The sequence below is a fragment of the Cryptomeria japonica genome, chromosome 4, assembly GCF_030272615.1.
Source record: "Cryptomeria japonica chromosome 4, Sugi_1.0, whole genome shotgun sequence".
NCBI lineage: Eukaryota > Viridiplantae > Streptophyta > Pinopsida > Cupressales > Cupressaceae > Cryptomeria > Cryptomeria japonica.
The window spans coordinates 55,700,496-55,772,584 of NC_081408.1; the positions used below are offsets into that span (position 1 = coordinate 55,700,496).

The 72,089-nt window shown below is 37.3% G+C and overlaps 1 protein-coding gene across 2 annotated transcripts; it reads right to left on the reverse strand.

The window, feature by feature from the left end:
* Window positions 1-11,468: 11,468 nt before the first annotated feature.
* Window positions 11,469-49,859, reverse strand: LOC131039003 (uncharacterized). 2 transcript variants are annotated; one of them, XM_057971638.2, is made up of 3 exons: window positions 49,249-49,859; window positions 47,636-47,803; window positions 11,469-11,847 (listed from the first exon to the last, which is right to left on the reverse strand). In XM_057971638.2, exons 1-3 carry the CDS (start codon window positions 49,711-49,713, stop codon window positions 11,791-11,793), a joined length of 690 nt encoding a protein of 229 aa, XP_057827621.2. In that variant the 5' UTR covers window positions 49,714-49,859; the 3' UTR covers window positions 11,469-11,790. The 2 variants fall into 2 exon arrangements, with proteins under 2 accessions (XP_057827621.2, XP_057827620.2); XM_057971637.2 differs by lacking the exon at window positions 11,469-11,847 and adding an exon at window positions 12,131-12,701.
* Between the last annotated feature and the right edge of the window lie 22,230 nt (window positions 49,860-72,089).

The following is a 72,089-nucleotide window of genomic DNA, read 5'->3' on the forward strand; positions in this document are numbered from 1 at the left end:
TCTTGCTGACCAGTTTGGACTGATCTCTTTGAGGTCCCTCCTTGTCGGTGACTGCTTCATTTTTAGAGGGAGAATGATTGAGATTCATAGAAGGTGAGAAGCTATCAAGGGATTTGTCAATCATGACTTCATCCCCTTGGGATAGGGTTCTCTCATGGGGTAGAGAATAATCAACACCTTCTTCTAATGGTTCATCCCAAATAGTGAGGTCATTAGGAAAAGTATTAGAAATATCTTGCACAAAGATGTCCTTATTGCTATTGCCAATTTTGGGAGAAGGGATAACATTGTTCGTTAATTCTTCATCCTTAGGAAGGAGAGAATCACTACATGCATTTAAATCATCCTCTTTCCTCAAAATATCTTCAATAGGATCTTTAAGGGAGAGAGCATCAAGGAAATTGGTCATGGTTTCATCTTCTTTCTCTAAAGCAACTTTAGGGGTAAGACAAACTTTAGGAGAAGGGAAAGAATTTCTCATTAATGCGAGCATCAAGGAAATTGGTCATGGTTTCATCTTCTTTCTCTAAAGCAACTTTAGGGGTAAGACAAACTTTAGGAGAAGGGAAAGAATGTCTCATTAATGCATCATCTCTAGTGGGAATTTTGTTGAAATCAAAAGAGGAAATGCCATCACTAGGAAAAATAGGGACAATACCATCTTCTTGCACAAAATGAACCTCACGAGGGGAATATTCTTTAGGAGGGAGATGAACATCTTTCTCCAAAGATTCATGCTTAGGAAGGAGATCTTTGGAAGAAGTGTTCATAACCTCTTGTTGTACTAACATGCCCCCATTGGTAAGACCAAATTTAGGAGAAGATAAGTCAATGTCCATCAATACCTTTTCACTTAGAGAGGCATCATGTAGGGAAGGTAAAGTAACATTAAGAAAGGTGTTTATGATATCATCCTCTTCCTTTAAGATAGTTAGATGAGAAGGGAACATTTTAAGAGAATTGTCAAGATCACTCTTCAAATCTTCATCCTTAGAAAATGGGAGAGTTTTGAAGGGATTGGTAACAACTCTTTTAGGCACTAAAATGTTGTCATAGATAGGAAGAGATGGAGAAATTGAAGCAAGGGAAGCTAACCCATTATCACATCTATGAAATCAATGCATCATGACAAAAAATTTCCTCTTTCAAATGATAACATATGCAAAATAGAAGGAAATATTCAATTTTAACCAATGCAAGCACTCTAAATGTTGATTGAGAAAATGAAATTTATGAGTGAAATGTGTTCCTAAATCAGATCTGAAATTAATGATCCAAATTTAGCTATCCACAAGTTCAATTTTGAATTGAAAAATTAGGGTTTCAACAAAATTAACCTCTAAATTTTGAAATTTGCAAGCAATTGAAACTTGTAAATGTAAATTTGAATTTGAAATAGCAAAAGCACTCAAATCTGAGAACATAAATCAGAATTAAAGAGGTTTGGATTCATGTCAGGTTAACCAAAATGTGGGCGCAGGAAAGCGAGATGGGGTGACTAGGACCTAATCCCACTTTTGCCAACACATTGGGAATACAAAAGAGCCTAGGGAGATAGCTCACTTTGGCTACTTCTTGTGAGAAAGAGAGAGCCAAGGATTAGCTCTTAGGGTTTATATTCCTCTTGTAACAAATGATGAGAAAAACTAGGGTTTGAATGATCAACTAGGCTAGGAGATAAAGGATGAAGCATAAATGAACTCAGAATTGAACAAACTTGCAGATCTGAAACTAAGATATTGAAAGAAAGAAAGGGAGAGGATTTTGGATGTGTACCTGATGCTGCAAATTGAACAAAACTGACCTGGACCAGGGTGCCACGCCACTATCCTGTTTCTGCAGACAAGAAGCTGCAACTCAAAGACTACAAATCTGATGACCTGAAGCTGCAACCTGCTAAAAATCACTGAAAAGCAGAGGGAGCATGGCGCCATGCCACTGTCCTGGGCAGGACCAGGGCGTCATGCCCCTATCCCATGCAGATTAGGGCAGATCTGATGATTCAAGGTGATTCTTGTGCCTTTTGTTGAGTTGAAAGTGCCTCTGGGTACCTGTTTCTACACCTGCAACTGAAAAGGTAAGGTTTGGGTGGCTATATGGGGTTTTGCCTTAGTCAAACCCCTGTGTTGGTGATTTCCACCTCCACAAATAGTCGATAATGTACTGAAAATGTGTGTGCTAGAACCTTGTGTGTATGCAAGATCCTAAATGATAAGAAACTAGAGCTACCCTATGCATGAGAGTAAACCCTAAATGTAAATGTGAATGTAAATGACAATGCTTCAAACCAAATATACTAAATGATCTAAAGCATGAATGTAGATATGCAAATTGATGTAAGGAAGCTCATACAAAGACATGAAAATAACATGAAATCGTACCAATCCTCGAGAGAGAGATATTGCCACTAGATCTGCTATTACTCTTCAATGTCTTCAAGGCTCCTAATTGATGACAAATGCTTGACAAATGGTTGATGAATGTTGTTGAATGTTGTTGAAGACTCCACATAGGCTTCTCTTTCACTACATAGAAGGCTCCTTGTGCTCGCTCCAACAGCCTTTTCCTCTATTTTTTCAGATGCCTTCAAATGAAGAAAGAGAACTCTTATGTATGAAACCCTAGATCTTAATTTCGACTTAATTTCACCTTTAGGCCGACCTAGGAATTGAATTTCCTGCCAATCTTTTGGGGTTAAGCATTATAATATCATAGAATTGTGCTCCCAAAATTTCAAGAAAAAAGTCAAGGACCGTGGCGGGAACGCACATGGTTCGACCAACTTTTCACTAAATTTTCAGGGTCGTTAGATATGATGATATTAGAGTGAATCCTAGAGTTACAGTTGATTTCGAGGTGTTTTGATATGCGAAATCAAGCCTTAAAGGTTGAAATAGGACATAATTAGGGTTTATGATTAAATGATTTATTGGAGGAATAAAATAAAAAGGGGCACACTTAGGGTAAAGGGCCCAAATTTATAATGTGTGAAGTGATGAAATATGACTTTAGATTTAATTAGATGAATTAACTAAATACTTAAAGGGAAATAATAATGCAAGATGCAAACACACTAAGGCGGGTGCTAACCTAAGTGTGAAATTGTACCACCCTAGCAAGGGTGTACAATTTACAACCCTACAATAATATAACTGTATTTTGAACTTGTTGCCAATAGTGATGTGCAACCTACCAAATGGCCATCACTGAAGTATCCCTTGTGTGCATGCTATATGAATTGCATTGTACAGTCATATGCTCCACTAATCAATTACAATAACTAATTTCAAGAAGGAAATTAGCAAGAGCAAGTTACAAATATTATTTGCAGAATTCAACAAGCCTATACAAGTAGCCATGGAAGGGGGGGAGGGGAATGAGGAAAAACCAATTTAAATGATACAAGCCAAATATTCTAACAACTGGGAAAAAAAGGGAAGAAGCAACTAATAGGAGAAGGGGAACACACAGTCTATTTTATCACATGGAAAAGTTTGACAACCATCGAATGTCGAATGTGGTGGCTCAATAATCTAGATGACCACCCACTAAAGGTTCCACTCTAGAATACCAAGGTAGACAAAGTTGTTCAAATTTCATTCTTTATTTTTTGATAATTTGAACCATACTTGAAAACTATGGTTACAATTACAACAATCAGGAAATCAAATATGTGATAAACTACATCAATTTCCCAATTATCATTACCTTCTAGCCTAAAGATTTTCAGAGTTATTGGTTGTGCTTGAGAATGGTTGTGTCAAAGCCTACCATAAAAATCACACATAGCCAGAAGGAAGCATCCATTGACCAATTGTGTAGAAGAGATCTCACTAAACAGGAGCAGGTCAATTTGTGGTGTGCGAGAAGTAGAGGGTTGCGGAAAGATAATTTGAAAAACGCTAAATGGTGTTGCATCTTGGATTTAATAAAACTCAGATTGATGGATGTCACCCAAGTGTTTGATAATTTTGTCTAAATGATCAATTATGTGATTGGCTTTTTAAGTGAGGCTAAAATTTATAATTGGGTGACAATGTTATCTCACCACATCCAGAATTTTGTTGTAGAAGCATAAAGCTTTTTATATGACTCAACACACCATAGCCTTACTTCTAGATGCTAGTTTTGCATTAGTATCATTAGTTGAAACGAGCAAGTTTTGACCCAATATTGAGTACAACTCCTCCTAGCCCACTATTTTTTTTATGGACTAAATTGGGCACATAGGTTCAGGTAGGTAGGAAAGTCGAGCTTCCAAACAAGAAAAGGAAACATGTGGTTGCATCATCTATATAAGGCAATAATAATGTGGGCGATTAATTGATTGAATTGACTATATCCACTTCAAATACCACACCAAAAGACATTCCTACAGTAAAGGCTATCTCTCCAATTGATGATATTACTCCTACCCCTATCCCAGAACTATCAACAGAAGCTTCAAAGCATATTGATGGATGGCCTACTTGGGGCTCCTATTAACATAAAAGAGTATCCCTCATTGAGCCCCACTCAAGAAATAGAGTAGCCTACAACATTCCAACCCACTGCCAATCTTCCATTTAACAATGCTAACCTCAAAGCATTCAAGAGATAGCGGGAAGTGTTGAGCTTGTATAAGAAGGTGGTCTCTCTGGGTTACAAGAGCAACCTACATCTGTAATATCCCTTGCTAAATCTGATCTCGAATTGCCGATTTGGACCTCAAGGAATATTGTCAAATAGTTGTCATGAAACCTCTATCTTGTTGTCTTTTGTTTTCAGATTGTTTATGCTTGCTTGGAATTATGTCAAATGTGATTAGAATGCTTGCAAATGATGTTTTTTGAATGCTCTAATGATGCATGATTGGTTGACAATATAATAGAAATGATATATTGTTTTTAACCTTTCTCATACATATAAGTGACTGAAGTCAACTTGTACGGCAAGTTGACATATTGTCAAACACTTTCCTTGCATCCTAGGAAAACCAATATGCACGTACAGCAACTAGGCATTAATTTAAACAATTGGTATGCAAACAATTATGCTATTTATGAATATTATAACCATGGACATTGCATCAAACATTTATCATGCAACCTCTCCTTCCATTCATTGTTGATGCAGGAGCATCCCCGATTCACAGCAATCTTGCATCAACCAAAAACATTTCCTTTCTGTTTTGTTTGCAGTTTCAGTTTTCCTTTTTGTGTGTCCCGGTTTTGGCTCACTGGATCCTGTGGAGTTGGATTCTACTTGAAGACTTGATCATCTTTCTTGCTTTCAAGCCACATCTCATTTGGATCACTTTCCGGCAAGATATCACTACCGATTTCCTTGATAGTTTCTTGTTACCGGTTGTTTGCTACCGGTTGCCTGAGACCTATTCTGGTGATCTACCGAAACCTATTCTAAAGCTTGTAGAGCCTTGGACGTTGATCTCGATGTTTCTTGGAGTGTGGCTGACCTTCTACATTTCATCCTTTGGATTTTCCGAAGGAATCTCTTGGCGGAGGCCGACCTTGTTCATTTTGCACGTTAGGTCTTGTTCTTCGGGTTTTGATCCCTTTTTGGCCGACTGGATCCTTTGGATCAATATATATATTTGTAATCATGCTTTAGAATGTAATCAATTAAAGATCAATTAGAATCAATCAGAGATAGATTGTGCCTAGAAGATAGATCTTTCGATTCAAGGTCTCGGTGTGACCTATTCTACCAGGCCTGTGTGTCGATATGTTGTAGCCCGATTGTTACCAGTTGGATGTAATCAAATTTCATGCAATAAAACTATCTGTTATGCAATGCCTCCATCATATTTGTGTGTTTCCGTTGTGTGTACTCTTGTTGAGCGGTTTGGACTGATCTTCTTGAGGTCCCTCCTCGTCGGTGACTACTTCAATTGTTGTTCTATCTCATTCAGTTTATTCATCGGCTTACAAACCAAATACATTCCCAAAGAGATGCATAAGTATTTTTATCAAAACCTGATTATAAGCAACCACTGCTAAAGCTGATTAAAATTCAATCTGTTGCATATAAGTCACTACTGGGACTGATTACAAGTTCGAACTGCTTGGTTGGAATAATGGTACGACTAGAGATTAGGGAGTTGTACAACCTACAATAATGTGCCCAACAATTAATGATCGCTTCCCAAAGTAACATGCTTGTTACCATCAACAATCTACTTGATGCCCTAGATTGATTCCTTCTCTAATTCACACAAATTTGACTGTTAGTTAAAGCCAACTCAAAAGCAACCCTCAGAGGATATTTCACCACCTCGGGTAGCGGTCACAATGAAGATACTACGTTCTCCAATGCCTTGATTTGCAGAAATGCATAAACCCTTGGGTTTGCCTTCTCCAAATGCCAAGAAATCATAAATGTCAAGTTATCAAATGCTCATAGAATGAATGAAATCCCTTTTCCAATCCTTTATATAATATTTAATTTACATTTGGCTTCATCTCATTTAATTTCACTTTAATTTCATTTACTTTTCCCTCCATTTGGTGCACAATATAAAGTATACTTTATTAACACTTATATCTCCCTTTAAATAACACTTTATCACTTATAATAAAATATACTTTTAAAACATTTAATATATCATCTCTTAAAGTGGGCCCCCAATACAACTTAAATGCACTTTAAATAATTGACTTCATAATTCATTAAATAACCCCCTCATAATAAAGTCAATTAGATATTTAAATGATGTGCAATTTCAAATTAATTCATTCATTATTATTATTAAAGTACAACTTTAATAATAATAAAAAATGCCATAAATTCCACAATAATGCATATAATTCAATTCCTTCTCCTCTAGGAGGTAACCCATTGCATCCACTGCGCATCCAACCGCCTTACTAAAAATAGTAAGGGTCTCTCTCTAACATCCACTGACTTACTATAAATAGTAAGTATATGAAATTGAGCTCAAACGAAGTCCAATCTGAACCAAACGAAGTCCAAACTTGAACAAACCGAATTCTGGAGAAGACAAGAACCTCCATTAATCAAGCCTCTGCCTCAGAAGACCCTCTATCCACAATTATTAGCCTACAAGGGTCAGAATGATAGGCTAATCACTCAAGAATAGAAACGAGCTAAAACGGGGACATTACAACATCACCAAAAAAACTCATCACACAAGGAATCTACTGGTGATGATGACATCATTATACAACTCTCCAAGCTAGATGCTTAGGACCCTTTGGGTACTATTCAATGATATCTTCAACACTTAGAACCCATGGCTACCATTATGAGTGAACCACGGTGAGAAATGTTGCTAGGATCTACTGTTCTAACCCAACCTCACAAATGTTATGTTTACAATTTTTTGAAGGGCACCAACCCACCAAAATCTATGCTTGAGAGCACCAACCCTCACAGTCACAACCTTGTCAATCTAAGCACCAATTCAATACCCTTATGGCACCAACCAAAAGGATATTGAAAATATAACTGAATCAAATCTACAATAATGTGTTTTACATTATTTGAAGACATATAAATAAAATTTCTCAAAACTAGACAATGTAATCCTTCAAAAATATTACAAACAAGACAAAATAATTATTCAAATATCTTGAATTGATCCAAGCCCAATCTGCATATAAACCCTCATAATCTTTGTGTTCCTCAACAACCTTCAGTAAATATGTTTATACAAACTTGAAACAAGCATTAAAGAAAACAAACGCATCACTATTAAAACTGCTTTTATATCATTTGAAGTTTGTACCTTAGATATTCTGATTAGTATAACCTCACCAAAACTCGCTATGACTTTATTTCTTCTGTTTCATATTGAACACCACAGAGAATGCCCTTTTCACAGCTTATTTTCAATGATACGATATATCAATCATAGTTTAGAATCAATTTCTGATTATCAATATTGTTGTCATATGGAGCCTAATCAGACTCCAAGGTTAAATTTTCCCCACTTTTATCAACGCAGTTTCCCCCCAAATTATTCAAAGGGGGTTTGGGGGCAACGCCCCTTGCAAGGTCCAAGAGCGAGGGGCAGCGCCCCCATAGGCCCCAGCAGGAGTTTTCGGGGTCAACACCCCCCGAAAGTTCAAATGACTTTATTATTTAATAAGGGCGTCAGGAGTTATTTTTCTATTGGCTGACATATACCAACCCTATTTTTGTAACCTACATAAGTCTTGATAAAAATGGCTAAGGCTTAAGATTTTTTGTTGAGATTTTTGTAGCATTTTGCAGTGGTATTGAGTTGCAAGAGATTGCTAGTTGTAATCGGTTTGATTTGTTGAATAATAATATTGGACTCTATGTTTGGTGGATGTAGCCCGAGTTTGGGTGAACCACATTAAAAATTGTCTCTCCACTTTTATTATTTATGTGTTTTTCATTCCTCTGTTTAATCTTTTTTTGCATTTAATTGATATTTTCTGCATGCAATTCCTAACAATTATATCTCTTCCTTTCACATTGACATGATTAGTTTCTTGGATGTAAGCATTTTCCCTTGGTAGTTGCCGGCAATTGGAAGTTCTTAGCAACCATCAACTACTTTATATATTTCTATTGTACTTGAGAAAGGGGACCACATCTTATGAGCCTTCCTTGAACTAAATGTATAAATGCATGTCAATAAAATACATTGTGATATCTTTATGAAATTATTGGTATGAATTGTTTATTAGTATTTATCTATCTTATTTACTCAATTATATTCAAAGCATATTGAATTAGGTGGTAAACACTCTTAAGCTGGTCATTTCAACTACTAAAACAAATGAAATGGATAGTTTAAAGATTTCTAGAGACTCGAATTAATAGCAAATGCCACATAAACAAAGGACATGTTAACTATCTAGGCCTCTTCTATAATGTCCCTTTTTCAAATTAAGATAACAAATACTATTATTTAAGTTGAGCCCAATAATATCTAATTTTAAGGGTGAAATTAAAATAAAAAGTATTTTTAAACACTAGCATTAAAATAAAAGTATAATTAAATACTTAAAATAAATTAAAAAATAGATAAAATTTAAATTTAAAAATATTTCTAAATACTTGGAGGGGAATTTAGGACCCAAGGGCTCAATTCAAAAAGGTACATCAAAGAGGCACCTATCTTCATTTGAGGATCATTCAAGCTATCATTTGCATACTTTTTTTAGATTTGGGAAATTGTTCGATCTAGGGCATCCAAGGATGAAAACCCTTGGCATGCTCGAATTCAAGAAGATAAAAACACTCTTAGAATTCATCATATTTGATCAAGGATGAAAACCTTTGTTTCCCATTAAGGATGATTCCATCCAAGGATCACAATTGTACCCACTTGTTGAAAACTTAAAAGACATTTTTCAATCTCCTACAATGCCACTACAATAGCACTACAGCTTTTTGGCAAGCAAAAAGTGCATATTTTCATTACCAATGCATATTCGAGGGTCTAAATATCGAGTTTCAGATTTTTTACAATTTTTTGGGCATTCTAAAGGGCTGATACTGAGTTGTTACAGTCGCACAAACTACTAGTTAATATCATTGGAGGGTTTTGGTACCATTTTTGGAGGTAGCCATGCTGCAAGGTGTGTGTCCTTGGTCTCCTTGTGCTGAGTAGTGCAACGCTCGGGTTTGTGACATGGCTTAACCGCCTCCTGTGGATTCTATAAGTCTAGTGGTTGTATTGAGCATTAACAAGTCAATCTTTTGGTGCAATGGCAACCGCACTTGTAACAAGTGGTATTAGAACTTGGTCACAAGTTCAAACCCCTCGCTTGCACTGGGGGGGATTGTTGCAAGGTGTGCACCCTTGGTCTCCTTGTGTTGTGCAGTGCAACGCAATGCTTGGGTTCGTAACATGGCTTAACCGCCTCCTGTGAATTCTATAAGTCTAGTGGTTGTATTGGTCATACACATTGATCGATGTTTGCCTAGCATTTATTCTAGATAAGTGGAATACCAACACTTGGAGATCAAATTGCATCAGCCATACATAAAAGCCTGTAGACAACATAGCAGCCATTTGTCATCTTCTATATTCTGTACCAACATCAAGGACGCTTTGATCAGACTTGGTGGGGGCTGTGAAAACATTATATGCTGTTGTGCAGCAACTCTTTACACCATTTTACCAGCTGCCACAGTCCTAAATACTCCACCATGACCTACAGCAATTCATACAAGGTATTGAAGGGTTTCATGACATGTCCAAAACTGCATTTTGTGAGTGATCTTTTATCATGAAAATCAGAATAAAATATTGTTTCATGCATTGTAACATTTCCAGCTCAGTACGTGAATAAAATCAATTCTTTGAAGTTTCCCAAGTTGACTATATGATGTGGAATGATGCTGACATGATTATTTTTATTCAGATCTGAGTGTTTGGAGTAACCTAAGGTTTATATTAGCAATTGTAATTCATGAGATTGATCATATGAAGAGTTGCATCAGCAAATGACAGTTTGGTAAAGTATTTTCAGTTTTCATTTGCTGTTCGAATTAGGTTTGCTTTTCAAAATTAAAAATTAAAAATACAATAAAGTTGCACAAAATATTGCATAGTTTAACTACATGATTTAAATCTATCCGAGCTCTTGTCAATCAGTTTTCCCAGATTGACCTCCGAACGTTCACAAAATGCATAATATAGCTAATAGTCCTGTTAACCTTAATCCTGGAAGGCTGCAAACTTGGTATACTTCTAATGCAAATTCAACTTGCTCTCACTGATTCTAGTTCTAGCACTACTTCCTTGCATTGTTTTGGCTCCTTTCTGTTGTTTCTTTTGCAGCCGCTGCGGTTTTATGTTGTAATCCTGACAGAAGACCCAACATAATAGCCTATGTACTTCTGCAACCAGGTGTCATCTTCATCAGCAAAAATCAACTTTTACAACCAAGTCTCAACTTCGTCAGCAAGAATCAACTTCTGCAACCAAGTTTCATATTCATCAGCAAGCACCTCTTCTGCAGTCTAATCATCTTTATCAGCAAGGTATCTGACTTCTGCAGCCAACGTCTTCTTCATCAACAAGGCTTCCTTTGGTTCATTTGCCAAGACAGCAGATTTTAAATCTTTGTTTTTGCCTAGAGTGATATTCTCCACTTTCCTCTGCATCTCATAATTGTTGGCTGTAGGTGGTTAATTTGGGGCAGATCTGCTCCGAGCTGTAATTTGTATATCTTTTGTGCATAAATAGAAAACTTTCCTTCTATAAAGAGAAAAGTTCATGTAGTCATGAAAGTTCTAAAAATTGTAATACAATATAAGACTATGCATAAGCTCCAATCATATGAATATGTGAACACCTTACAGTATGGCAGCAGATATATCAAAGTTACAAAGTTCATAAAAATGAGGAAGCTATAAATCCAGATCAATCGAGTATGACATTGTGCATCGTGCTGATATAATATCAGCATGAAACACAAAGAAGAAAAATAACAAATAAATGAAATTCAGGAAAAATTATTAATTAATAATAACCTATACGGCATTATATTTAATTCATAGTAATCTGGCTCACACTCTAGAAGGCCATTGACTCCGAAGGTGGAGAAAATTGGCATGACTCGGCAAGAGACTGAGGAAATCATTTAGAAAAAAAGTACAGAGAAAAGGATTATTCTACTCAGAAAAAGTAAAAGTTTCACAGATAGCATAATAAATACAGATGCATGCCAAATTAGCCATTTGATATAAAAATGCAATCTCTAAGATCTCTGCTGAAAAACAATTTCCTGCAATTTTTAGATCTTCCGGCTGCAACCTCCTTACTGCTCTCTTCCCCCCTCCACGTCAATGTAAATGACTAATGTATAGGAGTCTGGCTTTCACTTCGAATGCATGCCATAGCTGTGAGTTACCATGATAATTGTGATTAGTCGGGATGATTTCATATAGCTACCACATGGACTGAGTGGCTGTAGGATATCAGCTTATTTTAAACGCAAAGCAAATGTTTCTTCATTCACAACTGTCAATGTCCATAATTAAACTCTCTTGAGATTCCTAGCCAATCAAGACACAACAATTATATTGAGAAAATTCACAAGAACTCATCTTTCTCTTGATTGAAGGCTAATTGCAGAGACGATTCAATTTTTGCAAATGATTTTTAGGCCTTTTGCAAAACATGTCCACACATTTAACAAAATTAAAATTTATTTATTTTTTGTCAAGACAGTGAAATTAATTTTCCATTAACAGTTGGAAAGAGTTGCATAAATCTTTGCAACAAACCAAATGATTTAACTTGTAGATAAAATTGAACACCAAAAGACCAAACTAGGGTCTTTGGAGAGGCACTCATTATGAGAAAAATCGACAATGAAGCAATTCTACAATTCTCCAGCCCCAATACACTAGAAGCTGATCTCTGAGCTTAATCTTATAAAGATGGATTACAACCGGTTATTAGCAAGAATATAAATACATCCACCCTATTAAACTTGGGCTTCACCAATCCTTCTAATATTTGACCTAGAAAGGTACATTCATCATATTCAGTATGTAGCTAAGGCATCAAAAGCAGTGCTCATTACTTGATTGCGAATACAAATCAGATTTAACTGAATTTCTTTGCTAAGTCTTCCTTCAACAAGTGCCACAGGTAGCCATCTTTTAGGCTGCACGTCTACTATGTATGAAAGCAATGTTCGATATGTTTTTGTGTTTGAGATGGTTTGACGTCCTATGCCCTCTTCAACCTACGTGCCAATAAAGGTCACAAAAAATTAGCAATAAAATAGTTTCAAATATAAATACCAATCCAATGCTGCTTAAAATTTAACGATGCAGCTGGACAACTCTATACTGAAGAAGGGAAAAATGGGAACTGTTTATTACTATATAGTATGATAGATCAACCACCTTTAATTTTGAATTCGGTCTTTAACACTTCCCAACAAAGATTGATTCATTTCTTATATAATTAGGTCCATGTCTCTTGCAGTTATTATTAAAATATTATCATGAGGGAATTCATGCAATATATACAGAAATTACAAATCCAGAGTCCAAAGCTATGTTGTGAGACCAAAGACTTATCTAGGTCATCATTTTTAGCAGAATAAAATTATCTAGTGTGAACAATAAAAATAGAAAGTACTACGATATCATTGATCCTTTCCAGTTTAACTCATCATCTTTGGGTAAAATTTTTATCATTCTACTTTTTTCACAAATGTTTTTTGGATAGATATATATTTCTAACGTCCATAGTTGTTTTTGCATGGGAATAAAAACCAAATTACAGTAGCAAAAATAATTTTTATAGGACATGTTAAAAAATGTTTACAAAGGGGCTTTATAAAGACGCACCATCCACATGTCATGCAGGAAACTTACTGTGCAACTAATAGAACAACCTATTTATACAAAACTAAGCACACTAACAAGATTGATCAAAACACACCTTGGATCAAACAACAAAAAACCACCCCTTGATCCAAAGGGAAAAGACTAAGATGATCTAAAGACTGGTGGGTCTCCTGCAACCCTTATTAATACTGATCTTCTTCAACTAGTACTGATCAACATGTGCTTCTCACCTCAACACTATCATGTTAGTATCATTGGCCCAACATACCTCTGACCATGTATACCCTACATTCAATATAAACTACGTCTGTGCTGCTCAACCGCAATGGCTTTGTCTCACTGATCAACCTGTACTGTTGGAATAGTTGTCATTGATGTCAAGAAGTTTATTATTGATGTGAAAACAAATGAACAAGATTGTTTAATTGTTTGTCATTGATGACAAAAGATCATGGAGATCAACGAACATATTGGATGATGCTTGCACACTTGTTGAACATACACAAGTTTGGATTATTATGCTTTACATTACATTGTTGTCATTATGCCTTACATTATGTCATTGATGTTAAATAAGGTAAGAGGAAATCATTAAGGTCAAGGGCCACTATCCATTATTCAAAGACAGGTTATATGCATGAAGTTAAATGGAAATTTGCTGATTCAAAGAGGAAGTCAAAAGGCAAGGGTAAAGTTGTTGGGCATATTTCAGCTTCTAATAATGTGCAATGTCTGAATGTTATAGTTGAGATTGTTGAACAACTTAGCAAAGAGAAGGCATGCTAAAGGCAGATTTTATGAAGCTTCATCAGCAAGCACTGGGAAGATTCATGTTGTTTATTGTTTATTATCTTTAGACATGCTCGAAGATCAGCTAGTGGAAATGCTAGTGTTGCAGCAGGACTTAGTGCATTATCTCCTGCGGCTTTGTTGAGCACAAGAAATCAGCAAAGCGTGTCTGCAGATATCTACGTCTTATTCAAAAAGGTGAATTATTTTGTCCTATTCACATGTCATATCAAAAAAGAAGCGACTCATAACTTGGCAATGATATAGTTTAAAAGACAACACTTCAGAAAAATACAAAACAACAATTAAAGACAAAATATAATATAAGACAAAGGTCTTATAAGAGAAATAGGTGCGATTTATTTAAAGGCAAACATTATTTAAATGTTAGCAACAAACAGACTGCAATTAAAAATATGAAAGGCTGTGATTAAGGAAATGGTGGCAATGGTTATTAATAGTTATGACCATTAATAAGGGATGTCTCTCTTCATAGAGACGTAAATATGTAAGAAGAGGTTTTTAGAGTGTGGAGATAGAAGAATATAGAAAAAGTGAATATCAATCAAACATACACAGATCTGCATATGAAGGGATAGAAGAGAGATCATTGATAATATAGAAAAGATGTTAATACAAATATAGAGAAGAAGATTATGCAGATTTAAAGACAGATTTGTAGGAGTTTTTTTGGTAGAATCATAGAGAGGAATAAGTGCAGATTCAAGAGTAAATTGTAACGAGTTTCATGACGAAATTATTAGCAGATGTATGATGATCTTGAGAAGGAAATTATGAGCAGATTTCATGCAGAGATAAGAAGTTTTTGGAGCAGCTTCATGAAACATATTAAAGAAAGTTGTTTAAGAAATAGTATGTCAGATTTGTAGAGCTTTGTGAGAAGATTGTCATCAATTTTGTGGCAGATTCTCTATCACCATTATAGCAGTTTGAGGAAGAGGGCTCGTGGAGAGAAGACTATCCATCATCTGTTGGAGAAGCAACATTGAGAAGATGGAAAATAGAATGAGAATTTGGTGCCTCTGGTGGGAAAGTGTCTTACAAACAGAATAAGGGCTTGGTGCCTCTAGTGGGTTGATACCTACAAGTTTGTAAAAGAAGCTTTCTATATATAAGGAAGCTATTTTACTTTGGTTTTCTCCCGTAAGGATTTCCATGTATATATCCTGTGTTCTACTTGTGTTACATGGTAGTTAAATTTCATTTGAATGTTTATATGAAATGAATATGCTATGGGATTAAGTTATGTACTTTTGTTATTAAGTTGAAAAAGTATAAGTTTGACGTTATACTCATTCACCCCCCCCCCCGCCCCACCCTCTCAGTATAACCATGTTCTCAACATGTGCATGTAATCATCAGTTTCATATCCACCTAAGATTTACTTGACCATCAAATGTCAGCCTGCACTAATCACCTTGAACCACACCATAACGGAAGGCCATTAAGTACAACAATGCCGTACACTAAACTGAAATAGAAATTGCAACAACTGAAACGAAGAATCTATGCCTACCAAAAAAGGTTACTTAAGCATTTTACCCCATCTATGAGCGAATAACTAACCTGAGATAAGAATGATCCTCCATCATCCCGGCAGGTCCTCCAACCTTCTCTTTGAATTATTAAAATGCATGATTATTTCCATTTTGTTTTTGGCTGTCATCTTCTACAAAACAAGTTTCCTTGTCCCAAGGAGCAACATAATGCACAAATGTCTTCTTTGATTTTCTTCTTTAAAAAAAATTGTTTCACAATGTCCTATTTTGCCACATTCAAAACACTTTATTGACTTCAAAGTTCAACCTACAAAGAGCTCTGTCATCATCAGTGTTAGAGGAAAAAGAAGAAGAAACAGTTGGATCATCACGATAAATGTAATGATAGAACATTTTTTTCTTAGGGAATCTATTTTTATAAGTTTTTGCTTCTTTCTTGTGACCTACAGAAAATGATTCTTTAGTTTTGTAAGCACTTTTTTGTCTTAGCAAACTAACGTTCATGCTGCATAAGAAGTTCACAAATTCTGTCATTCAATGAGTTGAAGCATTTACAAGAAATTTGTGTAGTTGGAGCTAAGGCCACTAAGAATAATTGACATGAGCATGTCATTTTCAAATTTCCCTTACTAAGACACATATACTGTGGCAGCACCTTCATCACCTAGTTTTGTATTGGGGAATTGTATGAACAAATCAGCCTTTATGTATGCAGATAGTTTATCACTGAGATCAAGCAATGTCTTCCATTGCAATATTCAGACTAATTCAATAAGTAATATTTGGCATGTAATAATTTTGACTAGAAGTGGATAGCTGTTGATATATTATGTTTTGTGGATTTTTTGGTGTGATTTACAAATATTATGAATTGTTATTATTGCATTTATCTCTGATTTTATGACAGCTGGATATGTACTAATTACTGGTCAACATTTAATGTTTTGACATTCATTTTTTGGTGTTTAGATGCTGCTTAGAATGTTGATTTTATGTGTGAAACATGTCGATTAATTTATTATCTGTGCCTTTGATGTGTGTGTGGATGTTCATCCCTACCAAGGGCAAGCATCATGGGGAAGGATGTTGTCACACCAGTAGAGCAACAAGGAGAGAGACAAGACACATGCAAACAGTTAGCAGTGCACATCACATATGTTGGCCATAAGTTTGTGATTCTTGTTCTATGGGTTGAGTTGCATTCCCTATTGGCTATTTTGTTGTGTGTATGGCTGTTTCCATAATTCTGCTTGTCATCATTTAATTGTTCATATGGTTGCCCCTGAGTCATTTGATTTTGATTTTAATTGTCATCAGTAGCACAATAACTTTAATCCTTTCTAGTAATTTCAAACTTTAATCAAACTTTTAATCTGAAATTGAAAGAGTAAAACATGTAGCAACTGAAACTAAAAAAGGAACAACAGCAAAACCACAAGGCACAAGATTTTACGTGGAAACCCAATGTGGGAAAAACCATGATGAGAAATGCCACTAGGATCTACTGTCCTAATCTGGCCTCACAGTTGAAAAGATTGCAATTCTTTGGGCACCAACCCAATCAAAAATCTCATGAGAGCACCAACTCTCCTGCCTTACACTACTTGAGCACCAACTCAAGAAACAACTCCAATCAAAAACCTTATAGAAGCACCAATGTTTCAGTTTTACAATAAAAGAATTTGAGTATCCACTCAAACTTTAAGAAACAAATCTCAGAAATATTTCAGTTGTTAACAAGTTTGAAATCAGATTCATAAACTTTGATGCTTGAAACAATTATCTGATGCAAAAACTGAGGCAAACTGTATTGACAACAAAAATAACACCCAATGCCAAGTGTCCCTGTATCTCTGCAATCTGTATAAAACACCCTGTGTCTCTGCAATCTGTATAAGACTGAGAACAAGTGTAAGATCTGCAAATAGCCCTCAGAAAACAATTTACAGAGTCATTACTTGACCTGTGAAGTTTTTTCAGAATCCTACGAATATTTCACTTGATTCAATCTGAAGAAATTCTGATTCTGGAAAAGATATTCAGAAAAATACAGACTTTAAACAAAAATATGAAGTTCATCACCTGAGGCTGGCAATCTAAAAACAAGTTTGCGTTGTATCAACTCCAATCTGTCTTCTATGCTGCAAACTTCAGTGTTCTAGTTATGATCTTTGTTTATCATCAAAGCATCAATAACCATTCTCAAAAACCTTGCCCAGTAAATTCGAGGAACATAGTTTTCCTATACATCCACTTCTCTCTAAAAACATGTCCATCAATGTGCTTTTAAACAATGTCTTTACAACAGTTCACAAGCAGTTATCAGTTTCTTGTTAGTTTTGTAAGTTTTAATGATCAGATTAACAATTAATGAGCAGAAAACAAAAATGCACAGTAAGAAGGACACACAACACAACTATACCCTGGGAAAACCTCCCTCTTGGAGGTGAAAAACCCAGCTAAATTATCAGATCATATTAATCAATGAACAGTAGGTCTCTTTACAACTAGCTTCAGTACATGAAGCATTTAGCACATCTGAATTAGGTGAGCATGTAACTTATCTGCAGTCACCAATGGAGTTCGCTGATGAATTGCAGACCTGAAGGTGAGTGTGGAGACCCTGGAAGATAGTTAGCTGCTACTGGAAATGGTTCGCTATTTCAGCGTTATGAATCGCTGTCCCTTGAACCAGTTTGCACGCCTTGAAATATGATTCGATGTCCTTGTAATGTGAATCGCTGATGCTCATGAATGCTTCGCTGATAAATGATCTTTCTGAATGGAGAAGTTCGCTGAATGTATATAATGAATGCTCTCAACAACTCGAATATATAGGAGACAATACATTCTAATGTCCCTCTTGGTCGGCCTGGACAATTTTCCCGCCAAGAAGAATAGGTCTAGGTTAAGTACAAGTTACATGAATAGATCTTGACCTATTTTGTGTTTACAAGTTACACATGTAATTCGCCCAAATAGGCCCATACACAATAAATTTTAAGGCCAAAGGCCACATTTAAATTTACCAAGCTAGGTCGGCCCAATCAAGGGATACAACCTAGCTACATTTTCAACATTCCCTCTTAGCTAGGGAGGATCCCTTGATCAATCAAGTCACATTGTGACTACTACCATGGCTACTCCCATGGGATGAACAAACTCATCATGGAATTTCATCCATGATACCCACCATACCTACTCGCAGAGGGTGGAATGAGGGCTCTAACCTCAGACTTCTCCCAGAGAAGAATACAACACCACCATGCCTACTTGCAGAGGGTGGAATGAGGGCTCTCACCCCAACCTTCTCTCGGAAGATTGCCTTAACCGAGGGATTTCACCTCAATCTTCTCCCGGAAGATTGCCTTAACCAAGGGCTTTCACCTCAATCTTCTCCCAGGAGATTGCCTTAACCAAGGATATGGCTTCTTCTCAAGCTGAAACAACAAACAAGCTCCCTCTGAAGCTGAATACAACAAGCTCCCTCTGAAGCTGAAAACAACAAGCTCCCTCTAAAGCTCAACCTGATCGTAGTATCACCAACTAAGCTATGTCTCTTAGTCTTCAGCCTGTGATGCTTCCTCACAGGATGTCTCAAAACCTTCCTCTCTTGAATACAATCATCATCTTTATGCTCCTCAGTTTGTCCTGAAAGCATTTAAGAGAGGTTACTAATAGTTCAAAACTATCATACATGATTCACTATCCAATGAATTGATAACAGCATGAAAAATTCAAAAAATACTTCTCTTATAAGTTAGTTTCCAACATAACCATCCACTTAGATCACACTGAATCATCTGATGATGGTTGCGTGGCCTTTGGCCCTCGCCATCACTTAGAATCCATTCTCATCCATAAGCACTTCATAAATACCCTTGCCACAAGAGTGTGAATTTAGTTTGAAGTCTGGACACTGCATGACATTAGCAATCAATAGTTGTGAATCGTTTCCAATCTGTATGAGTAGAGCGATAAGCCTGATAGAATTGCATTCATGCTAGTCTTCTTCAACACTTCTCTGTGCTACCTGCTCTGATTTCTCAATCTACAAAAAAAAAAAAAATACAGGATCTACCTTCAAGCTTCTAGGCTTTATAGAAGGAACGCGCTCTGATACCATGTTAGTTTTTAATGATTAGATTAACAATTAACGAGCAGAAAACAAAAATGCACAGTAAGAAGGACACACAACACAACTATACCCTGGGAAAACCTCCCTCTTGGAGATGAAAAACCCAGCTAAATTCTCAGATCATATTAATCAATGAACAATAGGTCTCTTTACAACTAGCTTCAGTACATGAAGCATTTAGAACATCTAAATTAGGTGAGCATGTAACTTATCTGCAGTCACCAATGGAGTTCGCTGATGAATGGCAAACCTGAAGGTGAGTGTGGAGACCTGTTGATGTGTCTTTTGTACACGACCAAACACAAAATAAAATACCTAAAGGTACCTTATCCTCTTGAATAAAGTTTCCCGACTGTTGAAGATCTCGCCGAAGGATCAATTGGAGTAACTCCAAGGTTCTGATATGTAGGTTCTCTACGTGTGGATAAGCTCTTCGTGGTATGATGTGATTTTGCTGGAATCACAAGGGGACTTACATTTGATTGCCTGAGCATCTAATTTACTGGAACTCAAGTCCTATCTACTGGTCGGAAGATAAAGAAATGGCAAAAGGTACAGAGTTTAGAGAGTCTACTCTAAGACCTAGAATGCAAGAAGATGGATGAACGACTAGGTGGAGTCCTACTGGGCTGGGTCTCACCATCAGGCTTGAACAATTTGACACCAACTCAATGCGATCTTCTGAGGGATGCTTCAAATATATTCAAATCAGATACCATCAGATACTGATCATCATTCAAGTTAATTCATGAACAATAGACGTGTAACGACTTGAGATTAAGCTCATTCTATGCCAATTGACCACACAAGGCACACTTACAATCAACAAGAGGCTAGTGGTTTGGACTAGGGGGGATTCCATGCTAGTGCATTCAATAACTTCTTTCATTCAATCTAATCATTTATCATCTACAATGAAGATTCAACAAGAGACCATGCATATTGCAAAGAAACGACACATTTCACCATATCTTCAATGAAAAGGGGGTTCATTTACAATCAAGGCAACAATTTCTTGCCTTCTCTTCCTAATCTACACTAATTGCTATTCTATTTGCTATTCCACTATCTATTCTCTATTAATCAATCTCTGACTATTATCTATTAACCAACTATTAACCCTTTACAAATGAGGAGCCAGGGGTTTATATAGAGAACCCTTTACAAATTGACAGCTCTGATTGACTTAGAACCAATGGCTAGGATTGCAAGATAGAAACCCTAATTAGGGTTTGTTACAACAAACTTCCTTAGCCAATTAAAAAATTACATTTCAGAAGTGAGGACCAATAAGAAGCAGGGGTAGGTACATCGAAGTTTGTGCCACCTCCGGTAAATTAGGTACATTGAATCTGGTCATGCTGAGGTGGACCAATCCGATTGGAAGAATGATGACTGGGATGCCACCTTGTCTAACGCTTGTGGCTTGGTTGATCCTCTTCTGTCTTTTGACATGATGAATGATGGACTTCCTTTGTTTGACTGGGCTTCCTTATTATCAAGTCCTCCTTCCTCGATAGCACACCTCCGCCTGGAAGTGCTGGCAAAGCCCTTTCTTTGTCATCTTGTGGTAGAATGAGGTCTTGAGGATAACTTGAACTCCTTGAACACTCCTAGTCATCCAATGCCTCAAAGCATCTTGAGTCTTCCCCTTTTGCCTGCGGAACATCCTTGATGATGATGGACTGGAAGTGGTCGTCCATGCCCTGGCCTGGTCTTCTTCCAAGGATGATTAAGGACGCATAATAAATTCATTCAACATAGCATTTTCTACCTTAAAACATCAACAAGAGTTATCAAAATGAAGTTCGCTTGAGATCCTTCCTAGGGACAGGCCCCATAAAATTTCGCTCTGGACCCTGGCCAAGGACAGGACCTATAAGGGATTTCGCCCTGGACCCTTTGGAAGGGTCAGGAGCGAAATTTACATTCCAGGACAATTTTATCACTCCTTTACTCCAAAATTCCTCCCAAGGCAAGCATATGCTTAGTTTTCCTTCTCCAAAGCCTAGGGATCCATGTCCTGACCTTGGTTATGGGCAAGTTAGGTGAAATTAAGAATTTCACTCTGGACCCTAAAGGGTCAGGAGCGAAATTCAAGCTTTAGACTTATTTCTTGACTTCCTTAACTTCAATTCACATAACCAGGCAAGAATACCTCACTCCACCTTCAACCATGCCATAGGAATCAATGCTTTGGCTTCACTCAAGGAGAAAATGGTTGATTTGGAGAATTTCGGTCTGGACCCTTTGGAAGGGTCAGGAGCGAATTTCTCTCTTTGCTTGTTTTCCCTCACTCAACTCCATTTCTTTCACTTTGTTATTACTTGATTCTCCATTTGAATCCTTCTCTCAACTTGACAACACTTACTTGGCCTCAAAAATGGCTAATAAGGAGAATTTCGCTCAAAATCATAGCCTGGGACAGGACCTATTTAGGATTTCGCCCTGGACCCTTTGGAAGGGTCAGGAGCGAAATCCTTGTCCTACCCTAAAATCTTCATTTTTGGAGGCAACAATCCATTCAAGGGCAATCCTAGGGGCATCCCCCAACTTCTCCCACCTTGGTCTAGGCTTAGCTTGGCATAAAAATGAAAGGAAAAGGGTGTTTTAAGGAATTTCGCTCTGGACCCTTTGGAAGGGTCAGGAGCGAAATTCAAGTTTTGAGCTTATTCCTTCATTCCTCTCACTTCAATTCATCTTCAAAGGCAAGGTCACGTCACTTCACACCCATCCAAGCCATAAAAACCAAAGACTTGACTTGCTTTGAAGGGAAAATAGGTGATTTTAAGAATTTCGCTCTGGACCCTTTGGAAGGGTCAGGAGCGAAATCTTAGTTTTTGCTCAATTCCTTCAAGTTTGAAGATCACCAACAAGTCAAAGTCATGCCTAAAGACATCTCCCATCTTAATTCACCCTAACCCACACTTGGCTTGGCACAAAATTGAGAAAAAAAGGGAGGTTTTGGGGAATTTCGCTCTGGACCCTTTGGAAGGGTCAGGAGCGAAATTTCAACTCTAGGCTTGACTCTTCATCTTCTCAACTCCAATCTTCTTTGCAAGGTAAAAATACACCACTCTTCGCTCAAGGAACAAGGTTTGGGGCCTAAACATGGAACCAAAAGAGGTTTATCGAGAATTTTGCTCTGGACCCTTTGGAAGGGTCAGGAGTGAAATTCATAAATTAGGTTGATTTCACACTCCATTGCCTCAATTCACCTTCTTTCAAAGGCTAGAACACCTCAAGGTCACTCCAACCATGCCTTAGAAATCCAAAACTTGGCCATATCAAGGAAGATAATGAAGGTTATGTGAATTTCGCTCTGGACCCTTTGGAAGGGTCAGGAGCGAAATTCCTACTTGGGCTCATTTCTCACCTTTTCCCTCCCTTTCTTGGCTTGAATATGACTTCTTAGGCCTCCTCCTACCATCATCAAGTAAAATTGCTCTCAAAGTGGCATTTATTTCAAGGTCTAAGTGAGAAAATAAGGTCATTCAAGAATTTCGATCTGGACCCTTTGGAAGGGTCAGGAGCGAAATTCATATTTAGGCTCAAATCTTGACTTCATTTCTCACATTTCTTCATCCAAACAAGTGTTTTGCCCTCAATAATGCCTGGGAATGAGTTAGTTCTAAGTTTGGGTCAAAGTAGAATGTCTTATGAAGAATTTCGCTCTGGACCCTTTGGAAGGGTCAGGAGCGAAATTGAAATTCGCTTTGGACCCTTTTTAAGGGTCAGGAGCGAAATTTGACTTTTTGGTCTCTCCGTCAGGATTCATATATGGAATATAACATTTAAGTATAAGTTTTCTTATACTTTAAGTTATATTCCATATATACTGTCAGGATGTTTGAGAGTGGTTTCGGACCTCCAAGAGTTATAATGCAAAATCTAGTTTTTGGAGGATGACAAGACTTAGTCAAATTTCAGGATCAAGATGACATTCCAGACTTCATCACTCACCCATTTGACCTAACTCAGATCTTCAAAGAGGATATTCACTCACCAAGCAAGACACAATTAGCAACAAGAGCAAAACAAGGCCCTAAGGAAGACTTTCAAAGAACCCTAACCCGGAGCATCCACTGACTCACCTTTAGCTAAAACAGAGCCTGCTATCTTAGTGATCCCCCTGGCAACACTCAGCATGCAAAGGCTAATAGACAAAACCCTAAAAGACCTAGAAAAAAAAACCCCAGAAAGCAAAAGGTAGGGGTCCCCATTTGCAATGGGGTGATGTGTGAATACGTCACAACAAGACCCTGGAAGATAGTTAGCTGCTACTGGAAATGGTTCGCTATTTCAGGGTTATGAATCGCTGTCCCTTGAACCAGTTTGCACACCTTGAAATATGATTCGTTGTCCTTGTAATGTGAATCACCGATGCTCATGAATGCTTTGTTGATAAATGATCTTTCTGAATGGAGAAGTTCGCTGAATGTATATAATGAATGCTCTCAACAACTCGAATATATAGTGATCCCCCTGGCAACACTCAGCATGCAAAGGCTAATAGACAAAACCCTAAAAGACCTAGAAAAACAAACCCCAGAAAGCAAAAAGTAGGGGTCCCCATTTGCAATGGGGCGATGTGTGAATACGTCACAACAAGACCCCGGAAGATAGTTAGCTGCTACTGGAAATGGTTCGCTATTTCAGGGTTATGAATCGCTGTCCCTTGAACCAGTTTGCACACCTTGAAATATGATTTGCTGTCCTTGTAATGTGAATCGCTGATGCTCATGAATGCTTTGTTGATAAATGATCTTTCTGAATGGAGAAGTTCGCTGAATGTATATAATGAATGCTCTCAACAACTCGAATATATAGGAGACAATACATTCTAATTTCCCTCTTGGTCAGCCTGGACAATTTTCCCACCAAGAAGAATAGGTCTAGGTTAAGTACAAGTTACATATGAACACAAGTTACATGAATAGGTCTTGACCTTATTTTGTGTTTACAAGTTACACATGTAATTCTCCCAAATAGGGCCTGCCCTAATTCAAGTTACATAATATCCCAAATAGGCCCATACACAATAAATTTTAAGGCTGAAGACCACATTTAAATTTACCAAGCTAGGTCGGCCCAATCAAGGGATATGACCTAGCCACATTTTCAACAAGTTGCATTTTCGTTTCACATTATTCTTAACAATTCTTAATACATAACTGTCACCCAACAGTTTGCGTTTTATAACATTAAGAACTTGTTTGAATAAATATTACAAATAACACACCACCGGTGATAACTGAAGCATAACTAATACCAACTGAAGCCCAACTGTTGATAACTGAGTCACAAGTTTGAACGGCTATTAATACCAAACTTTCTTATCATATGAAATACTGACAAACAACAGATGTTGTAGACACAACTTGAAACGTTTGTTTTCTAACATGAAGTCGAACTTTTGTATTATGTTCAAGCAGAACATTGCATTAAAACTTTGTATAGTTTCAATACACATTGAATAAATATCAACACCCACATAAAAAAGATCAAATTTCAGAAACGTAACTGTCATTTATGATGAAATACTGGTAAGAACAAGGTCCTTGAATCTTTGCTGCTGTATTAAGTCACAGTTTTGCCTTGATATATTTCTGCAGAGTATCTAACAGTTCTTGTTTGGAACCATGGATGGAGAAATAAGATATTAAATTCAAAAGACAAAACAAACCAATAATCGTGACACACAAGTGACATCAATGACAAAATAAGCCAACAAGGGCTTGGCCAGCCAACTCGGCCTTATCATTTAATAACCAGTACTAATGCATTAATGAGGAGAGAAATTGAAGAAGAACCCAGTTAATGTTTTGAAAATCCCTAAATCTGGGCAAACATTACTCAAGGTTGTCAAGAGCAAGATTGTGTTGTCATGGAGGCCACCCTAAAAGGCTTGAAACTCTGAGTAAAATATGGACTGTAAGAGTGCTTTGGATTTCAATATGAATACATTACAGATCTCACTTAGAATCCATCTATCTTGCTCTTAATATCATTGGTGTCCTGAATTTTCTCTCAAATTTTTCAAAAACGTGGGTGTCCTGAATTTTCTCTCAAGCATAGGTTCAAACTCACATTTGTAGGAAATCATGCATAATTTGAAAACTTAAAGTTCAGCTTTATTTCATCATAGTAAAACCATTGGACTTGTCTTTCTACATTGACTGAATTTTCGCTCAAGCATAGGTTCAAACTTACATTTGTAGGAAATAATGCATAATTGAAAACTTAAAGTTCAGATTTATTTCAACATAGTAATTGCTCATAACTTTTTGTACTTGCAACTTTTTAGGTGTGACATATGGTATCAAAGTTCTAAATTCAACACAAATCTAGGACCTACTATGCAACTTTGTATGGTCACTTTGGTAATAAAAAACTTTCCTAGACTCATGAATTTAGCATGGGTGGATCAAAGAATAGAAAGCTTCATAAAAAAAATCAACAAGTAGAAAACCAAGTAGACAAGAGGGAACATCTATTCCACGGTCTAGGAATGACGACATATGGCTTTTAGATACTAAAACCTTGGCTACGGCCTTAAAACAAATCAAAGTCGACAAAGGAAGCAATCAAAACCAATCTAGTAGTAAAGCTTATCACTAAGAAGTCATGTGTTGTTTGATAGATGCCTTTTGGCAATGGGTGCAATGCTCCTACAATGAGTAGGCCAGTGCCAAAAAAGTACCCAAGTGTTCATCCTGGTATTGAAGTTAAAACTGTAAACTTTGAGGATGAAGACCCAAAGGAAGTCGAATCTAAGTTCGATTCTTTGTGTTGAAACTTAAATTTATGTAGTTCCTTAAACCTAAATAAATATATGTAACTAAATTTATGGGAGTGAATAAAATTTGTTTGATTGTTATAAAAAATGGTAAGAAACAATGATGCTACTCCAGTGCAACGTGAACACCAATGGTTTGAAGTAAGCCAGAAAATTTCATTGATAATTTAAGGCTATTTGTTTTTGAGAAGTGAGAATCCACACAGCAATGGTGCAGGGAAATAGCTGCAATCAATGCCAAAGAAGCTAGACAAAATAACAACCCTAATCCACCACATACAAATGAACTTGAAAAGCATAATAATTGCGAATAGCAATGTATTTGCTTCTAGGCAACTTCTTGATCTAAGGAACTTTTATAGTTAGTAGAAGTAAAAACATAGATATAAACATTCCTATTGTATTGTAAAAGCATTATATATCAATAAAAGAAAATACTTTGCTTTGCTTAACTTGTATCTAATATGACTATTTAGTGTTCTCTTATGTTTATCAAGCAGTTTCTCTTCATAGTTTAATGCAATCTCTAAAGTACAAGCAACAATGCCACCGTTTCATACAAACAGTGAGAGTAAAAGCAATTGTAGGTTGGAGGATCATCCATTGCATGGCAATGATAAGGGGAAAAAACCACATCAGACAATAAATGCCATTATGGCAATGATGCTTGAGTTGACGGATTGCACGAATACGATAGACCAAAACCTCCATAACCTGGATAGATAGAATGAGAAAAATAGGAATGCCAATAGAGAGAAAACAACAAGAGAGGAAACCAAGATGGTGAGAGCAAGGAGAAGAGTAATTTAGAGAATTTGAAGAAGATCCAACTACCTAAGAGCAATGGAGCAGAACTAGGAGATGGAGCTGAAACTGGTTGATCTAGATAGAAAACTATTTTGAGAATTGCAACTAGTAGGGAGCATATCAATTAACAAGAAATGCAGCAGATTGGTGAGAGAATGTGAAAAAGAGGAATGTCTTGCCCAACAAAACAACACATGGATGTGTTTGTCAACTTATTCAAAAAATAGTGCTTACCCCAATTGTTCTATAATCAAAAAATGATAGATTTCCATAACTAGAGGCAAAGAGGCCTAACAATGACTTAATACTAGGAACATTTAAACAAACTTCTTAAATATGTTTCACATGACCAGAAAGATGATAGGCTTTCAATAAGAAAGTTTATTCTAGGATTAAACACTTCGGACCCAAGGTAGATTTTCACAATTCTACCACAATGTCTACAATTTTCGAGAAAGTGCTTAAATGGGAGAAAAAACAAGTTCTATCCAACTTCTCAAGGAATAATTCAAAGGGTTTTTGATCCAACAAACTTGAGTTGACCCCTAATGTCAATAAGTTCCCTAGGTTTAATGGAACAGGAATTGAAGAGTCAAAAAAGGAAACTTTGGAGAACAATGTTTTGGGTGAAATCAAAATAGAGGTGGCAATTGAGCTCCTCCCATAGCACAGTGTAATGCATGGAATCAAGGACCCAAGAATCAAAATGCAACTATATCTCGTTTCATGTGTGAAGGTGATTACTTTGATAGTCAATGTCTACATACAAACAAGAGGCTTGGTAAAAAAACAACAATAGCAACTATAGTCAACACATAATTTCTATTATTATGTTTCAATAGTATTGGTTATCCAATTATGTATTAAGTGTTTGTTGACTTCAGGTAATTATAAGTGTCGGGTAGTTATAAGCATTGGTTGGTTGATGGTTGTGTTCCTCTTGGAAGCCATCAGGTCTTTTAAATAGATTGTGTAACATCAATGAAAGTAGAATGATCTAGTGAGATCGACTTTGATCCTTGACTAAGCATCTCTGGTCTTCTTCTATAATAATTTCATGTGTGAATAAAGATATACCTTACTCCTATATCATATGCATTGACATCTCTATTATTAATTCATGTATTTGTTTTATTGGATAGAGCAATAAACAGCAATTACAACTTCAATAATGATCAACCCCAAAGGCCAAATCCACCTAATCAACAACAACTGCAACAACAATTTTATTGCATTCATGTAGTAGTGATTAATCATTAGGTGGAACATCACACTACATATTAGAGTTTTTGGGTATGTTATTTGACTAATCCTTTTGTACTATTACTGACACTAATTCAAATCAATGTTACAAGGCTCGGACTCACCTCAAACTCCGCAAGCTGATTTTTTAGTTGGACTCAAATTTTGCGCCAAGACTCGGCAAAGACTTAGCAAATTGAAAAAAACATGAAATATAGTGATTCTTGAGGATTTAAATTTGTTTTATGCATCCTTTACTAAATAAACTTTAAAAACACAATAAAGTAAACAAATAAAAGCTACTTTGATCATATACACAAGTATACATTAATCACATTACTATCAAAACTAAAAGTAAAAATGAATTTTATTTTGAAGCTAAACAAACCAACATTGTTATATAAATTTTTAAAAATGTCAAATGTATGCAAATCTCATGGGTTATGAAATCCATGGCTTCAAAACAAATATAAAAATTGAAAATATGTCAATGGCTTAGAGGAGCCTGCATCACTCGTCCCATGTCCAACATCATGACAAGTACTATGCAAGCTTCTAAGATAAGTCTTGGATGAAGTTGTCGCCATGATATCTACCTATATCTTAGTGACACCAAGTCCAACATCCAAGGGATCTCCTCGTGCTTTATCCTCCTCCCTTTCAGGGGTCTGGGGGTATCACCCCCAGTGATGCCAAGGGCCAGCATCCCTAGCAAGGTCAAGGGGCTGCACCCCTAGCACGTTCCCTATCCCAATACAAGGCGAGGTTGAGGGGCAAAGCCCCTACTACCAAGAAAAAAATAAAGACCTTCAAGACCACATGGAGCTTCATGGTGCACACCATTCTCATTATTTTTTGTAAATCCTAGATGGGCATGTCATAAACCAAACAAGAATTGAAAGGTTGTGAGTTTGACAAAAAAAAACTAAAATGTCGAACTAATGCTTTACTTTTTTTATTATATTTTTCTAACTTTTTTTCCTCAATCTTTACCGAGTCTAGCCTACAAGATTCGCCAAATCTAATGAGTCTGGAAGACTCTACAAGTCTCTAGGACTCGCCTGGGACCCAGGTCTCGAGTCCCTAAGACTCATTTGGCCTAGCTCACCTCAGTACTCGTCAAATCTAGGAGAGTCCAAGCAAGTCCTATAACATTGATTCAAATAGAATGTTTTATATCACCTAATTTGAAGAGAGTAAATAAGTCAACAAGTTATATGCAACATACTTGGGAAGTTACATATGGAAACAATCATTACCATCTAGTGGACAAGTGCTTGTTTGAAGCCAAAGTTGACTCGCCAAATTTCTCGATACAAGTTAACTTGAATGAGGCACCTTTAAGTCCATATAATATAATCTTAGGAACCAACCAGTTATATGAATATAAAGCTAAAGTAGAATGCCAAACCAAGTTGATCGAATGTGGCAACGACTTTAGTAAAGCCATGAAGTTGCAAGGAGTGCTAAGACCAATCTGTCTTTAGTTGAGTGTAATACAATTGGGAAAAATAAAGCAAAGGATGTCAAAAGTGTTGGATATTGTTGGTCATTGTTGCTGCTAGGATATGTTGTTGTCATTGATGTCAACATAGTCCTGTGATTTGCTCCAGTGTTTGCAGTTTGGGAAGATCTTATAATCCAGTTTTGCAGCTTTGTTTTGTTGATCACTGTTTTGCAAAGTTCAGTATTTCCTCTGGTATATTCCGGTGTGATCAGGTCTTGAGCTGAGATTTTGGGATATCGTTTGGGATGGTCTTGTGTATCTTCATTTCAGATGGATCGTGATTTGGTGCTCCGCGAGTTATCTTTCTTCATGACAGTTGTTGTTGTTTGAGTATTCCTAAGTTTCAGATGTTAATCGATGAAGATTTGATAAGTGGTGTTGGTGCAGCTATTGCTAATGATTCTAACATGCTTGCTGGTGTTTCCTGATCGTGTCCTATTTGTTTTGTCGATCCGCATTGATCGTTGGGTGAGTTTTTGGTGATTTTGCTGAACCAGTGATGATTTTTATGTTATACGGTTTTCCTGGTGGTGTAGCGTGTTGCGGTTGATCTTTGCGTGATTTCCGGTGGAGTTGAGCATTTGGGAATTTGAATTAAGTCCATGTTATGTCATGTAAATCATTATATTGGTCTGGTGGTCGATCTTTGTATCGTGTGATGTAATTTTGTAATTGAGGGTTGATGAATTGTATAAATAGGTGATGTTGTCATGTAATTGTGGTGTTGATGCTATGTTTGCACTATCAGAGAATGGTGTATGTGCGAACAAGTGATTTATCCTTCAATGATATGATTGAGGAGAGATTGGTGTCGCTAAGAAGACAACTGTGCTTAACCGAAACTGTAATCAGGCATTTGGAGATGCTATTCTTTCAATTCATTTCTTCCGGATTGTAGTCTGAATCTTGTTGTAAGTCAGTGAGACTTCCCTGAGGGTTGTAGCCTTCCGAGTCATCATCTTTTGGGCAATGAGCTCTCGGTAGTGTGCCTGAATGCATGTGCATTCCCCATTGTAATACTTTCACATACTACTGCAGAGTATCATCTTACTGTGGGTAGGTTCCCATCGTGGTTTTTCCCATAACCGGGTTTTCCACATCAAAATCTTGGTGTTGTGTGTTATGCTTTCAATTTGCTTATCTTTACTATTGTTGGAGTTTATCTGATCTGTTTTTGTAGTTAAGTTTGGAGATCCGGTGAAAACTAATTCACCCCCCCCCCCCTCTCAGTTTTCCTCATTGCTGCTAACAATTGGTATCAGAGCTAGATCCTCCAGAAAAAGCTTAACCGCTTGAGGAGATCCGGAATGGCAGCTCCAGGTATTATCTTTAAGGACAGTCCAAGATTTGATGGAAGTAACTATGCTATATGGAAAAACCGGATGGAGGTGCACTTGAAATGTCCTAGAAAAGATTACTGGAAAATTACAAAAAATGTCTAATCTGCTCCTCCGAATGGACCGACTACTACTGATGAGATCAAGGAAGATGAACATAATATTAGAGCAAAGGAAGCATTGCTTAGTGCCCTGACTAACTCTGAAATGACAAATATAATGGGACTTCAGACTGCACATGAGATCTGGGAGAAGCTTGAAATCTTGTATGAAGGAGATAAACAAGTGAAAGTTGCTAAGTTACAGAGTTTGAAAGGAAAGTATGAGATGTTGAAGATGGGAAATGATGAGAACATACACTCTTTCATGGCTAAGGTCAATGACCTTGTCCTAAGTATCAGATGTGTCGGTGGAAGCCTTGAGGAAGATGAAATAGTTGCTAAGGTGTTGAGATACTTGCCTCCTGCTTATAAACATAAGGTTGTTGCTATTGATGAGATCCGGAGTGTCACTACAGTGACAAGAGATATGCTGGTTGGAAAGATTGATGGTTTTGAGCTAAGCAAATTTGGAGAATCACATGGAAAGTCTAAGACAGCATTTAGAGCATCAGCATCTGTATCCGGTAAGCAGAAGTATGATCCTGATGAGTGAAGAATATCTAGATATGAAAGAGAGAGAAGAGAGATGGAAGAGAAAAAAAAAGAGTTGGATGAGCTTGAAGCATTGATTGCCCGAAGATTGCCTAAAGGAGCCGGGAGCCGGTAAGTATGATGGAAAGCTGCCTCTGAAATGTTTCTCTTGCAATAAGATAGGACATTTTGCTTCTAGATGTCCGGAGAGAATGGCTAAGTATGATAGGCATGATAAGTTTGATAAGCATGATAGAAATGATAGATATGAGAAGCATGAAAAGTATGATAAGCCTTACAAGTCTAACCAGAAGTATAGGAATTAGAAGAACTGTTATTATGTTGTTGATGAAGGTGTTACAGATGAAGAATTAGAAGGAGATGAAGTTTTTTTATTGTCATTAAGGAAGATGGACCTATACCTATTGACTCCACAAGCTACACTATTGAGGAGAAAGCTTTAGCTACTAAAGTAGAAGAGAAAGATGAATGGGTGATTGACAGTGGTTGTTCACATCATATGACCAGTGATAAAAGCAAATTTGTGAGCATGGAAATTTATGATGGTTGAATAGTTAGATTTGGAGAAGACAAAGCCCATGTGGTCTGTGGGAGAGGTTCTATCTCTTTTGATGGTAAGCATAACACTGATGATGTCTTGTATGTTGAAAGTTTGAAGCATAATCTTTTGAGTGTTGGATAGATGGTTGATAAAGGTTATGATCTACAATTCAAGAATGGAAAATGCAAGATCCTAAATGCCTCCGGTATAGAGATTGCATCTGGAACTAAGACTAAAGGTAACATTTTACATTTGAATGTTGGTGAGAAAAGTTGTTTGATTGCTCAGATTGATGAGAGATGGTTGTGGCATAGGAGAACGTGTCATGTAAACTTTGATTCAATGATTAAAATCTGTTCTACACAAGTTGTTAGAGATCTGCCTAAGATTGTTAAGCCTGCTAATCCGGTATGTAAGGAATGTCAGTTGGGTAAGTGTTGACGTGTATTTTGTACACCATCATACACAGAATAAAATACCAATAGGCATCTTATCCTCTCTTGAGAAAAAGTCTCTAACTACTGAAGATTCGCATAAAGGATCAGTTAGGATGACTCCAAGGTTCCTTTTAGTAGGGTCTCTACATGTGGATAAGCTCTTCGTGGTGTGATGTGATTTGCTGGGATCACAAGGGGACTTACATGTGATGATTGAACTTCCGATCTGCTTTGCTGGACACAGGCTCTGACTAACTTAGAATTGAAAAAATGGAAAAAAAGGATAAGGGCGAAGAGAGGATCTAATCCTAATACTAAGAATGTAGGAGCAATGACTTGATTTTTGATGAAACTCTAACTAGATCTTGTTTTGACATCAATGGAACATCTACACAAGACTAGTGCGATCTTCTAAGGGAAGCTTTATGATGTTCAAATCATCACCGCAGGCATAGATACCATCCAAGTTGATGCATATCAATGAAGAGGCAACAAATTGAACTTGAGCTTAGGCTGAATGATTCCAGTTGACTACGCAAGGCAAGTCTGCAATCAACAAACTGCTAGTAGTATGGATATACGAATTCCATCATCAATCAATCACATTTCCTCCATTCATCTAATCATCTACCATCTAGGATTGAAGACTCAACAAGAAACCATGCAAATTGCAAGAAACGACACACTTCACCATTACTTCAATGAAAATGGAGTTTGTTTACAATCAATGGCAACAATTTCTTGCCTTGTCCTCCTATTCTACTCTAATTACTATTCTATCAATTTCTAACTACTCTCTATCTTCTAACTCTCTAGCTATTGCTAATTATCCTTTACAAATGAAAATGCCTCGGCTTATATAGTGCCCACAATACAATTTGATGGCTTAGATCAATTCAAGATCAATGGCCAAGATTTTACAATGAAAACCCTAATTAGGGTTTGTTACAACCATTACATAACATTTAATGCTTGACCAATGACAAAATTGTATTGCTTGGACACATGTCCCTTCTAGAAAAATCGACCAATGGATAGCCGGGGTAGGTACATCGGAGTTTGTGCCACCTTCCATGAGTTAAGTACATTGAATCTGGACATGCTGAGGTGGACCACACTGACTGGAGGAGTGATGACTGGGATGCCACCTCATCTGACACTTGTAGTTTGGTAAATATTCAACTTGGTGTTGTTGAGAAGCTTGCTTTAATTAATTCATCTGGAACTATTTACTTCTTCAACGAGCCCTTGTTCTAACTCCTTGTGTCCTTGATGTGCAGGATGATGATGTACCTCGCCTTGGAACGCTGGATTGAAAGAGTTCGCCCATGTCCTGGCTTGATCGTCCTGGCGAAGACCGTCCTTGATCCGGCTTGATTTTCCTTGAAGAGATCTCCATTTGATGCCTACACAACATTTCAAAATTAGTAACATGATTTTGCAATACATAACATAAATTAGAGAGCAAATTTTAGGAAACTTAATGATAAGTCCTTTATTAATCATTTCCTAAAAACGACTATTGAGCTATGAACTCAAATTTTCAAAATTCAAAAAATAAGGCAATGACGATCAAAACTCGAGATTAAAACAAGAGATCTTGCCATACCTTACTTGAGAACTTAACTCTAAAATGCAAAACAAGGAATTTGCCTAGGCAAAATCAAAATTCGCCTAGGCAAAATTGAGGTATAAATGATCTTCAACGTGATCTCCTCAAGAAATCAATTTCGCCACCTTTGGATTGAACGTGATCTTCAAATATCGCCTCTGGTGTGGTCTTCAAATTCGCTCAAATGAAGTATCGCACCACCTTTGATGTAATAGCGCCACCTTGGATTTGAATGGAATTCGCACCCCACACTTTGCACTTCCTTCCTTCTCCTTAATTCGCATGTAGAGGGATAAAAATAATGATGTGAAAACAATAGTTTTCACCCTCCATATATAGCGCTTGCACCTCTCCATGCCCTTAGGCCGACTTGGAGATAAAACAATTTTTTAAAATGATTTTTTAATTAAATAGCAAGGCCGACCTCCATATATGAGCGCTCCAATTCGATTTTTTATTAATTAATTAATGATTAATTAAATGCCTTTCGTTTTAATTTATAAATTTCGATTTTTTAATAAAGGCAAAATAATTAATAAATGATCAACGCCATATTAAATGCTAATTTAAATAGGATTTTCAATTTTATCGAACTTAGCATTTAAGGAAAATTAGAAATGTTTATTTGGCGCCAAAATTATGAAAACGAAAGGGACGTACCTCATCGCCCTGGTCCCTTGGAGAGGGACAGGAGCGATCCATGATTTTGTCATGTTTTCAACGTTCATCTCCTTCCCTTCCACGTTCAATATCGATCATTTTGATGGGTCCTTCGAATTTGATTGCCTTGCATGTGCGCATAAGTGCCTTTGGGTGTTCATCGCCCTGGTCCTTGTCCAAAGGACAGGAGCGATCTCCATGTTTTCACGTAGACCTCGCATTTTTGATCTTCGATCCTTCATTGTAGAGCGAATAACATCCTTGTTCGTTCCATTTGTGCTCGTTCCATTTGTTTGCATGTGGTGTTTGGACATTTAGAGGGATCATCGCCCTTGTCCCTTGGAGAGGGACAGGAGCGATCCATGTCTTTCTCCATGATCTTAGCAACTTTAAACTTCAATCTTTGTTGTGATGTCTTCCAAACGCCGTCCTTCACCTTGCCCATCCTCGCCTTGCCTCAACTTTGAAGGAATATGAGTGTTTTTGATGGGATCGCCTTGGTCCTTGTCCAAAGGACAGGAGCGATATGAGCTCTTTTGCATGTTTGACAATGTTTGGACGTTCAAAATTCTTGCATGTAATCTTCAAACGATGTCTCGAACCTTGTATGACCTTATGAAGTCTTGACTTAGCACGCATTTGAAACAAAATGGAGAGTCCAAGGCAAATCGCCCTGGTCCCTTGGAGAGGGACAGGAGCGATATGGTCCCTATGTTTATCTTGGTGATTATTTTAAATTTGAAATCTTCATGTATCACCTTCCTATCATACCATGGACCCTCTGAGACCTTGCAAAACCTTGACCTTACGTAAATCTTGCATGAAATGGTCAATATATCCAACATCGCCCTGGTCCCTTCCTGAGGGACAGGAGCGAAGTTCATCATTATGTGCTTGTTCTTGTTTTTACCAACTTGCAATTATCTTCATTACGTGAAATGATGTCCTTTCGACCCTCTTGGTTGCTCAAAACTTGTTTGTTTTTTGAAATTTATGCCATTATAGAGATATCGCTCTGGTCCCTTCCTGAGGGACAGGAGCGATCTGGGTCTTAGAGTGCACACTCCTTCCATGTGATGACCTTTATAACCTTGCGCTCGATGAAGATGCCTTAAGATGTTCTTGCCACCCTTCGTCTTGACTTAGATCGATTTCAAACTTAAGTAAAAGGCAATATAACCATTGTATCGCCCTGGTCCCTTGGAGAGGGACAGGAGCGATCCATCTCTTGTGGCCTTCATTTCATTTTGTCAGGTTCCAAATTTATATTCAACGGATTCGTCATGCTCTACTCCATTCATCCATGCCTTGATATCGTCTGCAACTTGGCAAGAAAATTAATTATAACAAAAATCGCTCTGGTCCCTTCCTGAGGGACAGGAGCGAACTGGGCATTTTGGGACCCTTGTGGACGTTTAAAAATATTCAATTTGTATTCAATGAGTTCATCTCACGCTCTTCCTTGCCCTTGGACGTAAACCTGTCTTGGTTTTTGCCTCGATTTTGCCCAATGAAGGACATCGCTCTGGTCCCTGGGAGAGGGACGGGAGCTATAAGGTACTTCGCCCTGGTCCCTTGGAGAGGGACAGGAGCGAACTTTGCATTCTGGACCATTCTCCTTTGTGTTAGCACTTCAAATTATATTCATTTGGTAAAGCATCTTCCTTTGGACCTCTTCAAATCATCAAGTCAACGAAATCTCGCAAGGACAAGGCAAAATTTGATTTGTAGCTCCGGTCCTTCACTGAGGGACAGGAGCGATTTTCCTCCTGGAGGCGTTTCGGTGATCATGAAAATCTTCAATTTATATTCAATGGAAAGATCTCGCCGTTCTCCATCACTTCCAATTTGAAATTCGTTTTGACTCTGCAGGAATAGTGAGATATTTGAAAATGAGCTCCCGTCCTTCACTGAGGGACAGGAGCGATTTTGCTCCTACAGGCCAAAATAACATGATTTTTCACATTTTAACACTTCACAAGGCAAAAACAAATCATTTCCAATGCCTAGGATCAAAAATCAAAAAAGTCAAAATTTAGTCAAAATATTCAATCGGACAAAAATTCACACTTCACTCTCAACACTTAGACAAATTTAAGCTCTGCATCAACATTCCAATTGAATATTAGACCATTCTGGCGAATTCATTGCATTCAAAATTTGCATCCTAGAAAAGGAAGCTCAAAACTCTCAAAAACGACTGGATTCTGGCCTGAAAAGACAAAAATAAAAACCCTAAGGCTTGACCCTAAATCCAGACAACTAACTGACTAACAAAATCCTAAAAACGAAGGCGAACAACGAGCGAAAAACAAACAAAAAAAGGGGGTCCCCATTTGTGATGGGGAGATGTGTGAAATGGTCACAACAGTAAGCAAACAAGAATTTCTTCCAAGAGCAAACAATATTCATTTGATGGATTGCCAAATCTTGTACATACTGACCTAAGTGGACCTACAAATGTTAGAAGTGTGCAGGATGATAGATATTTTATATTGCTAATTGATGATTATTCTAGGATGATGTGGGTTGTCTTCTTGAAGGAGTAATCAGAAGCATTGGACAAATTCAAGATATTCAAAGCAAAGGTTGAGACTGAGTCTGGTGTGAAGGTGAAATGTCTGAGATCTGATAGAAGTGGAGAATTTTGTTCTGGTGAGTTCAATTCATTTTGTGAGAAGCATGGAATTAGAAGACAATTATCTGCTCCTAGAACCCCTCAGCAGAATGGAGTTGTTGAGAGGAAGAGCAAAACTGTCTTGGATGCTGCAAGGACTATGCTAATTGAAGGGAATCTTCCGAAGATCTACTGGAGAGAAGCTATTAGCATTGTTGTTTACACATTCAACAGAGTTCATATTAAAGGTGATACCAATAAGACTCCTTATGAATTATGGTTTGATCATGTTCCTACTGTGAGATATTTCAGAGCATTGGGAAGCAAATGAAATATCAAGAGAGATGAGGATATAGGAAAGTTTGATGCTATAAGTGATGAAGGAATTTTCTTGGGATATTCTACAAAGAGCAAAGCCTACCGGTGCTACAATAAGAGACTGAGAAAGATAGTGGAAAGTGCAAATGTGAAGGTTGATGAGAACCTTGAGAAAAATATCAAAGCACGTGGATATGACGATGGAAAGCATGTTGTTTTAGCCCCTATTCAAACTGAAGAGCCTAAGCAAAATGATCCGGTAGAGACAGTTAATCCGGATGTTGCTGCTGTTGGTGAATATGTGCAGGAACCTGATAATCAGAACAATCAGAAGACTCCGAGGTATGTAAGACTAAACCATTCTGAAAATCATATTATTGGTGATAAAAATAAAGGTGTAATGACTAGAGGAGGGTTAGTTGCTGAAGAAGTATGTTTGATTTCTAAAGTTGAACCTAAAGATGTTGCTGAAGCTTCCAAAGATGAAAATTGGATGAGAGCTATGGAAGAAGAATTAGATCAGATTGAAAAAAATAACGCACGGGAGCTTGCGCCTAGACCTAAGGATAAGAATGTTTTTATTACTAAATGGGTATTCAGGAACAAATTGAATGAAGCCGGTGAAGTGGTCAGAAAAAAAAGATAGATTGGTTTGCAAAGGATATTCTCAGAAAGAAGGAATGGATTATAAGTAGACTTTTGCTCTAGTGGCCAGACTTCAAGTTGTTAGACAGTTGCTTGCATATGCTGCTTATAAAGATTTCAAGGTATATCAGATGGATGTCAAATTTGTCTTTTTGAATGGTGATCTTGAGGAAGAAGTCTACATTGAGCAACCTAATGGATTTTCATTGTCAGATGATGGAGACATGGTATGTAAACTGAAGAAAGCTCTTTATGGATTTAAGCAAGCCCCTAGAGCCTGGTATGCTAGATTGGATAAGTATTTGCTAAAACTGGGATTTAATAAAGGGGTTGCTAACAATAATTTGTATTTTAAGATAGAAAATGATAACATCTTGATTGTTGAAGTCTTTGTGATGATATTATCTTTGGAGGTGATGATGACTTGAGCATGAAGTTTGCCGGTGATATGCAGAAAGAATTTGAGATGTCTATGATTGGTGAGATGAAATTTTTCTTAGGTTTGCAGATTTCACAGACTGAAAAAGGTATATTTATATCTCAAACTAAGTATGTGAAGTAATTACTAAAGAAGTTTGGGTTAGATGACTCCAAACCGGTTGGAACTCCTATGGTGACTGGTTGTAAATTGTCTAAGAATGATGAATCTCCGAAAGCTAATCAGAGTCTGTACAGATCTATGGTTGGTGGACTACTATATCTTACTCAAACTAGGCCGGACATTATGCATGCTGTGTGTATGGCTGCTAGATATCAAGCTGATCTGAAAGAGAGTCATGTCACTGTTGTTAAGAGGATATTCAAATATCTGAAGGGAACTGTGGATTATGGTTTGTGGTATCTGAGGAATGATGATTTCATGCTATGTGCTTACACTGATGCTGATTGGGCTAGTGATGTTGATGACTGGAAGAGCACTACTGATGGAGCATTCTTTTTGGGTAAGAAGCTGGTTTCATTGGCCAGTAAGAAACAAAATTCAATGTCCTTATCTACTGCTGAAGCTAAGTACATTGTTGTTGCTAGTAATTGCACTCGGGTAGTTTGGATGAAGCAAATGTTGAAGGATATCAGAATTATCTATGATGAGCCTACTCTCATTTACTGTGATAATTCCAGTGCTATTAACATGTCAAAGAATCCGGTGCAACATTCAAAGACTAAGCATGTGTCAGTCAAATATCATTACTTGAGAGAGCAAGTCAGTGAAGCTGAAGTATGTATCTTCAAAGGAACAAATTGTTGATATTTTCACTAAGCCTTTGCCTACAGATACATTTGTCTATTCGAGAGACAGGTTAGGGGTATCTACCCCTCCTGATGAGAACTAGATGCATTGAGTTGCATCAATCCGGTGGGCTTCAGAGTCTTATCCTTCTATCCCGATTGGTGAGTTGGTGCTACTCCTCTAGTGGAGTAGTCTATGTTTTAGGGGGAGAGATTCCTGAAATTCATGTTCCATATTCTAAGAGTGAGTTAGGTTTTCAATTTTGAGATATTTGGCATTGTTGTCAATTTTGAGATATTTGGCATTGTTGTCAGAGTCTTATCCTTCTATCCCGATTGGTGAGTTGGTGCTACTCCTCTGGTGGAGTAGTCTATGTTTTAGGGGGAGAGATTCCTGAAATTCATGTTCCATATTCTAAGAGTGAGTTAGGTTTTCAATTTTGAGATATTTGGCATTGTTGTCAAAGGGGGAGAGCATCAAAGGGGGAGAGAGATCATGTGACAAACTGCTTTATATGTCTTGACCTTAGGGAGAGTTTGTTGGAGATATCTTCTTGCTTTGCATTGATCGTTTTTCACATTCATATGTTGCCATCAATGCCAAAGGGGGAGATTGTTGGATATTGTTGGTCATTGTTGCTACTAGGATATGTTGTTGTCATTGATGTCAACATATTCCTATGATTTGCTTCGGTGTTTGCAGTTTGGGAAGATCTTATGATCCGGTTTTGTAGTTTTGTTTTGCTGATCACTGTTTTGCAAAGTTTAGTATTTCCTCTGGTATATTCCAGTGTGATCAGGTCTTGAGCTGAAAATTTGGGATATTGTTTGGGATGGTTTTGTGTATCTCCATTTCAGATGGATTGTGATTTGGTGCTCCGCAAGTTATCTTTCTTCATTGTTAATGCATGGTAGCTTATGCAAGATAAGATCTTCCTAACCTTCCTTGTTCTGTTATTTATCTACATGCTTCATGTCTGATTTATATTGCATATGATTATCAGATTGTACAAACATTGCTTATCATTATGCTATCGGGCTAACAACCCGATAGCATATTAATGTCAATTGTTAATTGGCATTAATATGCTATCGGGGTATTAACCCGATAGCATATTAAATGCTATAAGTTATCGGGTTAAATTCGCCGATACATACTTGCTATCGGGTGCATAAACATTGGCACCGATTCACATCTGTTATCGGGCTTAATTATATCGAGCATATTTGTTATCGGGTTTAATGAATACACCGCTTCATTTGGCATTAACATTGGTTAACAAATGCACTGGTTGGATTATATACATCGTGCACTTTGAATCATCGGTGTTTATATGAACCGATTCATTATATTGATCAGTCATTATATTATGATATTACAATATGCTATCGGGGGTTTTTGAACCGATAATCAGCATTGTGTTAATGGTATAATTGTAAAGGCACCGATCAATGGGTGCATTGATCGGTCATGCCTAAAAGGCATGACCGGTCAATACACCAATTGACCGGTTGCCTAAATGATATATATGCCAATTGAATTCATTTGGAGAAGACATAGAAAATATTAAATGATCTCTCTCCTTCAGACCTGCAGATAAAAATCAGAATTATTAGACATTGACATAATTCCTCATATCCATATATAGCATTCATAGTTCATAACTTGTTCTTTAATTGAAATTGAAATAACTTTACATTCATGACAGTTGTTGTTGTTTGAGTATTCCTGAGTTTCAGATGTTGATCGATGAAGATTTGATAAGTGGTGTTGGTGCAGCTATTGCTAATGATTCTAACGTGCTTGCTAGTGTTTCTTGATCGTGTCCTATTTGTTTTGTCGATCTACATTGATCGTTGTGCAAGTTTTTGGTGATTTTGCTGAACCGGTGATGATTTTCGTGTTATACGATTTTCCTAGTGGTGTAGCATGTTGCGGTTGATCTTGGCATGATTTCCGGTGGAGTTGAGCATTTGGGAATTTGAATTAGGTCCATGTTATGTCATGCAAATCACTATATTGGTCCGGTGGTTGATCTTTGTATCATGTGATGTAATTTTGTAATTAAGGGTTGAGGGTTTAACCAACCTTGTTGTCAAGGTTGATGAATTGTATAAATAGGTGATGTTGTCATGTAATTCTAGTGTCGATGTTGTGTCTACATTATTAGAGAATGGTGTATGTGCGAACAAGTGATTTATCCTTCAGCGATATGATTGAGGAGAGATTGGTGTTGTTGGGCAAACAACTATGCTTAACCGGAACTATAATCCGACATTTGGAGATGCTATTCTTTCAGTTCATTTCTTCCGGATTGTAGTATGAATCATAGTTTAAAAACTCGTGGACTCGCCACGAACTCGCGAGTCCATGGGAGCCACAAGTCGACTCGCCAGCCAAGGACTCGCGAGGCGAGTCCCAGCGAGTCCATCTGAAAGACTCGCGAGTCTTTCAGATGGACTCACGCGACCCGGAAAAAAAGTCATGCAAGCTTTAAAATTGAGTTTTTTTTTTTAATTTTTGCCTTCATTTGGCATAACTGAGGGAGTGAAAAATAAAAGAAAAATAACACCCGACGCCTTTATAAAATAATAAAAGTATTTTTGGCCTCGCAGGACGCTGCCCCTTGACCCCAACTTGGGGGCGCTGCCCCCAAACCCCCGTCGAAAAATATAGGGGGAAACTGCACCGATGGAAGTAAGGAAAATTTAACCTCCGAGTCTGATTAGGCTCCATATAACAACATAATTTATTAATTAGCATTGAAGAAATCTCGGTATTATACATTTTAGAGTTGAAAGTTTGAAACTATGAGTATGTGACATGTGTAACGTTTCAATTATGGCTCTTATGTTCTCTAAATGCATTAATTTCTTTATGTTTTTTTGTAAAACTACGGTTTTTTTTTTTGCCGAGTCTTTCACGAGTCCGAGTTTGAGTCCAAATTTTTGGTTTGCCGAGTCTTTCACGAGTCCGAGCCTGAGTCCAAATTTTTGGTTTGCCGAGTGCATGGCGAGTCCGAGTTTTTAAACTTTGGTATGAATCTTGTTGTAAGTCAGTGAGACTTCCCTGAGGGTTGTAGCCTTCCGGGTCATTATCTTTTGGGCAGTGAGCTCTAGGCAGTGTGCCTGAATGCATGTGCATTCCCCATTGTAATACTTTCACATACTACTGCAGAGTATCATCTTACTGTGGGTAGGTTCCCACCATGGTTTTTCCCTTCACCGGGTTTTCCATGTCAAAATCTTGGTGTTGTGTGTTGTACTTTCAATTTGCTTATCTTTACTATTGCTGCAGTTTATCCGATCTGTTTTTGTAGTTAAGTTTGGAGATCCGGTGAAAACTGATTCCCCCCCCCCCCTAGTTTTCCTCCTCTTTGCTGCTAACAAAAAGTTCATGGTGAAGGCTAATGAGGCTAAAGAAAAGAAAGAAGCCATAATAGAAAATTATCCCTACTAGTTTCATTCTAGGGATGTCTTTCTAGATGAATTACTAACACTTCCACCTACAAAGAAGTTTAACTTCACCATCGAAGTACTTCCTAGGATAGAGCCTATCTTTAATGCTCCTTATCATATGCAACATTCAAATCTTTTTTGAGCAGAAGACTCAGCTGCAAGAAATGCTAGACCAAGAGTTAATCAAAGCTAGTATATCGCCTTGCTTGTGAACAAACAATTTTGGGGAGGGAGGACTATTATGTCCCCTTCTCTAACATAAGTTTGCTAGAAATTCTTGTCCTATATTTCATACTTTTTTCATAGGCTAATGGAGTGATGGAAATGGAAAAATTGATTAAATACTTAAATTAAGTTGCTGAAAAAAAAAACATGAGCTATATATTAAAAGACAACCTATATTTAATTATTTAAAAGGTCATTATAAGTGAATGAATAAAATTTCGCTAGACCCAAGGTACAAAAGTGAGTGAAAAATGACACTATTATTTTTTTATAACTTTTTAGGGAACAATTGAGAAAAATATAATAATATTATTTTATTTCCTCAAAAAAGTTATAAAAAGCAGGATTATTTTCAAGAAGGGTCTTCTTGTTCATTTGAACAATTCCATTTCCCAAAAATGAACGTGCATTTTTTCTTCCTTAGGAAGAAAACCCTCTGATATTGTTGGTTTTAAGGACAAAAACACTCCTAGCCTTTCAGTGTAGTTCTAAATAAGGATTACCAGTGTGCTTCAGCTGGAAGATTTCAAATTTCATATTCAATTTCTAGATTTTTGGTGTTATGTTTTTTATAATTTGTGGAAAATAATATATTAACATTTTTGCTTAATATTAGTGACATTGGTGAAATTATTGCAACTTGCAGAGATATAAGTCAAGCCACACCATTTGAGGTCCTCATCCAGCACCCTTGAGACCAAAATCTGGTCATACTACTCAAACCAAGCCATACCATTGCATTGTCATTGTTTGATCATGATGTATGGTGCTAGGGATTGTGGAAGTTGTTTAAAATAATTTTTTGTCATTATTTGACCTTTTACATTTCTATTACGTATGTTTGTATGTACTGTCTATACTAGTTGTACCAGTTGAAAGAAATGTATTCAGGTGTTGTATAGTTTGGATATTCGTTCTAGCTGCAACAAATGACGAAGTTTGTTTTGTCCTTTATGATTACAGTGAACTGCACATATCTCCAAGTCTGATCACAGATTCCAAAGGTCTATTTGAAGGCCATATCGTATCCTTAAAATAGGCCATACCTCTGGGTAAAATCATTATTAAGTGCAATCATCAGTTTTTGTCTGTTGGGTGTTCAATTTTGTGGGAAATAATCAAGGTTTCAGGCTGCAAGTGAATCACTATACCATTGAAGTATTATAACAAGTTGTACCTGCTGTTCAATTTCAATTGCAAAGTTCTTTATGCTCATTTGATCCTTTAGTGGGCTGCTTACACAAAATTGTGATTGATGGTATGATTTTTTGGTATTTTCATTCTTTTAATATTTTGGAAATTAATTGTTTTAGATTTGTTGTTGCTGGTTATAGTTATGATATTGTATGAAAATCTCGTTTATAATCTTGGTCAATTTATCTACTGTATCCATTATTACTTTGTGTATTTCTATCTGCCAACTTGATATATATCAGAATCGGATTTGGCTTGATTGGAATTTCCATATCGCTATCTGCCATTTTGGCATTGATCAATTGGATGAATTTGCTTCTAAAGTGGTATGGTTGGCTAGCCGCCAATATCTTTCTGTTTAATTCTACTGTTCTCATTCTAGTCTCTGTATGCTCTCACCTTGCCCACATTGAAAATTTAGTGATCAAAAAGAACTAGGATTTGAGTGATAGCAAAAATAATTAGTGGACATGAGTTAACAGCCTACTAGGGACATTACACTTATCATGGATATTCCATGGATCAACCATCAAATTATTCAAAAACTCAAACAAAGTACAGGTTGCTAGTTTTTGTCTAATAACCCAAGGCCTTTAACAAAGTTTCTTGTAAATCATGACAAGTCAATATATCAAACCTATACAAGGCAGTCTCTGTAGCACTGCATTGATCAGCATCACCTGTATTTAAAATTCAGATTTTTGTAGGGACAGAGATTTTATTTTTTTTAAATTCATGCTCTAAGCTCTGATTGGACTTTAATATTCACTGTTAAAATATTACAGCAACAAAGAACTGATGTATGCATATGTATATATAGGATCCCTAATTTTGTAAAAGACAGAAATTAAATGAACCTTGCAAGTTATTGTATATAATGGACTGAAATTATATATTTCTGTTTTGAATGTGAGAGCATTGGAGTATTACAAAAACATCACATAATTTGACACACTGTGAAAAACACCAACTACTTGATAAGTCTGTCATTCCATAAACCACTAACCAGTAGTAGATAACCAGGAAAGGTCACAGCATACAGAACCCAACCACGCTGATCCTGGGGAAAAATAATTCAGTTTGCAATTCAAACCCAAACCAGCAACGTATTCCCAAATTCCCAACCACTCATGTTTAGATATTCATCTGAATTGACATTTAAATTAGTTGGATGCTTTTTTATTTCTAAGAGCTTCTCTAACCAAATGTTTTGTATGACATTCCTCCTTAGCAACATTATCCTAAAAACTATCTGGTAATAGTGAAATTAACTAAATATAACATGATAACAGCACATAGGTAATATTGAAGACTCTGCTCCAGCAGCTGATGATTGGAAGACGAACCTCTACATTTTGGAAAAGAAGTGGGGTCTTAACAAAGACTAAAAGAAATAGGCTGTTTTCCCTGGTTTTGCTTGCTTTTTTGGCTGCGAATAGCTATAGGTTTCCTTTTGCTTATGGTGATATTATTAAGAGTTATGTTATTGTTAATTTCTGGCCTGAGTGCCATCTTTATGTCTGGATAGTTAGTTAATGAATTTAGTAGTTATAGTTGGCTTAGATACTCTAATATCACGTATCTGTTTTTGATTATGTATGTTTGATGGTTGGTTGGAGCTGCTAGCTGTTTTGTTCTAGTGGCTGTTTTGTGGTTGGTTGTTCTGTGCTGTTAGTGTATGGGATCAGGACCCTCCCCTGCTTACTTAATCAAAAACATGATAACAGCACATGACAATATTATTTGATCATACAATTACTTCTTCTCAAGCACAAGGCTATTATATCAAAATCAGTGTTTTCCCAATAGGCCAAGATAGATTCCTTTTAATACTGATGACATGAACTATTCTCTGTTCTAATATTAATCTATTTGCAGTGTTCTATGTATGCAAGGTTTGTGGACCAGACTGCATAAGTAAACTCTTGGCAATATTGTCATAAACTGTCTGATTCAGAAACCTCACATACATAAATTATTCATTTTATCCTATGTGTTCCAAGCTCAAGCTCTTGGAATACGTTCACCAGTGAATCATATGATCTTCGACAATATTATCTGTTTAACAAAGACTACTTGAACAGATATATATATATATATATAGATAGATAGAGAGAGAGAGAGAGAGAGAGAGAGAGAGAGAGAGAGAGAGCCAATGGTCTACCATCCACCTGTTCATTCTCTCAGAACTGTAGAATTGTCTATCATTTCCCTCCCCCTTTCCTTGCTTCCAGCAGGGGTTTAAAAAAGAACTTCGATGACAAGAAAAAGGCGGCCATAAGATACTCTCTTAACACAACCCCAGACTACCCCATTTTTAAAAAGAACTCCTCTCTGGACAACATAGTAAGACAAAGGTTACGAATAAGCTTTAAGTCATTAATATCAGCTTTGATTCTCATCTCTGTAAGAATCTCATAGGGCCAAACTGATAATGATTTATTTGGTAGAAATATCATTAGTTTTAGTCCACTTATTTATAGCCCATGATTCTAGATAGAAAATAAAATTGAGAGGCACTTCATTGCAAATTTGAAATTCAAATGGAAATGATACTAAACAAACTGAAGGTATGTTTCGAGTAAAATTCTCACTTGTTCTATGCCCCATTTCCCTTCAAAAACTTGAAAATCACCTTCAACCATTTTGAAATCTATGTCACGAGATATCCCAGTAGGAATGATCTCAAGATCATTCTCATAGACCTCAATAATGCCTTTGGCCTTGAATTTCAATCCAAATACGAGGTTTTGTTGTCCAACCTGCATGAACAAGACCAATGACAATATATTATACATGCTATTAAACTTGAAGGAAAACCATTAACGAAATAGCAAGGTTACAGCACAGAATTATCTATTGAGGGATGCAATCAGTTGAAACTATCATTTGAATGGAATTTGTAACCAAGGTAGTCACATATGATAATTCAAAGCTGAAATTTTGTGATTAGTAGAAACGTATTATCAGAAGCATTAACATTTTCTTTGATCATTACACTATGAATGCAATTCAACCTTCAACACAAAATTTGGTTCTTCTCACTTTCTTACATAGTCCACAATGATGGACTAGGGCAACACAGCTTAGTAGCTCTCTGTATGCTCCTAATTCACTGTCAGTTTATCTATCTGCTTCTCAAGTACACACCCTCTTCATGCATACATGGTTTGGCGTTCACACTAACAAGTAACCCTGTTTAAGTTTTCAACTGATTCACTCCTATTTTGTGTGCTTTAAAATCAAGGCTCTTTCATTCTCCAATCAATTGTGTAGTAACACTACAAACATAGTCATCCAATAGCCTTCTGGCATTAGGGATAGTTTATTATTATCAACATTTTGTTGAGACGGAGGTCACCATTCTATACAGACATATTTTCACCTCCACGATCACTAATCAAAGTGCAATAAGAACTATGAAACTCCAATTTCACCACCAATCTCTGCAACTACTAAACTAGAAAATCTAATCACAAGTTGTTTATCTTGCAAAACAAAATTATACCACTTCAAAAGCAGAGCAACCATAATAAGTATAAAACCAAATAAAGTCCAGTGGTCCATGTTCTGGCGATATAATGAATGTGATTCTTATCATGATGTCCCAGGTTTAACCCCACTGGGCTTACTGTCCCTCCACCTCTAGGCCCTTGTTTGTTCACACATCAAACCAAAAGCAACTGGTACCTGACTAGGAAATTTCAGCAAACAACATATTTTTATTCAAAACTAGGTTAACCATGACGAGCATGAACCCAATTAGATAACAGCTGGCCACGGTCTAGTGGTCAAATGTGATTGATTGCCATGATTATAGCTTACACTCCAAGACAAAAGAAAAAACTCTAGTAAAAAGGGAAACCTCGCCATGGACTGTTTGTTTTGCAACAAAAAATATTTTTTTCTTTAAAACAAGTCAATCATGATGGGCATAAACCCAATTAGATTCCAACGATCATTGTCTAGTGGTAAGATAGAAGCAATTACCATTAATGCTAGATGCAATACCCGTCACAATTTAGCTTCTTAGCTGAAAGCTATCCTGGGTTTTATACTTTTATGGTATGCTCTTTAAGTAGTGTAACCCTGTTTGCCTAAGAAAAAGAAAAACAAATATGAATCTACTGATATTTAAAAACAGCGTATGACTCCGAATTTGCTTGGACACATATATCTATATATACAATGAAATCTGCATGAATACCTGATATAGCCTGGCATAATTCTCTCGTCTTTCCAGTAACTGACAGAGAGCAAGTCCTGGAATGAAATCAGCCAATTTCTCATAATCTGTCAAAATATTCCACACTGCATCAAGGGGAGCTTGCACTTCAATTTTTGCACTTATCTTCCTTGAGTTTTTCCCATTGTTTTCAATACTGAGCTCAATGTCCTCCACATCTTCAATCCAGGCTTCCTCGTCCCCAGCACTCTTAACGGACAACGCGTCTCCTTGAAATGTTGAGTACGAGTTCGGGTCTTCCTTAGAATCTTTCACTGCTCTGTAAATTGTATTGACTTTCCTCGACCTTAACAACTGGGCAGGCATAAACTGTAAGTGTCCATTGAGAGATCGGGATTTGAGATTTAAATGAGAAACAGGTATGTAATTAATAGTTTTGGATGGGGAGAAATGAACTTTGGTCATCGAAAATGTTAAGCAATCCATCCTAATCGAATTAGAATGTGGCCCATTTGGGTGCCCTTAATTCGACTACACTGAAGAGTTTTTATATTGAAACCGGTACCAAATTATATGATAATATCTGAGATATATAAACGTGGAACAATGTATACAGCAAACTTCTGATACGCCTCCCAATGAGTTTGTAATTATAAAGGGTATAAGTGGGGTATTGGGGATCATCTGACTAACAGGCAAAAATGTCATTAACCCGATTCTTTGATTACTCATTTTTTATTGAAACATACCCTCTTAAGTATGGTGTATCACCTAATGTATTGGATTATTTAAGCTAAATAATTTTAATGTCCGATGTTTGGATGTTTATGAGTGTTCTATGTAGGTGTAAGATGTATTAAAACAATTAGCAAATGTTTTTTAAGTTTAATTGATGTGTAGCTACGTATATTAATTTTTATTTTATTGTTTGTTTAATTGATGTGTAGTTAGGTATATTAATTTATGTTTTTTTGACTTTATAAGTCTAGTTTTGAGGAGGGAGTATTTATACACAAATTTTTAATCATGGAAAAAGATGATTTGAAATCTTTTTTCTTATTTTAGCGGAGTGGCTACTATTTAGAAATTGAAAATAAGTTGTGAAAAAATGAGGGCTTGGAAATAAAAGCTAAGATGATGGCTTAAAAATAAATTTTAAAATGACATATCCATAGGACCTCCATAAATAATTCCTAGCCAAAATAATATTATGATGAATTGTTTGATTTAACATATGTAAGTAATAATGAGATATGGGTTTTTAATTGGGAAAGTAGTATATTTTATTATTTTCTTATTTTAATGTGTATTGAGGATGAGTTTAATCAAGTTCTATTATAATGTAAATTGGTAAATTAAGAATGTAATCATATTTTGGTCGTCTTTGGTATAAGTGAACTATATATAAAACTAGCTCAAAATAATATTCTATTTAATATAGTCGACTTCCAAAAGAAAATCTAACATTAGAAACTACATCTTAGATATTTATTCACTCAAATCATACCAACATACTCGATAAAGATGATTGTCATGCCACTTGTTCTAAAGTTTAACTACCTAGAAGTGAAGCAAAAAAGATCCAAGGAACTAAAAGTGCAAAAATTAAATTATTGCATAGAGATCAAATTTGTAGGCATAGAGATCAAGACCTACGTCTGAAAATGATCTAGAGATGTTTCAGTGTAATAGCAATTGTTTGGCAAAGTATAAGTGTGAGTCAAAATCTATAGTTGTGTATCATAATCATCTTCATTAGTTTTAATGCTTAACCATATATATGTTTTACTAGTAGGTCTATCAAAGATAAACGTATGGATGATAGTGAGGTTTTAAGCCATTAGGATTTGAAATTGGAGCTAGCTTGAAAAAAACCACGTTGATAGTAAAGGAGGGGTATATTCTAAGACAGTACCATTAGGTTAAAGGATAAAGAGTTGATGTTGGTGGCAATTGTAGAGCTAGTGATGGTGATAATTGATGATTTGCAAAGTGGACAAGGTTAGCAAATGACAAACAACACAAGACACAAGAGATCGTTAGTGTTAGTCAACCAAAAGCTAATCTAAACAGGCATATCAAAAGAGATACTAAGAACATGAAAGAATATTTAACTAAAGAAGCAAATATGATGAGGCATCTCCAAATGCCTCCTAACATGCTCTTGGCTCCTTCTCCTTTGTTCCTCTCCTCTTCAAGTTCCAAAATAGTGTAGCTCTCAACAGCTTTTTGCACTATGGATGCTTATGGAGGATTGAGATTTGAGTATTTGCTCCAAATGTAAAATGAAAAGCTAAAATACTAGATGCTATTAAAAATGATTGATTTTAACCAAAATAATAAGATATTAGATTGCTATGCTAAATGCTCTCTAAAATGTCTATAGGTTAAATGCATACAAGTTTTCAGGATCTGGATTATGAAGAAATGGGCTCTATTTATAGGAAAAATGGAGCAATGGATGGTTGAGATTGAGCAATCTCAACATGGGTCAAGATTGAATGATTTCAAATCCATGTGAGGGCTTTCAACCCAATCCTAGGATGACATGTGTCAATGTGAGATATGTCGAGAGGAGAGGGAATAAGCATTAAATGCTTGACATGACCTTGGGAGTTAAGGTCAAGGTTAGTTGAATGAATAAACTCTTTATTCAAAGAATAAAAGCTTGTATCCAATGGATAAACTCTTGTGCAAAGGCAAAAGGGATAAACATGGTCAAAGCAATAAATGCTTGGGGAGACAAGTTGAAATAACCATAAATGGTTATGTAAGAGCCATTAATGGTCATGTAAGAGCCATTAGTGGTTTTGGAAGACTTTGGAGGTTAAATTGTTGAACACACAAAGCATTAAATGTTTTTCAAAGACTTTGAACTCTTTAAGAAGTGACTCCATGTTGCTTAGGAATGTGACAATAATTAGGGGATGGATTAGGCTAATTAGGAAGGGTTTAGAAAAATCTAGAAGGAGATTAGAATTGCAAGTGGGTTTGGTGGGTGAGGGAAAATAAGATTTTTAATTAAAATAAATTAATTTATTTCAATAAATGTGTGCAAGTTGCATTTTTAGGAGAATGCAAGTGGGGGGGGGGGATAATGATTTAAATAAATGTTTAATTTAATTTATTTAAAAGAGGAATAAGGGGATTTAATTAAATAAATAGATTTTATTTATTTAATTGATTTGTGAACTTGGTTTAATGAATTAATTAAAATAAATTGAATAATTTATTTACTTAATAGGAGAATGTTTGAAGATGAATTAATTAAATATTAATTAATTAACTCATGGCTAGTGTATTTTTAATCAAATAAATAGCAAATATTTATTTAATTAAGTTGGACAGATTTGTGTGACTACATTTGCCCCTCTTTGAGACGGTGTGGTTTATCACGTCGTTTCAAAGAAAGAAAAACTGGTGTGAAGAAATGCCCCATAAAATGTAAATTTAGTGGGTGGTATGCCCCCTCGAGAGGTGGGCCGAAATTTTTTGAAAAATCGGGCGATCTCTCGAAAAAGAATGAAAATTGGTAGGGTGGTAGAAGAGAAGAAGTTAGCAATGCGGGTGAAAAATAGAAGAAATCGGGGGTAAAATGGAGAAATGGGAGGCTCGGGAAGTTTACGGGGACCATGGCGGCGAGCGAAGGAAAATTACGGTGATTGCGAAGGGTTTAAATGGAGAGAAAGGGGTGAAAACAGGATCATTTGTGACCACGACCAATGTGAAACTATAGCTCTGACAGTGACTTTTGAGAGGAGCGAGCAACAGTCAGGATGTCGGTACCAGTAGCAGAGCATCGTCTCGAACGAGTTCGTTGGTTCCAGCGGCCAGACGACTACGGATCAGCGGTACACAAATTAAAATTTTAATTTTTATGCATTTTTTATATGTTTTTTGCTGAGTCCAAGTTGAGTCGGAACAATAGTGCTGAAACTATGTTTTGGCACTATTGTGCCGCAATGGCGCTATTGAGGTGCTGTTTGAGCGTTTTTTAAAATTGTGGTGCTATTGTAGGCTAGTTTAGGCACGTTTGATGGATAAGCGCTATTGAGTGTTTAATTGAGCGTTATTGCTATGAATTAGCGCTATTGTGTTGTTGCTCTAGCGCTTTTGCAATATGAGCGCTATTGGATAGCTGATTGAGCGATTTTGTTAGGAGTTCAACGCTATTGTAGATAAGTAGCACTTTTGTGGGCAAAATAGCGTTTTTGTGTTAGGATAAAAGAGATGCCCCAGTTTGCGTGAATAAAATCTCCTGATGCCAATGATGAATGGATGGCGATGTGAAGTGGGAGTTGTTTTAAACCATAGCATCCTGATGAGACTTAGGCCATTTTTAGGATAAATGTTTGTTGAAGTCTAGGTTGCCATGATTGCTTACCTGTTGAGACCCGAAGATACTTGATCAAAGTATCGGTTGATAGTCTAGGTTTAAACTTAAGAAAGTTTGAAACAAAACAACTAATGATGATTGATGGATGCCCATGTGCAGGAGGATCTACGTGTGTTGCAATTACGCGAGAGACATCCGGCGACATAGGGGTTGCGGGATCATTTGACAGAGATAGAGATCGATTGTATTGCCGCGACTGGATTATATGATGTGATGCACATGCCCGTGATTCGGATGAATCACGGATTGATGACGGCATTAGCAGAGCGGTGGCACAGCAAGACGTGCACCATTCATCTAGCACAGGAGGAGATGACAGTGACCCTGGAGGATGTGTGGTGCATCCTGCGTATTCCGATTCGAGGGGAGCTGGTCACGTATGACAGATCATGGGGGACTCTAGTGGTTTAGAGGTTCTTCGATGAGGATGTGTTCATTGATGATGGCTCCATTGCGTGGGAGGAGATAGCTATTTTATACGAGCCTTTACCAGCAGTTCTATCAGGCATTGTGGGAGGACTACTGTGTCCAGACAGGCGATTACATGGTCTGGCCATGGGGTGGGGGCAGGTGATCGAGATGATATTTACTGAGGGGACCCGATTTGCTTAGGGGTCATGCGTGCTGGCGCACCTATATCAGGAGCTTCATTAGGTGGTTTAACATAGGAGGGATTCCTTAGTAGTGGGAGTGACGCTACTATATATTTGGGCATGGGAGCACCTACCAGTGACGCGACCAGTGAGTCTTAGGTTCTGCGCAGTGGATCAGTCATATATGTTTATGTATAGCGATATGATGAGTCAGCCCCACCTGGGGAAGTTAGAGTGGTGGCGGCAAGCATTAGATGATCTGGATGCAGTTATATGGTGACCATACCTGGAGTGCGAGCCCTGGGATGATGATGTGGAGGCACTGCCCTATGTGTTCATGACCCGATTCCTCATTAGGAGGACCTCATACCATGTAGAGAGACAGGTGTCGGGGAGAGTGATGAGGCAGTTTGGACAGTAGCAGGGACTGCCTAGTGGATCAGGGGAGTATGCTTGGGTGATACGGGAGAGATATGCATGGGGGCCAGTGTTGTCATATGACCAGGCACTGGCAGAGTTTCGGACGCTGCAAGCGAGGCCTTGGGACATGCGACCGAGGGTCGTGGATGCAAGGTATCAGATGAGTACACGCAGTACCGGGCGGTGCATTCGATTCTACAGATATCTGATCCAACAGAGCCGGTGCTCGATTTTGAGGATGAGAGGGGACGGAGACGGCGGAGGGCAGGAGGTCAAGGACCGATGGCAAGTGGAGGGAGAGGAGATGGTGGAGATGGTGGAGGAGGTGGTGGAGGAGGTGGTGGGTTGGAGATTCGGATTCAGCGGAGAGGGAGAGATGGACTGCCACTATGGATATCACAGGGATTGCTGATGCAGGGAGGAGTTAGACTAGGTGGTAGAGGTATGGAGAGGGAGATCCCAATGGACAGAGGGGAGAGAGCTACTGGAGAGGGTGATACAGGTGAGGCTGATATGGATACCGGGGAGGGAGCCACTGGAGATCTTAAGGATCATATGATAGCACATTTGCAAACCCGTGTAGAGGTTTTGGAGGCGGAGGTGGCAGCTAGGGATGTGCAGCTATTTGCATGAGAGTTAGAGCTAGATGTAGTGCTGTAGGAGAAGGATAGTGCAGTGGAGAGATTAGCAGAGCTGTAGGAGAGAGTCTGGGTTGGAGTAGGAGCACAGAGGCCTACGGGGGAGGTGATGAGGGAGATCTGGCGAGCACAAGCCGAGATAGATTACTGGCGGGGGTTATATGAGTAGGTGTTGCCAACTAGTTAGCGAGCACTTAGCTATTCACTGATGCGGCATGCCATATCAGAGCGATCACAGAGGGTGCAGAGCAGTGGGAGTGTGATGGGTCCTCTACAGAGGGTTAGATCAGGGGATGCAGGAGTGAGTGGGGGTTTGATGGGGCCTCCACGGAGAGATAGATCGGATGGTGCAGGGACCAGTGGGGGAGCAGGTGGCGATGGTGGTACAGCATCTGGTCAGAGTGGCATCTGAGAGAGCATTTTTGCATATATGTATTGTATCATTGTTTATTTTTGGACTGTATCTTGGATGGCTCTTGGTAGCCAATTTTGTAGACTTCATTGTACTCTGATATATGAGATGATATATATGAGGAGATCCCATATTTTGATGATATGCATTTGATATGTATGGATGTTATGCAGGATGATGAGTTTATGAGTTTATTGCTTAGATGGATACGTGTACATGTATGCATTGATGAGATGATTCCTATATGCATGTTTTTATGATGATTTATGATGTTGGATACTGACATATGAATGCAGGTTTATACATGTGTGCATGTTTTATTTTGATGTAATGCTTTATGTATGTAATGCCATGATGATGATGTATGCTTATGATGATTTATGAACAAGATTTTGGTGTTTCCTATTTTGATATAATGATGAGATAATGATATGTAGTGATGTTAATGCAATGTTTGAATGAATGATGTTATGTATGGATATGTATCTAGATGTTTTTAGATGAATGTAATATGGATAAACAAAAAGTAAAGTACAAATGTTTATATGATAATGTCTAAATGAATGCATATGTATAATGGACACATAAAATGATATGAACCAATGTTTTTTGGAAACAAATGGTTTTATGATTTTTAAATGCTTAAATATGATTAAGTAAAAAAGATAATGTGATGGTACTACAACGTATGTTTTAATAACTACACCTGAAGTTAATTAAAAAAGGATAATGAATGTAATGTAAATGAATCCGAACATGAGCATAATAAGATACTTTAATAATGAATGAATGAATGCACCCTTTAACTAATGAATAGATAAATGAATGTATGCAATGATAAAGGATAAAGGATAATGAAATGATGATGGATAATTGACACTAAATGAATGCATAGTAAATGGCTTAATACAATCAAGGACAATTTGATCTCATGAATGAATCTAATTATTTATGATTATGCAATGATGCAAATGATTAATGAAGACTAATGTCAATAAACTAAAGGAACTATATGCAATGTTAATTTGAAAATGGCATGAATGTACTTAATGCAAAATGCAACTAAATGTGATGATGATATGACCATGAGGAATGCAAGGTTTTTGAGACTTTGTATGATGCATTGATGATGTATCCGAGTACTCGGTCGTGATTGTATCCAAGACCAACTTAATGGTCACATTTGCATATAAATCCTACATATGAATGAGTGAATGGATGGGTGATATGCAACGGAATGCAATATATAAACAGATGAGATGAAATGACGATCCATAGTCCTTTATTTTCATCATTGAGCTTGAAAATGTTGGAAGAGAATACAAGCATCTTGACATAATGATTTAAGATGACCTGAGTATTTCTTACACGGATTTTATATAGCAAGTTAATACAAATGACTTGATATAAGGGTCAAGTCGACCAGAGTATTGCTTGTGGAACAAACAAGGATCATCTTCGTTTATGCATGACTTGGATCGTCCTCCTTGATCTTAGGTTGATCATATCCTGAGACAAGTGCATACCATAATAAGAGATAAAACCTTTATCCAAATTGGATGAGGAGGAACCAAAGAAAGAGCATTGTTCGTGCAAACAAAAATAGTATATACATAAAGAATAAAGAATATGGATCCTTGGTAATGTTTCATGCTCATATGGTCGAGGTATACGCTGTAGTCAGCAAGCCGTAATGATCTATGACTCCATTTTGCATAAGATCACGTAGCTTAGTGAACTTCCGACGTAGACAACATTAGGACATGCCCCAGAACTTCATCGGAATAATGCTCAGACGACACACAAACAATGCGGTAGGAACCTGATATAGATAAATGAATGAATTACTCACAAATCAACCAAGTATTTGATAGTTGAACACAATTTTCTTGTCAAGGAAAACGTCATTTTGTCTTTGTTTTGGTAAGGAAGGATGCATCCTTGTTGAAGACAGTTTAATTGTCGATGTTGATTGTTTGGTCAATTTTGAGAAGTGATCATCATGCGAGTATTTTGTTCAATGTTTGTTTAGTATCTACTTGGATGAGTATGCTCAATGTGTTGCCATGTTTTTGTGTGATTTTCTATGTTTTCCGTTGTTTTGGGATTTTGTGATTTTGAATGTTTTTGGTTTTTGCGAGGTAGTTTTGAATGTTTTTGGATTTTGTGAGACAGTTTTGAATGTTTTTGGATTTTGTGAGACAGTTTTGAATGTTGAACCCAATGAATCACAAGTAATGTAGAATCCACTTCCATCAACTAGATTTAAGGGCATTGCCCCCAAGTTAGACATGACTATGAAAAAGCGGGATGCAAGACGCATGAAGTACTTTCTTTGATTATAGATCAAATAACAAGCCATGGTTTGGATGGATGAATATGTGTATGTAATGAGTGTGATCGTAACGAGCCAGAAAGATAATGGAGCCATAGCCTTTACGAGTGGTGCCTGTTTGCTAGGTTTTCACCATCGCACTTACCCAAGGTGCCACCAGAGTGTTTGTTCACCGTTTAGATGCATGATTTTTCTTTACTATTTTGATGTTTTTATATTTTCTTCAGGACATTTATCTGAATGTTGTTGGATTATTTTTATGGTATGCGGGGATCCTGATGCTCTCTACAGCTTAGGTATAAAACCGTTTGAGGTGCATGTTGTTGATCGGATCTACTAGCGGTTCTCCTTCTGAAGTAGCCAACTGATATGCCCCGGACCCGAATACAGTAGTGATGACATATGGACCCAGCCAATTTGATTCAAACTTTCCCCGATGTTCTCTGTTTGGCTAGTTACGAGGATTCTCTCGAAGAACAAGATCACCTACCTCAAATGTACGACGTCTAACTCGGTGATTGTAGCTTCTGCTCATGCACTGTTGATAGGCTTTGAGATGGTTGTATGTAGCTTGTCGCTTCTCATCAAGTAACTCTAAGTCCTGAAGACGGAATACTCTATAGGCTTCATCATCAATGAGGTTATGCAAGGAAACTCGTAGTGATGGGATCTCTACCTCAATAGGTAAAATAGCTTCTACACCATAGACCAATGAGTAGAGAGTTGCGCTTGTAGGGGTTTGAATGCTAGTTCGATATGCCCATAGTGCTGGATTCAATTGAACGTGCCAATCACAACCAGCATCATTGATTGTCTTCTTGAGGATTTTCAATATGTTTTTGTTTGATGCTTTGGCTTGACCATTGCCTTGTGGGTAATAGGGAGTGGAAAAGCGGTGTTGGATGTGAAATTTCTCACAAAGTTCATGGACATCTTGATTTTTGAAAGGAAGACCGTTATCTGTGATGATGAACATGGGTACACCATACCAGCAAATGATGTAATTAAGGATAAATGAGGCGATCTGCTTGCCAGTGACTTGGGTAAGTGGAACAGCTTCGATCCACTTTGTGAAGTATTCAGTGGTGGTAATAATGAATTTATGGCCATTGGATGAAGATGGATGGATTTTACCCACGAGGTCAAGGCCCCATTGACAAAAAGGCCATGGTGTTGTGACGGGTTGCAATTCTTGTGCCGGTGCATGTATCAAGTCGCCATGAACTTGGCATTTCTTGCACTTTCTGACAAAGTAATATGAGTCTTTTTCCATAGATGGCCAATAGTATCCATTGCGCAGGAGTTTCTTGGCTAGTGACGGACCAATTGAGTGAGTCCCACAAATTCCTTCATGTATCTCTTCCAAGGCCTTTGTTATCTCATCTTGTTCCAGACATCGAAGGAGAGTACCATCAAGACTACGTCGGTATAGGGTTTCGGCAATAATGGTATATCGAGCAGTTTGGCGAATGAAGGTTTTACGTTGGTTATTCGATTGGTTGGGAGGAAGGGTGTGATTGCGGAGATAGGTGTAGAACTCACTGTACCATGGGGATTCAGAACCGACAAGGCGACATATCATCTCAGATTCGGGGATATCATAAGCGGGGATCCAAAGTTGTTCTACCAAGAACTCGTAGCATGTTGAATTCTGTGGAAGATCTAGGAGAGATGCGATGGTAGCCATGGCGTTAGCAGCTTGATTCTGATCTCTTGGTATCTTCTCAAAGGTAATTGTAGTAAATGATGCTTTTAAAATTTCCACCATTTGCTTATATGGCATGAGTTTATCATCCTTGGTTTGATATTCATCTATTGCTTGTCGAATGACCAGTTGTGAGTCACCATATACTTGTAGTTATTGTAATTTCCATTGTATGGCTAGCCTGAGTCCTATGATCGAGGCCTTATACTTTGCTATGTTGTTGGTGCATGGAAATGTGAGCCTGTAAGACTTCGAGATGCTATCACCTTGAGGTGTGATAAACAGAATGCCTGCCCCCGAGCCATGCCTAGTATACGAACCATCAAAGTATAGTCTCTATGGTTGTGCTGTTGTGATCATGAATATCTCCTCATCTAGAAAATTGGAAATGAGAGGATGATCGCCTATGAGGGGTGCATCGGCCAACTGATTTGCAATAACTTGACCTTTGATAGCCTTACGGTCCACATACTCGATGTCAAATTCACTTAGAATCATCACCCATTTGGCCAAGTGGCCTGTCAATGCTGCTTTACTGAGTAAGTATTTGAGTGGATCAATATTTGCAATTAGTTGTACTTTATGTGTTAATAGATGGTGCCTCAGTTTAGTGGTTTCTAAGATTACTGCTAGGCAGGCTCGCTCAATAGGTGTGTGATTGAGTTCATAGCCAACCAGTGTTCGAGAAATGTAGTAAACAACACACTCTTTCCCTTCTACATTATGTTGTGCCAGTAGTACACCCAATGTTGTACTTGTTGCTGATATATAGAGTAATAACAGTCTACTTGGATCTGGTGGGATCAACAATGGTGTATTCATGAGATAGTCTTCAAGCATCTGGAATGCTTGCTGGCATCTGGCATCCCATTGAAAGCGGATGTTCTTGTGTAGCAGGTGTGTGAATGGGTGACACTTATCAACCAATTGTGCAATGAATCTTCGGATGGATTGAAGTCGTCCTTGTAATGTCCTTAGCTGATTGATATTCTTTGGTGGTGGCATGTCCATAATGGCTTTTACCTTTGCTAGGTCGACCTCAATACCTTTGCTTGAGATAATGTATCCTAGAAGCTTCCCGGAGGTTACTCCAAAGACACATTTCTTTGGGTTGAGTCGAATATGGTATTGTTCCAGTCTATCAAAGATTTTATCTAATATGTTGAGATGTCCTTCTCTAGTGAGTGATTTTGCTAGTAAGTCATCAACATAATCTTCCATCATAGTATGCATCATGTCAAGGAAGATGGTGGTCATTGCTCGTTGATAGGTTGCTCCTGCATTCTTTAGACCAAAAGGCATTACATTCCAGCAATATGTGCCCCATGGACATGTGAAGGTTGTCTTATGTTGATCTTCTGGTGTGATCTTTATCTGATTGTATCCTGAAAAGCCATCCATGAGTGAAAGCATGGCATGTCCTGCTATCAGATCCACTATGATATCGATATTTGGTAGGGAGAAGTCATCCTTAGGACAAGCCTTATTCAGATCTTTGAAGTCAGTACAAATGCAGATGCCCCCTTTTGGTTTGCCGACAGGCACAATGTTGGAGATCCATTCTGCACAATCAATTGGTCTAATGAAACCAACATCTAGGAGTTTCTTGAGTTTTGTTTTGACTAGCATTGCAATCTGATGATGCATCTTACACAGCTTCTGCTTTACAGGTTTGGCTCCTTCTGCTACGGTGAGGTGATGCATGACTAAATTAGGATCAAGCTCGGGCATGTCTGCATATGACCATGCAAAGTTGATCTGACGCTTTTGAAAGAACTCTATAAATTTAAGATGTTCTTCTGGAGTGAGAAGAGATGTCAGATGTATGAGATGAGGATTTTCAGGAGTCCCCACATTGTATTCTTTGGTTTCCTCGATGAGAATCATTGATCGTTCCTGTTGTGTACTAGCAGGGAGAATGTCAAACCCTTCATCCTTAGGCGCCTCGGAGAGGTTTTCACCATTGGATACGCTCTTTCTTTTTACTTTTGTTGGATCAAACAGTGCCACGGTGTGGTTTTCACTGGAATATCCATGTTTTATTGTTATATTTTTGCAGCTGAAAGGTTTGGCATCCGCCCCGAAGTATGCTGCGCTATTTAGTTCTATGGCGAATCCATCTTTGTGATCCCTGCTTGGTAGGTTATCCCTTAATTCCAAAAAGTCAATGATGGCCTCATCGTTTTGGAAGAAGTCAAGACATGGGGGATTTGGTTGGTTCCATTTGATGAGTTCAGGGTGAATAATGGGCATTACTTCATCGATTAGGTTAAGTGCGTTAGATGTATCAGAGAGGGTTAAGATGTTGTGGTGAAGGTCATTGATGGTACTCTCCCTGTCAAAATCAGGCGTAGGATGAGACGTAGGCTCTGTGGAAGATGTTTTCAGCTCAGGAACCCAAGAAGTCTTTATCTGTGCTTCTCCGTAAATAGGGATGTCTTTGCGTGGTGGAGGTAGTGATGTGTCTTCCTCATCTGAAGTATTAAGCTGGACATAATCAAATTCCCACTCATGTGAGTCAGTCTTTGAGTCACCTTCCAACATCCGATTACTATACCATACTGGGATGTCCTTTGAGTTAAATACTGCAGGTGTGATTGGTTGATGTACCTTTGTAGATGAAATGAACGGTGTTGCAGGAAGGTCGATGGGGATTAAGGAATTCAATATAGGGAGTATCGGTAGTGTTGACTTAGTTGCTTCTGCTGGAACTGCTGGTGTCGTAGATGCTGCTGTGGGTTCTGATACAGTTGCTGCTGCTAATGGGATTACTGGTTTGCTTGGTGGGATGATTGGCATTGTAGATGGTTGTGTTGGGATTTTGAGCCTCGGTGGGGCAATTGCAATGGTGTTTGATGCTGCTTTGATAATGAAAGGTGTCCTCTTTGCAATAGGTTGACATAATGGTTTGTTGGGTTTTCCTTTGAATTTGAGTTTAGGAGAGATCTCTTTTTCAAAGCCTAGGCCTGTATTACCTTTGGGCTTTAATTCCGGTAGCACAGGTTCATGTCGTCCTTGTTTGCAATATCCCAAAGCACTCTGACCATTATACCCCATTCTTTGCATAATGAGGAAACCATTGCCATACTAATCCGTAGGAAGCTTAACTTGCGGTATATCAGTGGTGATGGGATCTTTATAGATCCATTCTGCTAAGTCCTCATCTTGGGTTTCTTCTTCTTGACTCTTTCCAAGAATGAAAGGCGTCAAAGCACGTGCCGACATGATTAGTGGTTGCTGGAGTAACTGTTGTGGTTTACCATGTGTTCCAGGAGAAGTGGGCATTTGTCCTACACAAAAGAGTTGACTCAAGTTGTATTCCCCAGGACCTTCCTCTGCTATTTTCATTTTAAGCTTTTCTTGCTTTGGTATAGTGGTGTTCGAACTGGCAAGAGAGGCGGGACTTATATAGGATGTGGAGGAAATGGCTTCTCTATTATTAGGAACGGTAATCTCTAGTTGATGGCTGATATTATGGCAATATGCAAAGGGATTTGCATCGCCCAGGATTGTGATCTTTACACCGTTATGTGGGAACTTGATACAAAGATGGTAGGTAGATGGAACGGCTTGCATGGCATGTATCCAAGGTCTTCCTAACAATAGATTGTATGGTAGAGGAAGGTCCAAAACCTGACAGATGATGTGCTTTACCACAGGGCCCACTCGGATTGGTAGTACCACCGCTCCTTTGGATGAACGCTGTGCATCATCATAGGCTTTGATTGTGATCTTCTTGTGAGGATCCACTGATTCTATGGCATATCCTAATGCTGTGACCAACTGTAGGGTACAAATATTCAAGCCTGCTCCATTATCAATCAAGACTCGCTTGATCCTATGCTAGTTGATAAAGCCTTCAATGTGTAGTGAAGCATTATGAGGTTGCTGGAAGGAAGAGTTGTCACTTTCAAAAAAAGTGAGACAAGGTGATGACTTTAGACTTCCAACCATGGCTTGAAATTGGTCTGTATTCAGGTTTGCAAGGACTGACGCCTCTTGGAGTGCTTGATCCAAGATTGTTTTATGAGATGGCGATAGGCACAATAGCTCTAAAATGGATATAAGCGCAGGCGTTTTGTCTAATTGTTCCACAAGATTGTACTGCTTTGGTATGAAGGTGGTGCCTTGTGGAGCTGCCTTTATGGTAACCTTGCCGCAATGTGTAACAACATTGCAATTGGAGCTAGGATTTTTTATGGTTATAGTTGCAATTTGTTCACTGGCATCATACAGGTGATTTACAGTATAATTATACGCAACCTGCGTATAATCGGTGGTATCAGTGCCTCGCCTAGAAGTGGAAGGACCCCTTTGATCTAGTGATGGAAGTGGATTTTTGAACATCAGATGATCATTGTTTATTGTTTTTGGGTCATGTCCTTCGATTTCAATTTCACCTCGGTCAATAAGATCTCGAATAAGATCTTTCAATCGGTGACAATTACTTGTCTTGTGTCCTCTCCCTTGGTGGAAATCACAGTGTTCAGTATCTCTCCACCATGCAGGTTTGACCTGAGGCTCATAGTTTGATGTTTTAGGTAGAGTGACCAAATTTTGAGAAAGGAGTTGTCACAATACTGTTTCAATAGGTTCCCTTAAGGGAGTGTATGTTCATTTTTGCTTTTACTGACGAGGTCTAGGTTCATCATGAGATGTGATGCGACCTTGATTGGAAGGAATATTTGTGTTATTCTGAGGTGGAGGATTATGTCCTACAAACCGAATGACAGGTTGTGCATTTTTTATAGTCCTGGCATCCACAACCCCATCGTTGACGATATTCTTATTTTGGTTCCAGAAGCTTGGTTTATCACTATTGAAGCATGGGCAAGGACTATCCTTTGATTCATTATAGATTTTGATAAGTCCTTTCTTGATGAGGGCCCATTCACATTTCAAACCCTTGGTGATCATATCATTAAAAGAGTCTGTGTCTTTGACATCTAGGTAAAATTCCATTTCTCCGTTTAAGTTGGAAATGAATATTTCCACTAGTTCTCATTCAGGTAACTGGAGAGAACGTCTGCTAGACATTTGACGCCATCGTTGCAGGAATACTGAGAATAGTTCACCTAGTTTTTGTTTAGTGTTGCATAGATCAGCCATGGTGATGTCGCGTTCAATGTTATGAGAGTAATGAGCTAGGAACTTCTGGATGAGTTCCTCAAATGTTCTAGTGCCACCTGATAGTCGGGAAAACCATGATGTGGTCGTTCCGCCCAAGCTTTCGGGAAAAAGGCACATTAGGTATGTGTCTTCATATGCCACTTTGAGGCAAGCGGAATGAAATTCTCTAACATGATCATGAGGATCTCCCTTTCCTCTATATTTTTCAAATTTGGGTGTTTCAAATCCTCGTGGAAAGGGTGGTATATAAAGATTCCTATCAAAAGGATAGGGACATATGTCATTGAGTGAGAATTGGTTAGTTTTGACACCACTATTAAGTTTTTGGGCAAGATTCTTGACTTGTTGCCGCAACATCTCCATTTCATTTGGAGGAGGAGGTGGTGGGTTACCTCGAGGAATGTTATATCTGATGGGATCTCTACCTCTTTCCTCTTCATGGCGACTTTGTTGTTCTGATGCTTGTCTTAATTGGGCAAGATCAAAGTCAGAGGGGAGTTTTTCTCCTTCTTGAGCGAGCTTTAAAAAGTGAGCATCCGCATTGCTCCTGAGTATTTCGTCAAAAAGTCTGTTAAAGAGAGGGTTATGTTGGGCCCTTTCTATTGTTGTAGGAGTGGGAGTACTTAGGTTTTCATCATTTTCATTTCCTCCAAGTGCTTCTTGAAACTCATTGAGATTTTCCTCTTCTTCTTCCTCAATTTCTATTTCTTGTTGCCTTGACTATGACCGGGTTTGGGCCATTTTGTTTACAAGCTTTTGTTGAATTTGTGTGAAAATGATGATGAGTTGTTGATGAAATGAAAGATTGATGGTTGGTGAAGTGTTTTGCGTATGGATCTCTAACACTTTAAAGGTGGATGTAACCAAAATTCCTTCTTTGAATTGCTTGTTTGCTTTTGATAAGGTTGGATGTGATAAGGTGTAGAGAAATCTGAGATGTGTTACAGATTTAACTACCTAGTAATGAGAGGATTCACTCATGAACTAGTTTTAACCTACGTAGATGTGCCTCTTAGGATGAGCTTATCCTAGATGTAGAAACAATCTAAAAAGTGATGTGATGTGTTTGATTCAAGCAATATCTAAAAAGAGATCTCAAGACAAGAACCTCTTAATGTTTTGAGAGTTGGAATGGATTGATGATGAAGTGATGATGTATGAGTGAGATAATGGATGAAAATGTTTTTAACTTTAATAAAAGCTTTGTGTCACAAATGGAACAAACTCTACCTCTTCCCTTTTGGGTGTTAGTGGTATTTCTTAAGCTATGTTGTATGTGATATAGATGTTTGGGAAAAAGTTGGGATTAATCTTACCTCTTTGGTTTTTGTGATAACTCAAAGCTCTATATTGCATAAAAGCTCTACGGTTCAATGACTCTGAATCAAATTCGCTTGTTTTGCCTTGAAGGTAAAGACGCATGTGACGTAGAAAAACTCTATGGGAGACAAAGATTTGTCTATTTAGATAGAAGAATTTCCTCCTTTTGATCAAAGCCTTTGAGCTCAATGGTCTTCTTTTCAAGTTGATATTCTGATGACGTTTCTTCTTTCGCAAGATGTGAAAAATGGTCATAAAGTTTGATTCTTTGTTGTTTGCACTTTGTTTTTGATATTTTTGGTTGTTTTGAAAAATGTTTGGTTGGATGAATACTTTGTTTTGGAATTGATTTTTTTGATGTTTCTTTGACAAGAAAACAAAGCAAGCACACAAACACAAGAATGTTGCCTAAAAGGCACAAATGAGTATGGGTCTAGATCAACCCAATCCTTGGACTTTTATATGACCCTTCCTTTTAGATGTATTTTAAGGTGTATTTCCAAAGCCTGAAGTCGGCTCAATTTGCACTTGGTCTTTGACTAAAACGAAAACACTTCAAACACTTTTTATCCCTAAGGTCAAATGGCCAGTTATGATAAATTTAGCCCACATCTTGATATTTCTTCGACTTTGGTACTACATACCTTATGAATCCTGTCGTGGCAGGTAAAGATGTGATATACTAAGTCTTGCACGAGCATAACAAATGGATGATCCCTATGATGGGGGAGTCACCACTTTTATCAAGCCACAAGTGACTTTTCAAAAAGCTATGTTTCTACTCAAGGAAATATGTATGGTGAGTATCTTGGGAGCAAAACCAACTATGCTCTTGCACTAAATTATATCGCAAATATCTTCAATCAATAGAATGGGTGGGCTACTATTTAAAGGTGTTTAGTCATGTTCGATGTTTTTGGACATAAGTTCGTTTTGTAGTGACTCACTTAAGAGCCTTGTAACCAGTGGTGGGGCCCATTTGTTCTTTCGACCAGTTACACTGTAGGAACAACTATACCCAAGGCTACAGCTTTTGCTCTCACTTGATTTCTATAGTGGCTCGAAGGATTTACCACGTGAGGTCGTTCCCAAGAGTGACGTGTCTCTTGGCAGACCTCTCTTAAAAAGATAAAAAAAATTGAGTGTTACTAACACTTTTCTCTTGCACCTAGGACCACGAAAGCCAAGGGAGAGGATAGTGTGTGTTAGAAGTAGGACCACTCGACCAACTTTTTTGCACAAGTGTGCCAAGCACGAAAACACTTGTTATTTTTAACTTGCCATTGCAATGTGATCTAACTATTTGGAGATGTTGATCCAACATTCATGGTGTTTTTTTTAACTTCAAATGCAAAGGTTTGAGTAAATTAGAATTTTGAAAATCCCGGTCAACTAAAATTGAAGCACGTATGCATGAAAGAAAATCGCTTTGCAAAAGTTTTAAAAAATGTTGATTGTGTATTTTATGTGCACCAAAAATTGAAGTGTGGATTGTAAATTCTTTAGTTTGATGCAAGAAAATTGAAGTGTTGATTTTAAGCACCAAATAAAGTGTGTTTCCTAACTTGCAAGAAAACAAATTTTGTTTTGTTCAGTTTTTAATGCACCAAAAACAAGTGATCCTAACTAAAAAGCAAGGGAAAGTTTGTTTGTTCAATTCTTAAAACACCAAAATAAAGTTTTCGATTTTAAAGAGACGAGTTTTTAAACCTGCACAAACAATAACTAGTTAGTAAAATCCATACCTAAGGGGGGCTTCCACAAGCCTAAATTTTTTCACTTTTTCGGTTACAGGGTCTTTTTTACAATGCTCTGTTACAATAGCGCTAGTCTGTGTTTGAACAAACGCGCTATTTAACACAAACACGCTAAAAGGAAAAAAAAGACAGAAGGCAAAAGTGCTCAAACAGGATCAATAGCGCCAAAACAGGGTCAAAAGCGCTCAAACCATGTCAATAGCACTAAACTTGATACAATAGCGCTATTGTAAGAACAATAGCGCTAGAACAACAAGTTTCAATAGCGCTATAATGTGATCAATAGCGCTAAAGCGCAACCTGTGTGACAATTTCAACATTCAAACATGTTATTGGTAAAAAATAAATGATTTTTTTTGGGTGTTTGGATTCACATCGGGTTCACCAAATGATGCTCTGCAAAATGGACAAGGTTAGCAAATGACAAACAACACAAGACACAAGAGATCGTTAGTGTTAGTTAACCAAAAGCTAATCTAAACAGGCAAATCAAAAGAGATACTAAGAACATGAAAGAATATTTAACTAAAGAAGCAAATATGATGAGGCATCTCCAAATGCCTCCTAACATGCTCTTGGCTCCTTCTCCTTTGTTCCTCTCCTCTTCAAGTTCCAAAATTTTGTAGCTCTCAGCAGCTTTTTGCACTATGGATGCTTATGGAGGATTGAGATTTGAGTATTTGCTCCAAATGTAAAATGAAAAGCTAAAATACTAGATGCTATTAAAAATGATTGATTTTAACCAAAATAACAAGATATTAGATTGCTATGCTAAATGCTCTCTAAAATGCCTATAGGTTAAATGCATACAAGTTTTTAGGATCTGGATTATGAAGAAATGGGCTCTATTTATAGGAAAAATGGAGCAATGGATGGTTGAGATTGAGCAATCTCAACAAGGGTCAGGATTGAATGATTTCAAATCCATGTGAGAGCTTTCAACCCAATCCCAGGATGACATGTGTCAATGTGAGATAGGTTGAGAGGAGAGGGAATAAGCATTAAATGTTTGACATGACCTTGGGAGTTAAGGTCAAGGTTAGTTGAATGAATAAACTCTTTATTCAAAGAATAAAAGCTTTTATCCAATGGATAAACTCTTGTGCAAAGGCAAAAGGGATAAACATGGTCAAAGCAAAAAATGCTTGGGGAGACAAGTTGAAATAACCATAAATGGTTATGTAAGAACCATTAATAGTCATGTAAGAGCCATTAGTGGTTTTGGAAGACTTTGGAGGTTAAATTGTTGAACACACAAAGCATTAAATGATTTTCAAAGACTTTGAAGTCTTTGAGAAGTAACTCCATGTTGCTTAGGAATGTGACAATAATTAAGGGATGGATTAGGCTAATTAGGAAGGGTTTAGAAGAATCTAGAAGGAGATTAGAATTGCAAGTGGGTTTGGTGGGTGAGGGAAAATAGGATTTTTAATTAAAATAAATTAATTTATTTCAATAAATGTGTGCAAGTTGCATTTTTAGGAGAATGCAAGTGGGGGGGGATAATGATTTAAATAAATGTTTAATTTAATTTATTTAAAAGAGGAATAGGGGGATTTAATTGATTTGTGAACTTGGTTTAATGAATTAATTAAAATAAATTGAATAATTTATTTAATTAATAGGAGAATGTTTGAAGATGAATTAATTAAATATTAATTAATTAACTCATGGCTAGTGTATTTTTAATCAAATAAATAGCAAATATTCATTTAATTAAGCTGGACAGATTTGTGTGACTACAATAATATTATGCTGAATTGTTTGGATTAGCATATGTAAGTAATGTAATTAATAATGAGCTAGAGGTATTTAATTGGGAAAGTAGTTATATTCTCTTATTTTTTTCTTTTTATTGTGTAGTCAAGACAAGTTTAGTCAAGTTATATTACATTGTAAATTGGTAAATTAAGAAAGTAATCATACTATTCATCCTTGGTATAAGTGAATTGTTAGATTTGGCTATGAAGATCGTCATCCAAGATCTAGAGAGCCAATAGAAAGCACAGTGAAATGAGAAGATCAATATGACAAGAATAAATTGTATTCCTATCAAGAATGCAAAATGAATGTATCCAATATTACTAATGGAAGGGATCATTGCTTGTCACAATTCTCTTATCATTTAATCTATTAAGTGTCAACTTGAGTGTGTCTAAAGTTGTCTACAGTAAGAATGTTTGATTTGGGGGGGGCTATTTTGGTGGTTTGTTTTGAAATGTTTTTGGTCCAACTCTTTTAAGAGTACTCTAGAGCTTTCTCTAATTTTATCTATTTTGTCTAAACTTCATATGCTTCTAAACCTAAATCTACATAAAGTCATCTAACTAAAGATTGCAAATATTAACTTCTATTTTGATCTGAATTGGTGTTTTGGACAATGGAGTCATAATCTAAAGCACATTTGCAAAAAATAAACCTAACGCTAATCACACTTGTGCAAAAGAGAATGTAACTACTTGTAGAATTGAAATCTAAATTACACTTGTAGGACTTAAAATCTAAACTAGATTGTGCCTCATCAAAATAACTTACACTACATGAAAGTAAATGACTTCATTCCATTACACTTCATCAAATTTCCAACTTCAGTATATACAATGCAATTAACTTTGAGAATTGTTAATCTACCTCTAATTGAATCAAACAATTTGAAAATTATTAAAAAATAACATTTAATCTAAGAGCTTTAATAGAGAATAAATCAAGTCTTAAACTATGCTCAATTGCAATTCAAATGAAGAATTATCAATCTAACGTTAACATGAAATTTAGAACTCAAAACTATTGAATGCAAAAGAGAAACAAAATACTAAGACTGCTTTCCTTAAATAGAATGGGTCATGTCCTACCTCTAGAGGGAGCTAGAACTAAATTAGATCAAATTTGGTGCTTTATTATCATCAAATTGACCCCAAAGGGATTGAATGTTTACTCCTGATGGGAACTTACTATAGATGGGAAAGGTGAACTACTATGATAGGCAAATATTAACCTCTCGAGGACTCACTAATCTGCCTCTCCACTTAGGATGAGCACAAAGTACAAAGTTGTCAAGTGCCATGTAGATAACATGGGATAGGTCACAGATATCTTATGCTCGAACCTATGTTAACTCTCTACCAGAGGACACAAGTGCAATTTGTGGATGATAGCATGGCATGCTAGCATCCTATACAAATAGAGTGAAGTTCTGTATAAAAAATGCAACATGACAAATTCATGTTCCAAAATGAGGTGAAACTAAACATATGTATGATAGAAAGTGTAAAACAACTACTAATATTAAAGAAAAATAATAAAAGAAGGGAAGGCAACAATCTCTTAGTTGGTCCACGAATGAAGCCTCTAACAAAGTAACTCCTCTGCAACAAAACCTGTAGGCAAGTTAGAAGGGGAAAATGTTGGGGTTATGTTTAGAGGTCTACCACAGTTAGACCCTTGTTTTGTTGTTTCCACCTCTAAAAACACTCAAATCGATAGATAGATAGATAGATAGATAGATAGATAGATAGATAAAACCAATAACGGAATAGAAAGAAGATGTAATAACAAATATGCCAATGGAAATAACAAAAAGAAGAGAACTCCCCTTCCACAAACAAAACAGAAAGCTTGTCGAATGAAAAAGATGAAGCGTGGTCCTCTTCAAAGAGTAACTATGGTGGTGATAGTGTCAAGCACGAAGAAGAGCCAAGAGTGCTAGAAAGTGTGACTAGAGAGCTTGAATGGACTCCATGGAGAGCATAGAGAGTGATATTGATGCTAGAGATGTTTGAATGAGTTACTAGAGAGCCAAGATGAAGTAAGAAAGGGAAGATAAGCATGTTGGGGATGAAACAAACATCATTGGTTGTGGGAAGAGGCATGGTGAACTCTGTCAATTGCAAGCGTAACTCTCAACCAACCACCTATGAACTACAAATTTGCGGGACACTAGTGTGGCATGTGGGCATCCATGAGTCATATAATCAATGAGGTTGAGAAAAGGACAAGATAGCAAGTGATAGATAAAGCCATGTGGATAAAAGATCAAAAAGGTAAAAGATTTCTCCAATCAGTGTAAAGTGAAGGCACTTATGTAGCCTAAAATTATATGGGTTGCAATTCATGACACTATACATACAAGTTAATATGCAAAGTAAACAAGAGATAT

What these genes read in the sequence shown, in the direction of transcription:
- LOC131039003 (XM_057971637.2), bottom strand. Translation starts at nt 49,713, where the DNA reads ATGGATTGCTTAACATTTTCGATGACCAAAGTTCATTTCTCCCCATCC. An exon ending in ATTATGCCAGGCTATATCAG is followed by an intron (nt 47,804 to 49,248) that starts GTATTCATGCAG and finishes TTGTTCATGCAG; the next exon opens with GTTGGACAACAAAACCTCGT. An exon ending in GGAAATGGGGCATAGAACAA is followed by an intron (nt 12,702 to 47,635) that starts GTGAGAATTTTA and finishes ATTGGCACGTAG; the next exon opens with GTTGAAGAGGGCATAGGACG.